The following is a 72,089-nucleotide window of genomic DNA, read 5'->3' on the forward strand; positions in this document are numbered from 1 at the left end:
CCAGAGACGTCCTGCTAAAAGCATGGACACACAAAAGCTTTTTACTGTCATGTGTGAGGTGATAGCGAGGAAAAGTTTCGAAAATTATGGGAAAATTTGTTGCAAATCGCTCTCATTCTTTATTTCTGGATGAATACATTCTGGGTAATTTTCACACTGACAAGGGAACCTCCCCATCGCACCCCTCAGATTTAGTTATAAGTTGGTACAGTGGATAGGCCTTGAAAAACTGAACACACATCAATCGAGAAAACATGAAGAAGTTGTGTGGAACCATGAAAAAAATAAGCAAAATATACAAACTGAGTAGTCCATGTGCAAGATAGGCAACATCAAGGATAGTGTGAGCTCAGGAGCGCCGTGGTCGCGTGGCTAGCGTGAACAGCTGCGGAAAGAGAGGTCCTTGGTTAAATTTTCCCTCGAGTGAAATGTTTAATTTTTTATTTTCAGCCAATTATCAAAGTTCAGGCACTCATACATAATCAACTTCGCTCTCCAAAATTCAAGGTCATGTTCAGATTTGCTTGGACACATGCAGGATTTGACAGTCTACACACGGAAAAATTTGAAAACGTTAAAAACATATGTTTTGACAGAGCACAGGGAAAACTGTGCGACTGCGAAACTGTTGCATTCATTTTTTGCAGTTTATGTGGCAAACTCTTATGTTTTCATCACTTTTTCGGGAGTGATTATCACATCCACAAGAAAACCTAAATCGGGCAAGGTAGAAGAATCTTTTTACCCATTCGCCAAGTGTACAAGTTAGGTGGGTCGACAACATATTCCTGTCATGTGACGCACATGCCGTTACCAGTGTCGTATAGAATATATCAGACGTGTTTTCCTGTGGAGGAATCGGTTGACCTATGACCTTGCGATCAAATGTTTTCGGTTCCCATTGGAGAGGCACGTCCTTTCGTCTACTAATCGCACGGTTTTGCGGTGCGGTCGCAAGACACAGACACTAAACTTATTACAGTGAACAGAGACGTCAATGAACGAACGGACAGATCATAACTATGCCGAAATAAAGCAAGTAAACATTTAACTCGAGGGAAGACTTGAACCAAGGACCTCTCGTTTCGCAGCTGCTCACGCTAACCACGGGACCACGGCGCTCCTGAGCTCAGATTCTCCTTGATGTTGCCTATCTTGCGCATGGACTACTCAGTTTGTATATTTTGCTTATTTGTTTCATAGTTCCACACAACTTCTTCCTGTTTTCTCGATTGATCTGTGTTCAGTTTTTCAAGGCCTATCCACTGTGCCAACGTATAACTATATCTGAGGGGGGTGCGATCGGAAGGTTCCCTTGTGAGCTACGCTGATTCAAGCTATATACAGTTTCTAACGATAATACTCGTTTCATTATGTTAAACCTTTACTGTAATATTATACCCCTTAATAAGCAGGTTATGACAGCGTTTTAAATTTGTAAATTCGGTCAATCATATGAAACTCTCTAAATCCTTTTTACCCTTGGAAGTCTTTAGAATGGCAACCAGCAACGGGCACAGTCCTCCGTGTACTGCCTTAGCCGTTTGGTGGTACAGATTATGGTCAAAATGGTTATCTGGACGAGCTATGGACGCCGCCTGTGACCGAACAAAAAATGGCTCTGAGCACTATGGGACTTAACATCTGTGGTCATCAGTCCCCCAGAACTTAGAACTACTTAAACCTAACTAACCTAAGGACATCACATACATCCATGCCCGAGGCAGGATTCGAACCTGCGACCGCAGCAGTCCCACGGTTCCGGACTGAGCACCTAGAACCGCTCGGCCACCGCGGCCGGCTGTGACCGAACAGGCAGCTGCTGCGTGGCGGTTGGAACAACTTTCTGGTTCGTGATAGCAGTAAACGAAGGATACGTGCAAGTAAAACTGTGTCGTAGTTGCTTGTCGATAGAAGCCAAGTAGCGCTACCAACCAAACCCAGAGGAAGTACAGCGTTTCCAAAGTTATGATCCTCTTTTGCTTGGTTCACTGCTGAAACTTTTCGTGTATTTTGCGACGAATGAGATGTGCTTAGATGAAGCATTTCCAAGAAATCTGTATAACAATCATTTAGTTTTATCTTCTTTCGGCTTGTTTTTCGGTAGTAGTAGTGAATGATATTGATTTGTGTGAAAACCGGCACAGAACTTTTCAGTTCCTTTCAGAATTATCTGTACTTCATTAGATATTCAGATTCACCCTGTATACAGTACTTTGTGCTCTATCACTAATTTTCCGTCATAGCAACTGAGAAATATGGTTTGGAAGTTAAGAGTAACGTAATCAGCCTAGGAGAACGGGAATAAGGGCAAGTAAAAAACAAATCTTATTTTATATAGATAATATATTTCAGTTCAAGTCCTTAATACAAAATTTGTGGTGATAAACCTCATGCAGATTTAAATACTCAATCGTATGCGGTCGGCAGATCCATGTACAGTGCAGACTGGTTGCCATGTCCTGAACAAGATGGCGACGGAAGCACGCCACTTTGGGTAGCTGAGTTCCTTTGGTCTCTCCTGAAGCTCACTCGTATTTGCTACAAAAAGCTTATCAAGTCTCTCGTGCTGAAACGAATCGCTGATATCATGTAGCTAACGCCTCCGAGAAGCGATTACTGTACAATTTCTAGCAGTACAGTACGAAAAAATGATTGTGCGTCGATTTTGTTATGTTATGAAGTTGATACTGGATATGTTCGTTGTTGGGACGACGTGTTTTCTGTTGTTAAGCGGCAACAGCGTTGTCAGTTGAGGTGACTTTCTGTAAAGAAACAAAAAAAAACAGTTAAGCTAGAGCATTACAACAGCTCATGAGTCTTATTGTAAGTTCTGATATGTGAGTATTAAACGCAGCTGTCCATGATGAGTGCAAGAATAGTGAATGACGAGGACGTCAGGTGTGGCTCCAGAACTTTTGGGACGAACTACTCTGAACAGAAATGGTTTTACACAGTACAACAAAACGATGCTAACAAACTTGGAGGAGTTTGGTGAGTACCTTGAGGAACAAACTGAGAACGTGAACTCATCTCAAGAGTTGTCATCAACGGCGTAATACGTCGACGAAGGTACAGACGTCAGTGAGTTCCTTCATAAATTTGAACGTTGGCGCTCTACAGTTCCTTTGTGATAACTGTTGACCTGTTTAAGGCCATTAACGTCCTGAATGCTGTGATACTCATTTGGAGGATTTCACCTGCAGTGCGTGAGTCTACAAGCTTGCTTGTCCTACTAAAGGGCGACCTACCGACAGGTACTGATCCCTACAACTCTGAAGAATTGTAATGTCTTTCGATGACATTTTCGAAGCAATAGCATGGTGACCAGACTAGGGTTTCCGTCCTCCATTTGTTCCTCTATATACTGTTTGTAACCCTTCGAAGTTTCTAGGTATCGTTTTTATTTTACACCCTGTGTTATCAAATGCTCTGTTTTCACCGGCTGCAGATAACAAGTACCTGCGAGTGTCTGTAACGTGCGGCTAGACTTGTGCTCTTCTGATCGATGACATGACGTGACGCGGTTGAGTTCTGACACAGGGGAGCATGACTCACAAGGAAGTAGCGACTGGAGCTGTCTGCTAGGTAGCAGACGACACTTCGACCTCTCCAGTTCGCGGAACGAGAGGCTGCGAAGTAAGTCGGCTAACAGAAGGATAGCAGGTGCTCTGCCGAGTTACTTCGAGTCGGGTTTTCTCCGTGCACTTAGCTGTTACTGGACGCTTCTGGGGTGAGGTGCCACGTGGAGTCAGAGGCCAAAAATTCATTCCACGGCCACGAAATACAGAAAGACCGTAAAATAAAAATGGGACAAGGAAGAGCGTCTAAACCTCCATTCTGTAGACAGACTTATGCTTATTAATTGAAGATGTAAGATTTGAAAATACCTATTGTCTTAAGGAATATGTAACTTCTAAACTTCTTAAGCGATTTTAAAGGACCAATTATCCCCACCCCGCAGATAGCGCTTGAACAGCACTATCGAAATACAGTTTCAAAATGTTTATTAATAATATACGTTTCGAACTATGAGCCAGAATGTTAATTCAGAGAATTAAAAAACTTATTTTAATGCGAAACAAATTATCAAACCTTTAAATGTAGCGACAGTGTGAATAAGTAGACTGCCATAGCTATCTGTAGTTGGCTCTGAGCACTACGGGACTCAACATCTGAGGTCATCAGTCCCCTAGAACTTAGAACTACTTAAACCTAACTAACCTAAGGACATCACACACATCCATGCCCGAGGCAGGATTCGAGCCTGCGACCGTAGCGGTCGCGCGGTTCCAGACTGTAGCGCCTAGAACCGCTCGGCCACTCCGGCCGGCTATTTGTAGTTCTCCAACTTTCATTATGTTTAATAATAAGTAATAGCAGGTAATGCTATCTTACTGAAAAAAATGTAAACAGTAAGGAAAAAAATCTAATGACACCACGGGAAAGCTGGAAAAATTCGTCTAAATTCGCACGTCGTATTTGTAATGAAATAAGTTGAATGTAAATCTGAGAATTTCGCAACAACAGATCTCGTCTATTTAAGGGCGGCGGCCACATTTTCTGGGGACAAATTCCTTTGAGAGCTATACGAGGACGAGCGTCTGACTGAATGAGCGGTGTGTCATTTCAGCCGCTGAGAATTTTTCCAGGTTGTATGGTCGTGGTCCATGGAACTCTTCAATCCCTGACGTTTCGTCCAAGGCTACGTTGGACATCTTCGGAGGTGCTCCTGATTGTGCTGAGTCTTGCACAACCAGGAGCACCCCCGAAAATGTCCAACGTAGCCTTGGACGAAACTTCAGGGATTGAAGAGTTCCATGGACCACGGCCATACAACCCGCAAAAATTCACAGCAGCTGAAACATCCGGTCGTGAAAGCCTTCATTGTATGGTGTGTCATTTGTTTTTGCTGGTGAGTCGAACTTTTGAGGCAAAAGTTTCGCGGCCCTGTGTAAAAATTTGTGCAGGAGTTCTGAAAACAGTTTCGGCATTGGTTTCATGGATGAACTCTAAAGAGAGTCGCACTTGTAAAATTTTATGATAGTTACCTGCATGATATTAACTTTAAGTAGAACCGGATTTTGACTTTTGAATTTTTTGCAGTTAGCCTCAGGAACTTGAACTCTGAACAGTGCGATAGCGTGCCGGAATCATCACTTTCGTAATATCGTTCGGGTCCACCAATAGGCATCAACGTAGCCAACAAACACTACATCGGTCACGCACTTAATCCTTTTAGTTGGGAAAACGCTAAAGGTTTTAGGACAGGCAAGTATGTGGCAAATGGATACGGAATAGCTGATGGTAACAGTGCTAAATATTACGATTTCTTATGTGACGTGGGGCCTGGAGAGACCTGGAAAACGAAAGAGCAGCTACAGGAACCACCCTGATTTGGCCCATCAGGTAAAACCATGGTTGTAGACATCACACTTAACTGCTACAACTGGAAATTGCGATCAACAGGCTGTTACCGCCGAGACTCCAGGCTGGTTGCATACGTACCGTGACGGTGATCTTCGGTGACGTGACACCGACCCAGAATTCGGAATAGCTCTTCACGAATGTGGCCCTGTAACAGAAGGAAGATAACGTGAAGAACATCCGAATAACTACTATACCACACTATAATGAGTGGCAACACACTGAAAGTTGGGTCTGAGTAAAAAATGTATCCACAGCAGTAATACTCTCTCTTCTTAGACGCACATCATAACTTTAAACTGCGCGAAAGCATATCTTCGCTTATTCGCCATTCACTTGCTCTTTACTCCCATAATCAAACAATAAAAACCAAAGAGCGTGGAAAGAAATCGAACTTCCTGTTATGTTGCTGGGTAGCATGTCTTACGGTATTAAAAAGTAGAATGAAGAAACTAAAAAATATTAGAATATAAGAAGCTTGATTCTACCTCTTTGCGAACAAGCCGCTACGCGTAAGATACATTTCATTTTGAATGGTCATGCATCGTATTTATTCGACACTGCCAAGCAGACTAACGTGAACTACGTTTAACTTTTCCTGCAAGCAGGAAAGCAAATTAGGACCTGTTATTAGTTTTACTGTTAAGCTGCACAGTTGTTGTCGTTTCAAGATTTTGGAGGAGGGAGGGAGGGGTTTTAGACAATTTTTTTAAGAAGTGGCAACATAACAGTTAGTCAGTGGTTACATTCACTCCACGTCCATGTCCGTCACGTTTAAATTGTATCATTACCGATAGGGAGGCCTCAGCCACTTTCATTAAGAAAAATGCAACTTGGGTGACATAGTCCAGTGACGTCACTATTTAGAGAAAAAAATGTGTAACTACAAAGTTGAATTTCTTCTCAAGCTAATCACGTCTCCGTCCTCGTAAATTTATGAATCTTATTTACGGTTAGTTCAACAGTTGTTGTCATCTGTACTACGAAAAAGTGTGCACCGCAATAAATCGTGTCGCACCTCATTTGCTTCTTGTATAGAATGGAAACGAGGCAACAGCACAGAACTGTCTCGTGCTTGGTTCCGCGAGCCGCCGTGAGTAACACTGTAACCAGATGGGCCTTATTCACAATTCACTAGTCACATCAGCAGATCGGCTTACGTTCTGCGCTACGGTCTATGAACGCGTTTAACGACCAGTGAATCAACAATTAAACAGTCATACAGAACCCGGATGTGTAGACGCTACTTCCTCATACGCCCGGATTATTTATTACGTACAACAATCAACGAGAGAATCCAGGCATCTATACATATAAAGAAGAGTTCCTGTTTGTTTGTAATTCATGCAAATCTACAGTTTTACTCCGATCTTGATGAAATTTAGCACATTTTACCTTCAAGACAAGAGAAAGGTCACTGTCTATATACGACTTCGTAATCTAACTTGATACATATATGTATGTAAGATATAAAGGGGGAAGATTATGACCAAAAGTCTCCAAAAGTTCTTGGCTGATTTACGTCATATTTCTAAACGATCCTCTAATGAACATTTGGGCGTATGATTTACTTCTAAATTCCTGGTCGATTTACTTCCAATTTCTACAGTCAGATGAAACAATGAAGAAAATAAACGAAAATTAAATGCCTAACAAACGAAACGTATCGTGATCAACTGACTGTAATTCCTATCGGAGATTGAATTACAGTGGAAATGCCCGTCTTGCTGATAGTATGATCAGACGTCACTAGTTCACTGGACTAGCGGAAGTCCGAGAATCTGACAGAAACACGATTGAAAACGTTTATGTATTGATTAGTTACCGTTGTTACATACGCAGTGGAACAAGGCTGGCTGTGAAGAACCTATTGCCAAACGTAAGAGAGGCCACCATCATCACGGGTTACGCAGCAGGCGAAGACATATTCATTCCCCGCACTCCGCTGATAACGTGATTTAAATATGTCCTTACATTTGAAGATGTTAAACATGCCGGGCACTGCAGTTGCTCTCGAAAAATTTTGTACTGCCACAATGCTCGTAAATTTTCTTCAGTAACTTGAAATTGCAGTTAATATCTGTATATCATTTATCTTCATGAATCATTAGAGTAGGATAAACATTACAAGACCAGGATTACCCGACCAGGCACATTCACTTCCTAACTGTGAAGCGGATATGTAGTAACAGCAAAGCAAGTGTTGTTCCCAGTCGGCTACTAAATCTACCGGAAAACTTACGTGAAAACTATTTCACCGCCGTCGTTTGGTGCCTTCCAGTCGATATCCAGCGTGCTGAGCGGGGTCGTGTACGAGATGTACGAGTAGGCGTTCTGAAACAACAAAAGCAAAGAGTTACACAGCGGCGCACGCTATTTATCTGGTGAAGTTCTCAGAGCAATTTACAGTGTTTAGTACACGTACGAAGTGTATTTAGCACAACGGACCATTTGTGGAGCAAGGACCAAAGTATAGAAAGGAACAGTACATACGGATTGCCATTTTGTCTGGGGTTTCGAGAAAGCTGTTTCAACAAAATCTTTTCTAACAACTCTTGAGAAGGAAATCGTATATTCAACCAGTGTTAGCAAGATGAAGAGATGTACCAGTACCGGTATTACCAGTACGCGTCAGCGCTATAGTTGCGTACACTCCATGAGCAAGGATAGTTCAGACCTGAAAGAGGAGGCACCTAGGAGGAAACTACCGTCTGCAGTTCACAAGGAAGTTTTCAGATCCCTAAACTGAAAAAAAAAGCTATGGAGCAATATGTGTTACTGAAACATTTTTGAAGGCTCTATGCTCTTTCCCTCAACTGCAGTCAAACTTTTTCAGTAACGAATAGAACAACTGTGGACAATTCTTAAAGGCCATTTGAAAATCAGTTATAATAAGACTAACCTATTGTCGATTGAGCACATCAAAAATAAGATAGTTGTGGAGAGTATTGTACCAAGAGTGTAGTGTACCTAGGAACACAAGATGTTGCCAAGTCGGTATTCAGTCTAGTGAATGATTTTAATATCAGATGAAAGAACGCTCAGTAGAGACTACCGCATCCATTGTCTGGCACTTTGTACCGTTATTGTATCTGTGAGATATGAGATCGTCATTTGAGCAGTCGTTGCAAGTATTTTTACTTCTACACATTCTAATCAAGTATAACATCCCAGAATGAAAAATGCTCCTATATAGCCCAAAAAGGCGACTATGTCCTTGGCAGAGCTAGGGACGTAAAATAAGGGAATTAGCTTGTCGACTTATCTAGTAGCTTCAAAGACATTTAAAACATTTTAACATATTCGTGTATTTTTACTTGTTGGTATTGGTATCCAAGACATGTAATATAGTGTATCGTGTCAAGTAAAGTAAAATGATACATGATTTCATGTCTTATAACATAACATATGTCATTATGTCATCCAATATGGCATTTGTCACGCCGTTTCATTAAAGTTTAGACTGCAAGCATCCACACTCTGGGATATTTCATGTTACAGATGCGCCCTTACTCTCTGATACTTCTTATTGTAGATGCATCCCGCTGTCTAGAAGCATACCATGTTATGCCTTTTGGTTCTTACATCCCTCACCATACATGTAATACGGGGGGAGGGGAGATCAACCCTCCCGAACCACAAATCAAAAAGTTAAATTGCTCAAGCGTCCCACCAGGAACTTCTTTTAGCTATTGTATGATATTATACATTGTTTATTACAGAATTTCATCTTCATGTAGAAGACAACCCGGCGAAGACTGCTCGAAATATTGCCCATGTCATGGCACATTGTCACCGCTGTTCGTAGCGTGAAGCGGGAGACATGAAAAAGTGATCCGATTTGCAAATCTATTTTACATCTTGACGGTACATATCCTGACATGGGTTCCGAATGAAAACTTTATCTGCTAAGTCCACTCTACAACTCCTACAAGTCTATAAAGGGACTTGTATAACACACTGCATAGGGTGACTTTTCAATTGTGCAGTTATGTCACCTGCAAAAACAACGGATAATTTACAGACTGAAATTCCAGCCATTTTTCCGTTTTGCCATCCGTAGCCAGTAACTCAAATCACAGTTATTTGTATATAAGAATAATTGTCAGAAACTTCTTGCAGTGGAAACAGGCAGCCGTTGTTGGAACAAGTGTCCGTAAGGATGACTGCAAGATAAATTATGTTACACTTGCTCGGCGGCACTCGCCAAGTGGTTCTGCTTACCAAGTCCAGATAAAGTACCGGTACTTTTTTCCCAAAGTTAGGACCCTCTTTTGATTCGGCTGCAACTGAAACTTTTCGTGCGTTTTGCGATCAGTGTGCAACGTTTAGGTGAAGCAGCTCCACGAATCTTAATAATGTGATCACTTTACGTGTGGATTCTTCTTCTTGTTTACGAGTATGGCAAAACAAAATACCGATAGGTCCGTGTATATTGGACTGCGTGAAAAATGTTACATAACTTTACCATTTGTTTAAACATTATCTGTAGGTCGTTTGTTTCTCGAAGCTTGAATAAATCCCCTGCGTGTATCCACCTGCCTCGGTCCAGAAAGGCAATACTCACTTTGTGTCCGGGCGGGCAGTCGGTCAGGGCGATTTCCTTAGTTTCGCCGCTGGGCAGCACGAACTCGCCTACCGGCTCTTCTCCTCGACGAGCCTGCAGGTAGACGCCTAAGAACTCATCGACGCCCGATATGTGCACTGCAAGAAAAATATTGACGGTAACCAAATGTAACAAAAACTGCAGCAAATCACTTACAGAATAAGGATGTTGTGTCGAGTGGCAAAGAAGCCAAGCACAAACGCAAGGTGTATGTGAAGTATGTTAGCGGCAAGAAACAATCAATGTCTTCTCTGCACGATAGCAATGGAGATACTATCGAAGATAGTGCTGCCAAAGCAGAGTTACTAAACACAGCCTTCCGAAATGCCTACACAAAAGAAGACGAAGTAAATATTCCAGAATTCGAATAAAGGACAGCTGCCAACATGAGTAACGTAGAAGTAAATATCCTCGGAGTAGTGAAGCAACTTAAATCACTTAATAAAAGCAAGTCTTCTGGTCCACACTGTATACCAGTTAGGTTCCTTTCCGAGTATGCTGATGCATTAGTTCCATACTTAACAATCATATACAACCGTTCGCTCGACGAAAGATCCGTACCCAAACACTGGAAAGTTGCAAAGGTCACACCAATATTCAAGAAAGGTAGTAGGAGTAATCCACTAAATTACAGGCCCATATCGTTAACGTCGATATGCAGCAGGATTTTAGAACATATCTTCGAAAATTGTGAATTAGCTCGGAGAAAACGGTCTATTGACACACAGTCAACATGGGTTTAGAAAACATCGTTCCTGTGAAACACAACTATCTCTTTATTCACATGAAGTGTTGAGTGCTATTGACAAGGGATTTCAGATGGATTCCGTATTTCTGGATTTCCGGAAGGTTTTTGACACTGTACCACACAAGCGGCTCGTAGAGAAATTGCGTGCTTATGGAATATCGTCTCAGTTATGTGACTGGATTTGTGATTTCCTGTCAGAGAGGTCACAGTTGGTAGTAATTGACGGAAAGTCATCGAGTAAAACAGAAGTGATTTCAGGCGTTCCCCAAGGTAGTGTTATAGGCCCTTTGCTGTTCCCTATCTATATAAACGATTTTGTAGACAATCTGAGCAGCCGACTTCGGTTGTTTGCAGATGATGCAGTCGTTTACCGACTAATAAAGTCATCAGAAGACCAATACAAACTGCAAAACGATTTAGAAAAGATATCTGAATGGTGCGAAAAGTGGCAGTTGACCATAAATAACGAAAAGTGTGAGGTCGTCCACATGAGTGTTAAACGGAGCTCGTTAAACTTCGGTTACACGATAAATCAGTCTAATCTAAAAGCCGTAAATTCAACTAAATACCTAAGTATAGGAGAGTGTGTCACTGACATTATACAGGATTTGGGGTGGACACCATTAAAACAATGGCGTTTTTCGTTGCGGCGGAATCTTCTCACGAAATTCCAATCACCAACTTTCTCCTCCGAATGCGAAAATATTTTGTTGACACCGACCTACATAGGGAGGTAGGGAGGAACGATCACCAAGATAAAATAAGGGAAATCAGAGCTCGCACGGAAAGATACAGGTGTTCATTCTTTCCGCGCGCTATACGGGATTGCAATAACAGAGAATTGTGAAGGTGGTTCGATGAACCCTCTGCCAGGCATTTAAATGTGATCTGCAGAGTGTCCATGTAGATGTAGATGTAGAAGGTGCATAATTGTAAAAAAAAAAAAGGAAGATTAGGTTTTGGCGTCGCGTAGACGACGAGGTCATTAGAGGTGGAGCACGTGCCATTTACAGAAAACGTTGTGAAACCAAATCTGGATGGTCAGACGGGGCTTGAACCGCTGTCCTTCTGAATGGGATCCAGAGTCTTAGAACTTCGCCACTTCGATGGTGCATTAACTGCAGTCAATGCTGTTTGGTTGTTAATAGGGTTCAGTGTGAGAAAGTATCTCTTAATAACGTCCGATTTCGCCACTTCGATCGTGCATTAACTGCAGTCAATGCTGTTTGGTTGTTAATAGGGTTCAGTGTGAGAAAGTATCTCTTAATAACGTCCGAATCCGTACAGGGGTTGAACAAAAATAACGAAACATCGGCAGAAATGCATGTTTAAACATGAAAGCAGATGCGCTGTTGAACTGACGACGAATGGTACTTCTGTAATGGGCTTCAATACGTTGCAAGTGTCATTCGTGGTCAGAACAGTGTTCTGTGTAATTGTGAGTATATTTTGTCACAGCTAAGTGAATTCGAACGTGGGAAAATTGCTGGTGTTCGTATGGTGCTTCCGTAAACGTGGACACGGAAGTGTTTGGTGTTTCAAGAGGCAACGTATCGAAGATTTGTACAGATTTGGACAGCCATGTAGTGGAATTCTACGGTACCTATTGTTACTTTGCAAGGTCGCATACTGCCAAGGATTACATGACTATTTCTGCTGACCGGGTCCATCCTATGGTAGAATGTTTATTCGCCAACGGTGATGCTGTGCCCCAAGATGACACGGCCCCTCCTGACACAGCCCGCATCATTCAGGACTGGTTTTGTGAGCTAGAGGATGAATTGTCGTATCTCCCCTGGCCACCACGGCCACCAGAGCTCAATATTATTGAGCCGTTTTCGTCTACTTCGTAGAGGACGGCGATTGATTGCTATTCATCTCCGTTACACGAATGTGCCACTATTTTGCAGGAAGAATGGTTTAATATTTGCTTGAAAAGCACAGAGGACTCTTATTTATCCATCCTGAGATGAGTGGAAGCTCTTCTGAATGCCAACAGGTTTCCTACACCGCCCTAAGCATTGTAATGCGTTCCGTTTTTGGTGTTTCCATAATTTTGTCTAACTCCTATACATTTGGTTACTGACTCGTCAGGGAGGAGAACGTTCATCTGGAAAAGGTGCTGACATTCCATCCAGAGTGGATTCTTTCCGGCCGGCCGGTGTGGACGAGCGGTTCTAGGCGCTTCAGTCTGGAACCGAGCGACCGCTACGGTCGCAGGTTCGAATCCTGCCTCGGGCATGGATGTGTGTGATGTCCTTAGGTTAGTTAGGTTTAAGTAGTTCTAAGTTCTAGATGACTGATGATCTGAGATGTTAAGTCCCATAGTGCTCAGAGCCATTTGAACCATTTGATTCTTTGCGATGGTCGACGTCAGAATTATGGTTCAAATGGCTCTGGGCGGACTTAACTGCTGAGGTCATCAGTCCCCTAGAACTTAGAACTACTTAAACCTAACTAACCTAAGGACAACACACACGTACATGCCCGAGGCAGGATTCGAACCTGCGACCGTAGCAGTCGCGCGGCTCCAGACTAGCGCCTAAAACCGCTCGGCCACTCCGGCCGGCATCGGAATTACCTTCAGTTGCGATCTTATTAAAAAAAACGCCGGTGAACCAAAACCACCGCTGTAGCAGTTTCGTAAACTACATAGGGTGTCGTACGATGTACTCATAAATGCAGCAAGATTGCCAAACGATGAAGTAATTTCAACAGTGGCAGAAATTCTAGTATGTGCAAGAGAACTTGAAAACAAACATGTCATTTTGCTACAGAATAACAACATTATTGAAATCTTGGCGCTCAGTCCGGAACTGCGCGACTGCTACGGTCGCAGGTTCGATTCCTTCCTCGGGCATGGATGTGTGTGATGTCCTTAGGTTAGTTAGGTTTAAGTAGTTCTAAGTTCTAGGGGACTGATGACCAAAGCTGTTAAGTCCCATAGTGCTCAGAGCCATTTGAACCCATTTTGAAATCTTGGACGGGCGTGATTACTCATTAAGTAAACGTGACGATAAATAAATTAAAATGCTAAACGTAATATTAACTAACGTAACGTGTTAACGTGTAAGCGCTCGACATTTTCGGCTTTGTCGGATTAGAAACAATTGTAGCTTCAGCAGAACCTACACAGTCGCTCCAGTCGCAATACAGTCACATGCGTTACGCATGTGCAGCGTTAGAAAAGCTTATAGTGCTTCAAGGTATCAAACATTGAAAACGTGGTTTATGACAGAGTCGATATAAACACAGCCTAAAGCACGAGGAAATGGTGAATACCTAAAGCGCGACTTCACTGTTGATGTATTAAGTGAGTTGTAAATACTTATCTCTCCGGTTCCAACACATATGAGCCTACATGTTCAGCCAATTCTACATATTTTATTCACTCAATAAGCTTCGACTCCCCCCTGTTCTAATGTTTAAAATATTTTGTGGCTGGAAAAGGTTTTCAGTCGAATGAAGGGGTTTTGGTGGTCGCAGATGGGTATTTTGCATATCTTCGAGAATTGCTTCAAACGACAGAGAAACCACCCACTTTTTATATAAATTTAATGATGGCAAGAAACATTTCGGGATTTCGCCTATCTTCAGTTAGAATAATATAGTTCGGTCTTCATCATTATTATGTTTATTATGTTTATGTCGACTGCATTTTGAAGAACGCTACAGTTTCCTTTACCAAAGTTCCTACTTCATATGTATATTTATATGAAATTTGAAGTTAGAAGCACTTCATTCTGTATTATAAATGTACGACTTGGAAAATGGAATAGATAAAGGGAACGAAGTTTTGTAAACGCCTTCTGCAATGTTAGTTATATAGTCAAACACAATTATGATAATAATCGTATTGCACCAATTGTAGACAGACGAAATCACAAAGCCTTTATTGGCGTAAATTAAGTTATGTGGGGATATTCATAAGTATCTCCAGCGTTTGAGAGTACGATTGCTTGAAAACTGAAAGGCATACAGAAAGTAGGAACATATCGCTGGATAGAGCATCTCTCCAAGTTTTTAATGCTTGCTACAGCTGTTCAGTTTGGACACCATTGGTCACGCGGTAAACGTCAGCACTTGAGTGAAATTCATTTAAGTCGCTGACATGAAATGCCCGGAAAAGTGAGACAGCAAACCGCTTTGGAGTGCTATTCACTGGCCTGCTTATCTGTAGGTGCAAGCTAATTCGATACGACAATAAGGGCAGGATTATTTGTATACATGTTCTGTCTCGCTTGTCACCTGTGCAGCTGTGCAAGGAGGCGTATTACAAACCGAAACTAGGAGAAATTCTCTCCTCTTATATTTGTCATTTTTCGGTGTGTCTTTCAGTTTTCACGAAGTGGTCTTCTACAGCCAGTATGTACTGATCAGTACCACGTGTGTCTGCTTTCTTAGCTGAGTGGTCAGAGTATCTGACCAATGCAAACGGCCCAAGTTCGATTCCCGGCCCGGTCGGAGGTTCCTGCACTCGGAAGCCGAGTGTTATCATCGACAAGCAAGTCGCCCAATGTTGCGTCAACTGCAAAGACATGCAACTCGGCGGCCGAACTTCCTCGGCGAGGAAGTAGTTAGGGAATTCAATATTCCGAGATCCACAGTGTCAGGTGGGGACTCCCGATCATCAGTTCCACCGATCATTTCATTTTTTCAGTAGCACTGTATAAAAATGAATGGTTGGTTGCTATATTTCTGCACGTAACAGGTAATTCAATCCACAGCCACGGAGGTTCACCACAAGTATGACGGATAAATTAATCATTCCAGAACTGCGTTACAGACACGGAGTATATTAGAGGAATAAAATGGGCGGATTGAATTTACCTGAAACAGGAACTACGTTGAACATGAACGGGTATTTTAACTCTTTCTCTGTCAGGGTGAAAAATTAGGTCTTTGTGCTTCTGGAGCACACACAGTAAAATATGGCGTGGGAGTGTCACAATACCAACTTCTTAAGGAACTGCTGCGTCTTACCTTTGACGATGTCTCCGCCATTGACAGATGTCGGCGCCGCCGTGATGGTGTAGGGTGAAGGGTCTGTTCTGGGCTCCGCGTTGCCGTGGAGAGGCCTCATGGTTTTGCACACGCTGGGCAGTACAGGCCGGTGGTCAAACCGCGGAGATGCAGGAGCGGCCAACGCCGCCGACGCCATCAGGAGTACAGTAGCCACCACCAGCTTCATCCTGCTGGAACCACATACAAACGTTTCAGTGAACGCTGCTCTGCTAGCCCTGCGCGCCTACACTGAGGTGCAAAGCGATATGCACGTATACAAAGGGCGCTAGTGTCGTGTACGCAAGGTATAAAAGGGCAGTGCATTGGCGCAGCTGTCATTTGTACACAAGTGATTCCTGTGAAAAGGTTTTGGACTTGATTCTGGCCCCAAGACGGGAATTAACAAATTCTGAACGTGGAGTGGTAGTTGGAGCTACATGAATGGGACATTCTATTTCGGAAATCGCTAGTGAATTCAATATTCCGAGATCCACAGGGTCAAGAGCGTGCTGAGAATACCAAAATTACCTCTCATCACGTGGCCGATATCCTTCACTTAACGACCGAGAGCAGCGACGTTCGCGTAGAGTTGTCAATGCTAACAGACAAGCAACGATCAATGTTGAATTTTCGACTAACGTATCTGTTTGGAGAGTGCAGCGAAATTGCTTTAAAGGCCTATGGCGCCAGACCACCGACGCGAGTGTCTTTGCTAACAGCACTATATCGCCAGCAGCGCTTTCCCTGGGTTCGTGACCATATCGGCTGGACCCTGGACGAGTGGAAAATCGTGGTCTGATCAGATGGGTTCCGATTTCAGATTATAAGAGCTGATAGTAGGGATCGAACCTGGCGCAGACCCCACGAAGCCATTGACTCATGCTGGTGGTGGCTCCATAATGTTGTGGACTGTGTTTACGTGGAATGGACTGAGTCCTCTGACCCAACTCAACTGACCATTCACTGTAAACGGTTATCTTCGGCTACTTGGAGATCGTTTGCAGCCATTCGTGGACTTCATGTCCTCAAACGACGATGAAATTTCTATGGATGACAAATCGCCATGTCACCGGGCCCCAGGTGTTCGTGATTGTTATGGACAATTCGAGAGAATGAACGGACACCTCCCAGATCATCCGACATGGATCCCATCGAACATTTATGGGACCTAATCGAGAGATGAGTTCGAGCATAAAATCCTTTATCGGAACCACTTTCGCAATTGTGGACGGCTATAGAGGAAGTGTGGCACAATATTTCTGCAGGTGACTTGCAACGACTTGTTGAGACCGTACCATGTCGAGTCGCTGCACTGAGCCGGGCAAAAGGAGGTCCGACACGATATTAGCAGATATCCCATGACTTTTGTCACATCAGTGCAAAGCGCACTGCTTCTCTGGCACGAACAACCGAGACGACTGCCGTAATAACTGAACCTATTTATTTTAAGGAAATTAGAGGTGTACCGTTTCACTTTGTGGCAGTCCTCTCCCGTCGCTTTCTGGATGATGTTAATTAAGTCCATGGTTCATTAACCACTTTGACGACTGTGCCGGCGCAGCTCATTCGGATGAATGGACGACAGACGGTCGTCAGGATTAATGTTGCTCGGCGGTTCCTCGGCAAGTGTAACAGCTCGGATTACTCAAAATATTGTTAGTCGTTATCGGTTCGATCCTACTTCCAGGTTTGAACAGCAATATGGTGACAGTTGAGGGATTCCATAGCTGCAAGATGGTTGAGGATAGCACCACACAATGTTATTTGGGCTGATTGCGGAAAAGACTTTTTGAACATACGAATCCTGGAAATAACTGGGTAATTAGTTAGTTACACTTTCCACAAATCATTTGAACGATTCATTTATCAAAGCGTTGTGTAACGAGTCTATGTACAGGATATGTGTACTTCATTAGTGTTAACATTAACGAACATATTTTTTAGTCCTATTCATGCACACTACTAGTTTTTAAACGAAAATTTATCCATAGAATGGAAGGAGCTCTCTAGAATAAATGATTTAAAGTGCGATTCTAAATTATTTTGCTGTCAGAACATGTTATTGGACATAAGATGAACAAAAAATTTGTTGCTACATATTGAACAACTTTCAGAGCCACTGACGGATTTAATAATGGGTAGTAAAGGTCATTTTTTCCTCAAGTGTTGTAGGTAGGTACGGACACTACTATTCACAAATTTTGATGGATTTTTTGTGACTAATTTCATTATCGGCTATAGGTATTGTGATGGTACAGTTAAAATGTATGACTACCGCTGGTAAATACCGCATACTATTCTTACTGCTCGCTTTTGTTCAATCATTACTTTCTTTATAAGTAATCAGTTCCTCAGAAAATTATTCCAGAAGAAACTACTGAGTGAAAATAAGCAAAATAAGTCAGAGATTGATTCGTTTGTTTCCAAGACTAGCAGTTGTGCGGAGAGCAAAAGTAAATGAACTGAACTGTTTTAGCAGCTCAGTAATAGGCTTTTTCTGGTTAACTTTTCATCAATAGCTACACTAAAAAACTTGAAGCATTGTGCCCTGTTTACTAACTCCTGTTCATGTGCTATATCAATTGTTGGTATGACTTTATTTGTCCTACACAACAGAATACAGTGTGTTTTCTCCAAAATTCGTAATGATTCTCTTATGAACACACTGTGACGAAAAAGACTGAATATAATTCAGTTGGTTCTAACGTCACACTCTTCTAGCCTTTGCAGATGACTTAAAAATATTTTCGGAAACAAAGCTACAGCAGTTGAGCAAATCAACGTGTTGAAAGATGCCGTAGAAAAAGTTGGATTGCAGATCTTTCCAAAGGAATAGAATTCCTAAAGAGCATTAAAAAGGCTCCAAAATTCATAAGCACAAGATATGGTAGAATTAAGAAAGTGAATAAATTTAACTACCTGGGGAAAACAGTAAATCCAAACGGTATAGGTAGATAAGTGGACAAAAGTGGGGCGCAAATAATGGAAATAGCTTGTCAATTAACGAAGAAAATTTATTATAAAATCACCCTTAGCAAAAAAAAAAAAAAACAAAAACCGTACAATGCTCTCATAAAACCGGAGTGCCTTTATGCAGCGTAATGTTGACTCCTCAACAAAAGGGGAGAAATTGAAGAGTTGGTGATAAAGGAATTTACTGTGGAAAATACTTGGGTTAAGAAAAGGTGGGAGCACATGGGCCATGAGTGAAAAGAAGTAATGAAGAGTTCTACATGGAAACTGAAAAACTATGTGCTGCTCTCAGGGAAAGGAGAATTTCATGTTACGGTCTCTTGGTTCCAATGAGCCGGGAAAGACTGACTAAAGAAATATTTGACAAAAACCACAAATCGCAAGTCAGTTGGTTCTGAAAATTGGAAGAGGAATCGGAAAAAATTAACGTTACGAAAGCAGAAATTCTAGACAGGCCAACTTTTCGAAACAAGATTAGGAAGTCCAAGGCTTTTTAGGAAACGGTCAGAAAGCGCTTCATTGAATGGACAGATGAAATAAGAAAAGAAGACAGTGGAAGAATGAAGAAATACTGAAAAGATAGAATCAGCAAAGAAGACAAGTTCATGAGGACGCAGTGTGGTCCATAGACGGCTGAAATCGAAGAAAGAAGAATATAAGAACGGCCACAGCCAGCCTTAAGTCGATTGCAAGCGCCCAAAAACTGGTTGACGAACAAAGTTTTGCAACCAGAAATAGTGATTTCTGACCGCGATACAAGATCAAGCCATAGAGACGAGGAATTGCCAGAAGTCTTGCTGCAGAAGCAAGTAATAGATGAGAACTGCGGGAAGTATGGGACTCAGAAGAGACCATATCACACATTACATTTGGTTGTAAATCTCTGACAACCACGGAATATTTGTTAAGGCAGGATGAGTCACCAAAATAATGGGACAGAAATACTACTTAATGAAAGGCTTTCTCGCATGCTACGGACATGATCCTCTCACTGTTCTAGAAAATTACAGTACTAACTGGAACCACAGAACAGCATCTGATAAGGCGATCACATGCAGTTGATCTGACGTAAAAATGATCTTGAAAGCTGAACAAGATGCCTTCCTCATAATGCAGTCAGAAGTTGCCCAATTGTATCTGGCAGAAGAGATAAAAGGCTTGTGGGAAAAGAAGTCAGTGGACATCGTTCCACTGCTAAATTGAACACCAATGTTATCCCAAAACGAACTGTGAACCGTCTACAGGGTCTAAAAATGCATCCTTCGCTCTGAGGGCAGCTGCAAAAGTACAGTTCTAGTGAATACCTGCAGAATATTTCGTCGGGTTCTGGGAGTACACAGTCAAACCACTGAAAACTTATTTTTAAGTCATCATCATTAGGTCAGTACAATGTAAAAATGAGTTAGGCAATAAATAATAACATTAATAAAAAAACATAAAACTTTTACATGCATTTGAAAGTGTAAGAGTAACCTATAAGCTCGTCGGGATAGAGATACTTGAAAGATGGCTTATTAAAAAAGTTCAAAATGTTCAAATGTGTGTGAAATCTTAAGGGACTTAACTGCGAAGGTCATCAGTCCCTAAGCTTACACACTACTTAACCTAAGGACCTAAGGACAAACACACACACCCATACCCGAGGGAGGACTCGAACCTCCGCCGGGACCAGCCGCACAGTCCACGACTGCAGCGCCCCGACCGCTCGGCTAATCCCGCGCTGCATTAAGAAAGTAATTGGTGCAATACAAACTAAATATGTTTGGAAGATGAGAAGTAACGAGGAGATATACAGAAAATATTCGAAACAGTGGCAAAGCGAAGGTTAATCTGCTTTGCGCACCTCTACAGAATGAAGGAGAACAGCTTAACGAAATTGATATTCCTGCACTTTAGGAAAAAGATGTCAGCGACAGTGTTGATTACAGGAAAGGAACTAGAAAGAAACAGTATCGTCAGAAATAACAGAAACTTTCCTTAACACTAGAATACGATACGTAAAAGCTTTCAAGAAAGAAAAAAAGTAAGGAATAAGGAAGAATGAGTGTGGAAGAAAGGTTAAACTACGGAAAGGCGACGAAGTGTAGACCAGAAACAGTAGAAGAAAACACGGGAAAACGATGGAGTACTGGAAACAACGGAGATAGGGGTAGCAAGTAGCAGCAGTTTAGTGATCCCATCAAATAATTATAGTTCACTTCGGCAATTCATGCACAGATATAGTGACCTCCCACGTTACTAAAACATTACGCACTGTAAAACTCTGAATCTTGGAGTGGCCCTGAACTAGGAAACATTGCTCTACTGCACATAGTCCTCAAGTGAAATTCTAAGCTGTTGAAAAAAGTGACATTCTATGCTGCTGAAAAAAGAAGAAAACGTACATAAGACATGCGGAAAGAAAAACTACGCTCAAGCAATAATTGCCCAGTACGTGGGCCAGAATGGCACGAAGCTCAGCCAGCAGCAACAGCTGCAGGGACTGACCTGTTAGCGAGTGAGTCGAGTGCGTAGTGCGAACAGTAGCAGATGGTGCAGTCGGTGTGCATGCTGTCCGCTGCAGCGGCGGGGCTTTTATACAGCGCGAGGGCCTCCGGTACTTCCTCGGTGACCCACACGCACCGCTCCGCTGACTTCGCCGATAACAGCCTACCCCCTCCGTCCGCTACTTCCCCCCCTCCCAGCTCGCCTTCCGCAGTGTGACCCCGTCAGTCTCTGAATCGCCTCTCGTGAACAGTTGCGGCAGTACGCGCTGGAGCGTTCGGATAAGCCACTTTGCGCGGAAAGTGCCAACCGCTGAAGATTTGATTTCGGCCACATTTAATCAATATGGTGGAGAAACAGTACGGTACCAGTTTAACGTGCTATTCTATTCGAGGGCGGCTCGGTCATTAATATGAACTCAATTGGAAACATACCAAATGCGATTTATCATTTCTTATTGCGTCACCACTAGGATTTTTGTAGAATACTACCTCCATGTCTCCTGCGTTACATTTTCGTCTCGTTTACGAATTCCTATCCTGTGCCAACCTCTCCATCTCAGAACCGCACTTGCAACCTACATCCTCAATTATTTGCAGGATGTAAAAATGTTCAAATGTGTGTGAAATCTTATGGGACTTAACTGCTAAGGCCATCAGTCCCTAAGCTTACACACTACTTAACCTAAATTATCCTAAGGACAAACACACACACCCATGCCCGAGGGAGTACTCGAACCTCCGCCGGGACCAGCCGCACAGTCCATGACTGCAGCGCCCGAGACCGCTCGGCTAATCCGGCGCGGCAGAATGTAAACCAATCTCTGTTTTCCTCTACGGTTTTTACCCTCTACATCTACCCCTAGCACCATGGAAGTCATTCCCAGATGTCTTAACAGATGTCCTCCCATACTGTCGTTCTTTCTTTTCAGTGTTTTCCAAATACTCCTTTCCTCGCCATTTCTCCGGAGAATCTCCTCATTCCTTACCTTATCAATCCACCTAATTTTCAACACTCATCTGTAGCACCACATCTCAATTGCTTCGATTCTCTTCTTCTCCGGGTTTCCCACAGTTCATGTTTCACTACCATACAATGTTGTGGTCCAAACTAACGTTGTCAGACATTTGTTCCTCAAATTAAGCTCTCTGTTTGATACCAGCAAACTTCTCTTGGCTTGGAATGCCCTTTCTGCCGGTGCTAGTCTGCTTGTTATGTCCTCTTTGTTCCGTCCATCATGGGTTATTTAGCTGTCTAGGTAGCAGAATTCCGTAACTTCATCTACTTCGTGATCACCAATCCTAATGTTAAGTATCCCACTGGTATTTCTGCAAATTCCATTTTTTCCGTCTTTCCTCGATTTACTCCGTCTTCATTCTGCATTCATTAGACTGTTCATTCCATTCAGCAGATCCTGTAATTTTTCTTCATTGATATTTTAAAAGTAAGTCCTTCTACAATGGTGAGCATCTCTCGTACAATATCGCTCCTCTTAGACAAGCTTGTAACGTATTTTGCAGCTCTTCTCCCTTAGGAAACCTTCGGTACTATGAACATCTGCTATTTTCCATGCGACAGCCAGAGAAATACGCTGTTAGTTGGATGTGCATAATATTGTGCCTGATATAAACTGTGTGAGATAGTCAAATTTTGATATACAAGTAATTTGCTACTAAAGAAAAGGCTGGTAAATGAATATTACAAGTTTTGATAGAATGTTACTGACAACGACTTTTAGATTCCTCGTGTCTTCCAGTCGTCGTACGTCTTTAAGTAGCTACCAAGTCGGGTATTCTTTATCACTCTAGTGTAAAATACACTATGTGATTAAAAGTATCCGGACACCCCCAAAAACATATGTTTTTCACATTAGGTGCATTGTGCAATCATTTACTGCTAGGTACTCCATATCACGACCTCAGTAGTCATTAGACATCGTAAAAGAGCAGAATGGGGCGCTCCGCGGAACTCACGGACTTCAGGTGATTGGCTGTCATTTGTGTCGTACGTCTGTACTCGAGATTTCCACACTTCTGTACGTCCCTAGACCCACTGTTTCCGATGTGATAGTGAAGTGGAAACGTGAAGGGACACGTACAGCACAAAAGCGTACAGGCCGACCTCGTCTGTTGACTGACAGACCGCCGACAGTTGAAGAGGGTCGTAATGTGTAATAGACAGACATCTATCCAGACCATCACATAGGAATTCCAAACTGCATCAGGATCCACTGCAAGTACTATGAAAGTTAGGCGGGAGGCTGCTCATAAGCGGGTAAATGCCAAATGACTCGTCGCTTGGTGAAAGGAGCATAAACATTCGACAATTGAAGTGTGGAAAAACATTGTGCAGAGTGACGAATCACGGTACATAATGTGGCGATCCGATGGCAGGGTGAGGGTATGGCGAATGCCCGGTGAACGACATCTGCCAGCGTATGTAGGGCCAACAGTAAAATTCGAAGGCGGTGGTGTTATGGTGTGGTCGTGTTTTTTATGGAGGGGGGTTGCACTCCTTGTTGTTTTGCGTGGCACTATCACAGCACAGGCCTACATTGATGTTTTAAGCACCTTCTTGCTTTCCACTGTTGAAGAGCTATTCGGGGATGGCGATTCCATCTTTCAACACGATCGAGCACCTGTTCATAATGCACAGCCTGTGGCGGAGTGGTTACACGATAATACAATCCCTGTAATGGACTGGCCTGCACAGAGTCCTATAGAACATCTTTCGGATGTTTTGGAACGGGAGGACTCACCGGCCGACATCGATACCTCTCCTCAGTGCAGCACTCCGTGAAGAATGGGCTACTATTCCCCAAGAAACCTAGCACCTGATTGAAAATATACCTGCAAGAGTGGTAGCTGTCATCAAGGCTAAGTGTGGACCAACACCATATTGAATTCCGGCATTACCGATGGAGGGCGCCACGAACTTATAAGTCATTTTCAGCCAGGTGTCCGGATACTTTTGATCACATAGTGTACGATGATCACGGTCAATACCGTCACACTATGACTAATATTGAAGAATTCTTTCGAGAAGGAATCAGTATCAAATGCTGATGAAAGCATACTGAGGTTTTCCAAGTTTTAAATACATTTTCGTTTAAAAAAAAGTGTCTCTTACTGCAGTATGCCGGCTTTATGGCCGAGCGGTTCTAGGCGCTAGAGTCTGGAACCGCGCGACCGCTACGGTCGCAGTTTCGAATCCTGCCTCGGGCGTGGATGTGTGTGATGTCCTTAGGTTAGTTAGGTTTAAGTAGTTCTAAGTTCTAGGGGACTGATGACCTCAGAAGTTAAGCCCCATGGTGCTCAGAGCCATTTTCACTGCAGTATCTGCCAAATGTGGACTCCAGATGTGTTTCGTCTTTTATGTGAAACTGAACTGCACTGGATGTTCTGAAGTGCTACGGAGTTTTACATATCGGTAATTAATCATAGGTCTAGAACTGGGTGTTATTCCAGATAATCCTCCGCAGATGCCTTTCATGTACAAGGCTAAACGCGTCTGAGAAACCAGATACTAATTTCGCACCAAGAGAAACGAGTTTTCTTTATAAATCAGCATCTATGTAGTTCCACAGAAAATACCCATGCCAAAATAAACGTTTAGCGAAATTCCTCTATCGACGCTAGGTTTTCTTCTTTAATGACACTGCCAATACATTCTCTTAATCTGAACTGTGTCGATAGACGTCTTTTTACAGGATACGTGATTCTCAGCAAAACTGACGAATTTACGATAGTTATAATGAAATTTTGCACAAGCCCTTTATATCACTTAATGTTCGTGATTCGCGAAGCTCCATACTGGCTTAGATCTTGTTCGCAACACAGAGAGTAATATGCGTTGAATATTCGCTAAGGCAAGCCCTTTTTCCGAATGTTTGTAAATGGATCTTTTGTAAGAGAACAGCATGAGGGGACGCAGTGCAAAGACATTGAATACCTTTTCTGAAGAAGCAAGTCTATATCTGACCATCCGAGTCAAGATTTTCTAATGTCCGTGACTCAACCATAGTTATGTTCAAAACGGTTTCTTAATCGATGTCGCAGCCAGCTCTACCTAACGTTGTCGTCCATGTACGACAGTCTTCCGTCTTGAACAGGCTCGTATCCTGGCCCCTGGTAGTCTAGCGGCAAAAACCGTGCCAGCAGCCGAGAGGTCGCAGGTTCGAGTCTCGGTCGTACAACGGGTTTTCCAGTCTCCGTTTTAACCTAGTCTTCACCTCTCAATGCTGTGAGGCGTCGTCAGAAACGGCACGTGGTTCGTTTTTCCAAGTTAAACTGTAGGTCCCCTTTCCCTGGTTGGAAAACTGGGGCAGGTTCGAGACATGAAAGTCGCCGAAGTGGGGTCCAACAGAAAGATTTACACTGGGCTACTGAGCCACGTGAAATTGTTACTATGACTGACTCGGTGTCAACGCGACACCAAACCTCAGCAAAGAAATGATTTTGGTTCAAATGGCTCTGAGCACTATGGGACTAAACTGCTGAGGTCATCAGTCCCCTAGAACTTAGAACTACTTAAACCTAGCTAACCTAAGGACATCACACACATCCATGCCCGAAATGATTTTGTTGGTGCCATTAAACTTTCTGTATTATTTTCACAGACGATATGGAAATGGTTTCCATTGATTTTCGCACTGTGATAGACCATACGCGTCCATCCAAGGGATATTTACGTACATTTAGCTTCCAAACATATTGCTCATCAACATAAGATTTCAAAGCGACGTGTTTTACGTGCTCATAGCTTTTTGCAATTCGCCTTTGCAGAGCAGATTACCAGCGCAGTTTAATGATTGTCCGTATACAGCCAGCACTCCAAGAAATTGCTCCTCTGGTACTTGATCGCTCTAGTACTTAATCACCAGGCGGGAAGCACTAAATCTCGAATTAAATAAGAGCATGTTGATCTGTTTGTAGTGATGCCGACGTTGAATGGTTACTTTGAATAATGCAGCCAGTTTGGTACTATCCAGCCATATTATACACTGGCACTAGTATTCGTCATGACATTCTCCCATCACCATCATCAGCACTACGGACTTGCCATCGTAATCTGCCCACACCAGTGAAAGTCATGTAATTTTGAACACTTGGACGCGTCGTTCTTTCCACGAAAAATGTTTGAGTCGCGATTGAGTGAAAACCGTTGCAGCGCGGTGCCCTGTCACCAAAGAGATGTCTTATAACTCTTTGTTTTGCCAACATGTAGATCGTGCGAGCAATCAACATTTCAAAACGATTTCGGCGATATGCAAGTAAATTATATTTGTCTATCGATTTTAAGCAGCTAAAAAAACAACGCATATCATGGAAGTGGCACGTCAGCGAAATGCTGTTCATGCAAAATTTCAGACAAGTGAAGTAACATCTCCTGAGAGAAGGAGTTCCTGTCACTGTTCATAGTATAAAAATTCTCGTTCTTGAACGACAGTGAACCAAAACTCGTTAAGTTTTCGAGCGCCTGTGGAGGTAGCATTAAATGTTCAGCGATTATTCGAAAGATTCATCCGGAAGTCACAATGTATACTTACTTACTAACGCCCCCACGTCTGAACTCACGTGCCGACCTGTTTGTATGTTACAACGCGAATCCAAACTAACTGTACACCTATTAGTTGACATTTAATACGGGGTGTACTACATCTACATCTCCATCTACATGGCTACTCTGCAAATCACACTAAAGTGCATGGTAGAGGGCTCATCGAACTCTATTAGTCCGTAGCTCGTGGTCGTGCGGTAGCGTTATCGCTTCCCACGCCCGGGTTCCCGGATTCGATTCCCGGCGGGCTCAGGGATTTTCTCTGCCTCGTGATGACTGGGTGTTGTGTGATGTCCTTAGGTTGGTTAGGTTTAAGTAGTTCTAAGTTCTAGGGCACTGATGGCCATAGATGTTAAGTCCCATAGTGCTCAGAGCCATTTGAACCATTTTTTTTTTTGAACTCTATTAATCCAATCTCGAACAGCGCACGGTCAAAACGAGCACCTATATCTTTCCGTACGAGCTCTGATTTCCCTTACTTTATTATGATGATCGTTTCTTCCTATTTAGATCGGAGTCAACAATTTTCGAATTCGGAGGAGAAAGTTGGTGATTGAAATTTCCTTAGAAGACTGCGCCGCAACGAAAAACGCCTTTGGTTTAGTGGTGTCCACCCCAAATCCTGTATAATGTCAGTGACACTCTCTCCCATATTTCACGATAATACAAAACGTACTGCTCTTCTTTGAACTTTCCCGATGTACTCCGTTAATCCTTTCTGGTAAGGATCCCAGACCGCGCAACAGTAATGCAAAAGAGGACTGACAAGCGTAGTGTAGGCAATCTTTTTTGGTAGATCTGTTACATCCTCTAAATGTCCCGCCAGTAAATCGCTGTCTTTGGTTAGCCTTCCCCGCAACATTTTCTACTTGTCCTTCCAATTTAAATTGTTCATAATTGTAATTCATAGGTATTTAGCTGAATTTGTGGTCTTTAGATTAGACTGATTTATCGTGTATCCGAAGTTTAATGGATTCCTTTTAGCACTCATGTGGACGGCCTCACACTTGTCATTATTTAGGATCAATTCCCAATATTCACACCATTCAGATGTCTTTTCTACATAGTTTTCAATTTGTTTTGATCTTCTGATGAGGTTACTAGAGGATAAACGACACCGGCCGGAGTGGCCGAGCTGTTCTAGGCGCTACAGCCTGGAAGCGCGCGACCACTACTGTCGCTGGTTCGAATCCTGTTTCGGGCATGGATGTGTGTGATGTCCTTAGGTTAGTTAGGTTTAAGTAGTTCTAAGTTCTAGGGTACTGATGACCTCAGCAGTTAATCCCCGCAGTGCTCAGAGCCATTTGAACCATTTCGATAAACGACGGCATCATCCGCAAACAACCTAAGACGGCTGCTCAGATTGTCTCCTAAATCGTTTATATGGACAAGGAACAGCAGATATCCTATAACACTACCTTTTGGAACGCCAGAAATCCCTCGATGACTTTCCGTCAATTACTACAAACTGTGGCCTCTCTGACAGGAAATAAGAATCCAGTCACATAACTCAGACGAACCATAAGTCGCTTGTGTGGTACAGTGCCAAAAGCCTTCTGGAAAACTAGATACATGGAATCAATTTCAAATCCTTTTTCAATAGCACTCAATATTTCGTGTGTGAAAAGAGCTAGTTGTGTGTAAGTAGGCTGTTTAGGTTTTTATGTGGGTAACACCACGTAGCGCTCTGTATGAAAATCACTCACTGTGCTGTGTGCAGTCTGTGGCTGGTTGGCATTGTTGAAGTATTCGCTATTATAGTGTTGGGCAGCTGGATGTGAACAGCGAGTAGCGTTGCGTAGTTGGAGGTGAGCCGCCAGCAGTGGTGGATGTGGGGAGAGATATGGCAGAATTTTGAGCGGACTATCTGGACGTGTGTCCGCCAGAAAGAGTAAATTTGTAGTATTGGATATCATGAACTGATATATATATATATATATATATAAAAAATGACTTTTGAAAAGTATTAGGGTGAATACATTGTTTGTTCTCTATCAAAATCTTTCATTTGCTAACTATGCCTATCAGTAGTTAGTGCCTTCAGTAGTTAGAATCTTTTATTTAGCTGGCACTAGTGGCGCTCGCTGTATTGCAGTAGTTCGAGTAACGAAGATTTTTGTGAGTTTAGCGATTCATGTAAGGTATGGATTATTGTTAGACAGGGCCATTCTTTTGTGGGGATTATTGAAAGTCAGATTGCGTTGCGCTAAAAAATATTGTGTGTCAGTTTAGTGTTGATCAGAATAAGTAAAGAGAGTAATGTCTGAGTACGTTCAGTTTTGCTCAGCTGTTTGAAAATCAAATAACGTAGAGGTTTATCAACACAGTAATTCATTAATTTTTCTAAGGGGACGTTCCATGTGTTTCACAAGACCGATGTTTTCTAAATCCGTGTTGACTGTGTGTCAATAGGCCGTTCTTTTCGAGGTGTGTCCACCTTAAAATGGCCTTCATTCGGCTTGAACTCTGCTGGGAACACTTTCAATGAGGTGTCTGAATATCTACGTAGGAATGGTAGCCCATTCTCTCTCAAGAGCCTAAACCAAAGAAGTTAGTGATGTTGGACCCTGTTCCAACTCATCCCAAGGACGTTCCGTTGGGTGCAGGACGGGACTATAGATAGGTCAGTTCATTTCAGCAGTGTTACTGTCCACAAAGCATTGTTTCACAGCTGTTGCTCTATGACAGGTAGCATCGTCATAAAAATGCAAATAATCGTGTCCGACCTGTTTCTCTACTGTACACGGTACACAATGTCCCACTCGATAGCTGAGTGGTCAACGCGGCACTGTGCTCTAGCTATGGGGCCCGGGTTCGATTCCCTGCTGGTCCGGAGATTTTCTCCGCTTGAGAACTGGATATTGTGTTGTCTTCATCATCTTTTCGTCCTTATCGACACTCAGGTCGACGCAGTGGCGTCACCTAAAAAAGACCTGCACCAGGCGACTTGTCTACTTGACGGGAGGCCTTCGCCACACGACATTTCATTTCAGTGCAGAATGCTGTAACTTGTGTTCAAAATCTTCCGCATTTAGCAATTTCTTAAGAACAGATTAATCGCAGTTGGCACTGATGCAGTTAAACAGTATTTCTCTTGCGCTCCATACGTGAATGGAACCGGAAGAAGTCCTAATTAATGGCGCAATAGAAAGTATCCTTTGCCATGCAGTTCACAGTGGTTTGTGGAGTATGGATGTATATGTAGTAGACGTAGATAAGAGACAACAAACATGATGTGACGATCAACGTTCTTCGTAGTTGCTATATTACTATCTCGAACAACAAAGTAAATTTTCATTTAAAAATTTATTCACCATATGTCATTATAGATTGTAGTCACATACGCAGTATTAGCTCTCATTAGTCTAACGCGGAACTTATCTATCTCTTAGACATCCTTGGAATCAATTACAATCGTTTGACCTGGGTCCCTCGCTCGTAACGTTCATACAACGGTCCGTCTGCACTAGTGTCCACCACTCCGACGTCGTTTAAGTAGTTATTAATATCCCATTTTGATATCAGCTTGTTATTCGAAAGCAACTATCTAGACATTGTATCGACGTCGTTGAAGTTAATTGCATGAATCAGGAGGAAATTACGAAAGCGAATAACGTAGAAAATATGAATAACTGAGAGCTTACACATCCCTCAAGGCTAGCTGCTATAGGGAACTTCAACTGTGGACGCGTATTTCACATATAATTTTCTTGTCATCAAGCCGATGGCGTCATTTTGTAAAACACCGCTGAATTTTTAGCCCCAATCATACATTTATGCTGAATGTTCAAGAAAACGCAAGCGTTGTCACTTTCGGAAATCTCTCGCGTATTCACACTAATAACACACATAATTTTTAGCTTTTCACTGCATCTTAATGAATCTGCGGTCAATATTAATAGTAACTTCCAACTTTTTGCAGATGGCGAAGTTATCTATAATGGAGTAGCGTCTGAAAAAAGGTTGGTTGGTTGGTTGTTCTGGGGAAGGAAACCAGACAGCGAGGTCATCGGTCTCATCGGATTAGGGAAGGACGGGGAAGGAAGTCGGCCGTGCCCTTTGAAAGGAACCATCCCGGCATTTGCCTGGAGCGATTTAGGGAAATCACGGAAAACCTAAATCAGGATGGCCGGACGCGGGATGAAAAAAAGGTGCACAGGTATACAGTCAGATCTTGATAAGACTTAGAAGTGACGCAAAGAATGGCAACTTGCTTTAAATGTTCAAAATTATAAAATTATGCACATCACACATTGAAAAATTGTGCTGGCCTATGACTACGATATCAACGAGCCGCAATTTGAACCGGACAACGTATAAAAATACCTGGGTGTCAAATCGAACGATATGCGTCTGCTCAGCGTCTTCACTCAAGCCATTAAAAAATACTATACTATAACAAAATATTCAGCTACATTAGTAGTAATAAAAGGGTCAGTCCTTTTCCGTAATACTCACCAGGATATAAGATTTTTTTATTCTTCTTTAATCTGCGTTCTAAAAACGGCGACTTACTAGTGCGTAGAAAAATTCCCGGCTTGGCAGTATAATGTTTTAAAAGATAATGATGCCAATTTTCGTCTTCCTCTGTGAAACTGAAGTCAGTGAGTAAAAGTATATGCGGTGGCAGAGACTTAAATTACCCGCATTTCCTCTCTTGTGTAGCTAGGATACATTGCCAGACCAGAGACATAGTTTACTTTCTCATAAAATACTGTGTTTAAAATACTGTTTGAGACGCTAACTACAAGCGTTTCGATTCCCACGCAACACCGGCCACAGAGGTTGTGTCGTAAGTGAAAGACGCTGTCCGTGTTTTTCATTTCTCATCTGAAAGGTACACTATGTTTGCACCGATGTGAATGGCAGCTATCTGATGGTTACGTTTGATTTAGAGCTGATTCAGTTCTGGTTAAGCTAAATGACAGCTCATCTTTTAATCTGATGATCTGTTTCAAAACTTTGCTTCAAGGACCAGGGGAAAAGGGGGGGGGGGGGGAGGGGTGAGCAAAACATAATCTAGTGATATAGAGACATAGTCTGACAACAGTACTTAATATACACCTACTAGATACACAGAATACTATGAGCAGAATTAGTCGACTCATGCACATCTAGTGAAAATAGTTAATTGGCGTTGCTCAAGTTACGGGAAAGCAAAATATTCTTTCCTCTTCCAGTTTATACAGCTATTGTTCATCGTGACAATGAGACAAGGAATTGGAAAAAGGCTATCGTCACCCGTTCGCTTCCTCCAAAGCGAGCAAATGAAAGTGTTTCACGAACTGTCCTGTCGTCATCTTGTTCAGAAACCGGTGCCGTCCTCGTCTTATGATAATGGAAGTGTGACATTACCACATTACCGTAATTAATATCCCGAAGAGAAACGAATAAGTCATAAATGAGAGAGTGCGACCCAAATGTAGGGTCAGCAGACATGAAAGCTTTCTCTCGCAAACAGGAGTCAAGCATTGCAAAGGTTAATCTCGGTGAACCTGCTATGAGCTTGTCACCTCATTTTCCACAGTCCGCTGAGGACGGTGTGTAGGTATTATTTACTGCATTATCCTTTCGCAAACCCAAAGCCGTGCCAAATAATAGGTTTTGTCAGTACAGTGCTGCAGCGGTTCAAAGATTTGTCTACATTTGCATATTTACTCTGCAATCTCTGTCTAACGCACCGCGGAGGGTATATCGGGCCAATATTATAGAGTGTTTCCTATTCCATTGGAGTATTAAAGGAGAGAAAAATAATTTCCCATATGCCTCTGCCGGTCCCTTATCCCTCTTGTCTTAACCTCGTTGTCAACACGCAAGATAATCGATGGTGGTACAGAACAGTCGCACAGTGACCCTCCAATACAGGTTCTCTAAATTTATCCAGCATGGTTCCGCGAGCACTACGTCGTACACTGAAGCATCAGAGACACTGGTATAGGCATAGCGCCGTATTCTACCTGTATACAGATCTCCGTATTTGAAGATTTAAGTGAGTTTTAACGTGGTGTTATAGTCGGCGCATGAGCTATGGGACACAGCATCTTCGAGGTAGCGATAAAGTGGGAATTTTCCCGTTCGACCATTTCACGAGTGTACATCAAATCTCCGACATCGCTGCGGCCGCAAAAAGATCTTGCAACAACGGGACCAACGACGACTGAAGAGAAATGTTCAACGTGATTGAAGTGCAACCCTTCCGCAAATTTCTGCAAATTTCAATGATGGGCCATCAACAAGTGTCAGCGTGCGAACCATTCAATGAAACGTCATCGATATGGGCTTTCGGAGCGGAAGGCCCACTCATGTACCCTTGATGACTGCACGACACAAAGCTCTACCCCTGGCCTGGGCCCGCCAACACCGACATTGGACGGTCGATGACTGGAAACAAGTTGTCTGGTCGGAGGAGACTCATTTCAAATTGTATCGAGCGGATGGACTTGTGCGGGTACGGAGCCAACCTCACGCATCCATGGACCCTGCGTGTCAGTAGGGGACTGTTAAAGCTGATGAAGGCTCTGTAATGGTGTGAGGCGTGTGCAGTTGGAGTGATATGGGACGCCTGATACACGTTTGTAAGAATCCTGTCTGATCACTTGCATCCATTCATGTCCATTGTGCATTCCGACAAAATTGGGCAATTCCAGCAGGACAATGCGACATCCCACACGTCCAAAATTGCTACAGAGTGGCTCGAGGAACACTCTTCTGAGTTTAAACACTTCGCTGGCCACCAGACTCCCCAGACATTAACATTATTGAGCATTCTCGGATGCCTTGCAAGGGGCTGTTCAGAAGAGATCTCCACCCCTCGTACACTTACGGATTTATGGACAACCCTGCAGCACTACTTTGGGCATTAGTTGAGTTTATGCCGCACCGTGCTGTGGCAGCTCTGCGTGCTAGCGGGGGCCCTACAGGATATTAGGCAGGTGTACCAGTTTCTTTGGCTCTTCAGTGCATTTCTTCCAAGGATTCCCGTGTAAGCTGCTCGAAGATTTCTTTTACTCTTCCGTATAGGCTGTTGCAATCGTAACATCGTATATCTAAATACGTTCGATGGTTATTATCATACCTGCTGTTAAACACTCCGAACAGTGCTGTTATACTCTAACATCTCATATACAATTTCGTTTGCAACTGCATTGCATTTTCTCAGGATCCCAACCAATATAACTCTCCCATTCGACTTCGGTAACACTCATTTTATGTGCTGGTTCTATTTTATATGTCCGTCTCCGTAGCTGACTACCATGTGCGTTCGATTCGAGCTTTTGCCAGGGATTTTTCCCTGGTAGAAAGACTGGAAGGGGTTGGACTCAGTCTCGTGAGGCCAGTTGAGGAGCTTCTCGATCCAGCAGTCGTAGTAGTAGCAGTTGTTTTTATAGTAGTATTGTAGTTGTTGTAGTTGTAGCAGCAATTCCAAGGTCAAAAAACCCACAACGACCGAGAGAGCGGTGTGCTGACCACATGTCTTTCCATACCGTATGCAATGACGCCTATGCCAACTGGGGATCGGTCAGGCCAGATTGGCCCGTCTAGGGCCAGAGCACGGGACTTCACGTTACCCATTTCATGTCTCTTGTTAGCACTCCCCATAAATATATGACGTGCTCAAAACGTTCATCACACACTAAATACTACTGTACTCGTTCTCATTCTCATACGCAATATTTGACACTGAACCACATGTAATTGGGAGCTGCCATTCATTACATCAAGGGAATTTTTTTCCGTGTCTTTCTGAAATTCTTAAAGATTGTCCAACGACGATGCTATCCTGTACACTTCCTCTGATGACACAACTGTAATCTATCCAGTTTTTGTATTCACCAAATACTTTGGCGCCAAAGAGAAAGGTAGCAGGAAGAAACACTCTACCACAGGAAAGTTTTCGCTGTATTGACGTGGCATGATTGCATGCTGCAGTTAGCAGTGTTCTAAAACACACATTACTTGACAAAATTGTGAGAAACAATTAACAAACTTATATTAAAAACGCTTTAGTTTAATGAGAAGGCTTGGCACTGAAGTACAAGTTCTAAGCCCTGGTCTGACCTAACTCAGCGAATGATAGCTGACTAATTTAATAGAAGTTCAGTCTGGACAGCTGTGGGCGACAGTGTCAAAGTACATGTTGGTAGTAGAATACACTTCAACACTCATTTTGACGGCCAAATAGCTGCTGGTGGTAGTTCGTTGATAATTGTGGGGAAACCGCTGGATGGTAACTGGCCAAGTGAAGGTGTGCGGTCATTTGAATCTGCAGGGGAGGGAAGATGGTTCAAATGGCTCTGAGCACCATGGGACTTAACTTCTGAGGTCATCAGTCCCCTAGAACTTGTTGTTGCTGTGGTCTTCAGTCCTGAGACTGGTTTGATACAACTCTCCGTGCCACTCTATCCTGTGCAAGCTTCTTCATCTCCCAGTACTTACTGCAACCTACATCCTTTTGAATCTGCTTAGTGTATTCATCTCTTGGTCTCCCTCTACGATTTTTACCCTCCACGCTGCACTCAAATGCTAAATTTGTGATCCCTTGATGCCTCAGAACATGTCCTACCAACCGGTCTCTTCTTCTTGTCATGTTGTGCCACAAACTTCTCTTCTCCACAATTCTATTCAATACCTCCTCATTAGTTATATGATCTACCCATCTAGTCTTCAGCATTCTTCTGTAGTACCACATTTCGAAAGCTTCTATTCTCTTCTTGTCCAAACTGTTTATCGTCCATGTTTCACTTTCATACATGGCTACACCCCATACAAATACTTTCAGAAACGACTTCCTGACACTTTAATCTATACTTGATGTTAACAAATTTCTCTTCTTCAAAACACTTTCCTTGCCATTGCCAGTCTACATTTTATACCCTCTCTACTTCGACCATCATCAGTTATTTTGCCCCCCAAAGAGCAAACCTAGTTTACTACATTAAGTGTCTCATTTCCTAATCTAATTCCCTCAGCATCACCCGACTTAATTCGACGACATTCCATTATCCTCGTTTTGCTTTTGTTGATGTTCATCTTATATCCTCCTTTCAAGACACTGTCCATTCCGTTCAACTGCTCTTCCAAGTCCTTTGCTCTGTCTGACAGAATTACAATGTCATCGGCGAACCTCAAAGTTTTTTATTTCTTCTCCATGGATTTTAATACCTACTCCGAATTTTTCTTTTGTTTCCTTTACTGCTTGCTCAATATACAGATTGAATAACATCGGGGAAAGGCTACAACCCTGTCTCACTCCGTTCCCAACCACTGCTTCCCTTTCATGCCCCTCGACTCTTATAACTGCCATCTGGTTTCTGTACAAATTGTAAATAGCCTTTCGCTCCCTGTATTTTACCCCTGCCACCTTTAGAATTTGAAAGAGAGTATTCCAGTCAACATTGTCAAAAGCTTTCTCTAAGTCTACAAATGCTAGAAACGTAGGTTTGCCTTCCTTAATCTTTCTTCTATGATAAGTCGTAGAGTCAGTATTGCCTCACGTGTTCCAATATTTCTACGAAATCCAAACTGATCTTCCCCGAGGTCGGCTTCTACTAGTTTTTCCATTCGTCTGTAAAGAATTCGCGTTAGTATTTTGCAGCTGTGACTTATTAAGCTGATAGTTCGGTAATTTTCACATCTGTCAACACCTGCTTTCTTTGGGATTGGAATTATTACATTCTTCTTGAAGTCTGAGGGTATTTCGCCTGTCTCATACATCTTGCTCACCAGATGGTAGAGTTTTGTCAGGACTGGCTCTCCCAAGGCCGTCAGTAGTTCTAATGGAATGTTGTCTATTCCCGGGGCCTTGTTTCGACTCAGGTCTTTCAGTGCTCTGTCAAACTCTTCACGCAGTATCGTATCTCCCATTTCTTCTTCATCTACATTCTCTTCCATTTCCATAATATTGTCCTCAATTGCATCGCCCTTGTATAGACCCTCTATATACTCCTTCCACCTTTCTGCTTTCCCTTATTTGCTTTGAACTGAGTTTCCATCTGAGCTCTTGATATTCATACAGGTGGTTCTCTTTTCTCCAAGGGTCTCTTTAATTTTCCTGTAGGCAGTATCTATCTTACCCCTAGTGAGATAAGGCTCTACAGCCTTACATTTGTCCTCTAGCCATCCCTGCTTATCCATTTTGCACTTCCTGTCGATCTCATTTTTAAGACGTTTGTATTCCTTTTCGCCTGCTTCATTTACTGCATTTTTATATTTTCTCCTTTCATCAATTAAATTCAATATTTCTTCTGTTACCCAAGGATTTCTACTAGGCCTCATCTTTTTACCTGCTTGATCCTCTGCTGCCTTCACTACTTCATCCCTCAAAGCTACCCATTCTTCTTCTACTGTATTTCTTTCCCCCATTTGTGACAATTGTTCCCTTACGCTCTCCCTGAAACTAGGTACAACCTCTGGTTTACTCAGTTTATTCAGGTCCCATCTTCTTAAATTCCCACCTTTTTGCAGTTTCTTCTGTTTTAATCTACAGTTCATAACCAATAGATTGTGGTCAGAGTCCACATCTGCCCCTGTATATGTCTTACAATTTAAAACCTGATTCCTAAATCTCTGTCTTACAATTATATAATCTATCTGATACCTTTTAGTATCCCCAGGATTCTTCCATGTATGCAACCTTCTTTTATGATTCTTGAACCAAGTGTTAGCTATGATTAAGTTATGCTCTGTGCAAAATTCTACCAGGCGGCTTCATCTTTCATTTCTTACCCCCAATCCATATTCACCTACTGTTTCCTTCTCTCCCTTTTCCTACTCTCGAATTCGTCACCCATGACTATTAAATTTTCGCCTCCCTTCACTGCCGGAATAATTTAAGTTACCTCATCATACATTTCATCATTTTCTTCCTCATCTGCAGAGCAAGTGCGCATCATATATCTTGGCGGCCGAGTTTAGGTTCCTTCTGCGCATCTGACGTCACAAAACACAGTCAGCCAATGAACAGAGAACGACGTTGCCAGATCTCGACAGCAGTGCTGAGCACGGACGAGTGTCTTCAGTTTTAGAAACGTTCAGTCATAAATAAAGTTATAGAACAAAAGCAATGTCTTGATAGCAGTCTTTCTTTTACAGAAAGTTTGGAAAAAGCATTCTTTATACCAATTGCTTCATATTCTATTAATTAATTAAACCAAACAAGCAATAAGACTCCTAATTCAGGCGATAGCAAGGAAATGTGTTTGTTTCAATCTCACGAACTGCTTTTTCGCAATTAAGAACAGCGGTAATTGTTTATTTCCTACTGTACTTCGACGAAGCGTGAGTAATTCGTAGTCATACCAACAGTGTTTATAAGTAGTTGCGTGAGGTGTTAGAGTACTTATGGAGTTACACTGTTCGATGAGCTGAGGTAGCGGAACGGTTAGTGTTGGGCTGCCAAGTGAAAGGTTATGAGCTCAAACCTTGTGCGGTGCTTAATATTTTCTTTATTTAAAAACAATATTGGAGTGCCTTACTTCACGAATTTTATTTGTTTGAATGAAATTTCTAGTGCTTTGCCTCTTCATTAACTTTTTCGCTGCTGCAGACACGTGCTCCCCGCATTCCGCGCTGTGCGCGATTTTGTCATCACTGCACTTCTCGCCAGTGCAGACACATGGTGTTCCCACTGCTTTGACACACTTATCATTCGATTTCACAAAAACTATTTGGCCAAAAAATTTGATTTTTACACGTCTTCTTGCCTGATACCTTCCCCCCATAAATGACTTAATTTTGTTTTGATGTGCAGCATTAAATGTAGTAAACCATTGCACGAAATTTTGAAGAGTTTGCAGAGGTAAAAGTCCATAGTGTATACTTTCCGTATGGTCGATTTTAGTTGCCACAATGTTGAGAATGAAATGTGGACAAGATACCTAAATTTCATATAATATTTACTGTATAACAGTATCTCATTTAATTTAAGTACCACATAGGTGTCGTATGTAATATTGAGAAATATTCCGTCTTTCGCGACTGTAATAAAAGTTTTATATACACACGGTGCGTTTGGCTTTATTTTAAAGCACTTCCATCGGTGAAAGGTATGGCACATACTCAATGGTATTCATGTTCTATTTCTTGTTTTTGTTCCACAGTCGCAGTTTTACCAATGGTATTGAAATATATCCCTCTTCTGCAACTGTAATAAGCGACTTATTTAGAGCAGACGCGTTTCTCTCTTTTGAAGCATCATAAGAGGACTGTATTTTGTGTCCTCCATTGCCAAGTCACCTTTCGTAGTTTTGTGCTGCGGTAGCACAATATTCAACGTTTGTGTTGGCTCAACAGTGTTTTAGCAAATAAAGCTGTTTGTGTGTGCCACACACAAAATTATATTTGACATAGCTCTGAGCATTTCACTGACAGACGGTATATTCAAGTCCTAATGTTTTTGTAAGTCCACAGTTTTGTTTAATGTATTTTGTCTACTTCCTTTTGATTGATTGAAGTGCTTTAAAATAAAGCCAAACGTGCCCAGTGTAAGTAAAACTTTTGTTACAGTCGCGAAAGGTGGAATATTTCTCAATATTACACACGACACCTATGTGGTACTTAAATTAAATGAAATATATAGGTATCTTGTCCACATTTCATTCTCAACATTGTGGCAACTAAAATCGACCATAGGGAAAGTATACTCTATGGACTTTTACCTCTGCAAACTCTTCAAAATTTCGTGCAAAGGTTTACTATATTTAATGCTGCATAATAACTGCGTTGAACATCGAAACAAAATTAAGTCATTTATGGGGGGAAGGTATCAGTCAAGAAGATAGGTAAAAATATAATTTTTGAGCCAAATAGTTTTTGTGGAATCGAATGATAAAGTGTCAAAGCAGTCGGAACACAATGTGTCTGCACAGGCGAGCAGTGCAGTGACAAAATCGCCCACAGCGCTGAATGCAGGGAGCACGTCTTTGTAGCAGCGAAAGGGTTAATGCGGCCGTGGTGGCTTTACTTCATGAACTGCGCGCTCCCCCCTACACGTAAGCTTGCGAACTATGCTATACTATGGCGCTGCCTCTATGGGCGCGTGCGTAGTGTGCAACTGGCAACGCAGCAATCTCCAGCGTCTGGGCGGGCATGCGCGAATCGCCAAGATAAAAGAATTGAACTATAGTTGGCATATAAACTTGTACCTAACTAACCTAAGAACATCACACACATCCATGCCCGAGGCAGGATTCGAACCTGCGACCGTAGCGGTCGCGCGGTTCCAGACTGTAGCGCCTAGAACCGCTGTATAAGATATAAAAAGTTGTGATAAGGTGTTTGAGATGATAGACGTGCAGAGTCGGTGTTGTGCTGTATGCGTTGTTCGTATTAATGTCGCCTGCAACTTGTGAAAATTCGCAGCAGTGTCAAGGTAACAGACTAAATCGTTCTTACTTGTTAGCGTCTAATAAAAAAAATATTACTTGACATACGCGTGTTCTGTGAGTATATATAAAAAAATCACCACAAACATATTTACTTATGAGACAATAAAATGAGTTTCAAGCAATGTCGTAAAATGAATCACTCTTTACTATCAGTACAATTGGAAATTCAATGTCAATTACTTATGCAGTTTCATACAGTCAAGCCAGGATCGTATATTTTACCCTTTTCTCCTGGTATTTAAATCAAAGTTTGGGTGTTTAACAACTCGCCAGGATCATTTATTCCATATTTTAAACATTTGTTGCGCTTTAGAGTGCGCTATTGGTTTTAAATATACTGACATTTAAAAAGTCCGCCTAAAGGCGGATCAAATGACGGTCAGCGATAATGCATAATTAAATTCATTCCGCTTTAAACATTACCTAATAGGTTAAGGTTGTAGAGCTTGATGTGCTAATCCTAAACACTCTGTTTTTCTGTAGGTTTTCATGAGAAGAAGTCAGTGAATTTGAAATGAATCAAACTTCGTTGGTCAACACATTTCTGCTTTTAAATTTTTTAAAGTCGTGTATCATTTTATTTATTATCAGCCTGAAGATCTGATCTTCGTCAAAGTTGAATCATGATGCAGTTTCTATTGACCTGAAACTGCATAGGATTTTTTAAATCCCCACTGCAATTTTCTTCGTAGGACACGCGCAGCCCTTAAGACACACAATATACAGCGCGATAAAAAAGGTTCCGTCCGCCTCGATAGCTGCGCGGTCAGTGCGGTGGTTTGCTAGCCCGGGATCGATTCCCGGGCGGGTCGAGGATTTTCTCCGCTCGCGGACTGGGTGTTGCGTTGTCCTCACGTTCGTATCGTCGTCGTTGACATTCCACAAATTAGATGGCTGTATCGCCACGTCCTGAAAACCAACAATAAAAAATAAAAATTGCCGTTCAAAGGCCGTACAGTCCGGAATCGGTATTCCAATGAGGCACAGTCACCGTGGGCACCACGTTTAAGATACCCCTTGGGTATAACGTCGTGTCTTGCTACGTTAAGAAGTCGGAAGTACCTGCTGCACATCCCTTCAAGGCGCTTTTTTATGGACGGAAGGGGTGATAATCGCATGGGCAGAGATGAGGACTGTGGGGCGGGTGCTCGAGTGTTTCCCACTTACTTTTGCATCACGACATTTGCGATATGAGGGCGTGCGTTACCATGAAGGCCGCGCGGGATTAGCAGAGCGGTCTAAGGCGATGCAGTCATGGACTGTGCGGCTGGTCCTTGCGGAGGTTCGAATCCTCCCTCGGGCATGGGTGTGTGTGTGTTTGTGCTTAGGATAATTTAAGTTAAGTAGTGTGTAAGCTTAGGGACTGATGACCTTAGCAGTTAAGTCCCATAATATTTCACACACATTTTAACATTTGTCACCATGAAGCAGCAGTAACTCTTGTCGCAGATTTCCCGGACGTTTCGTCTTAATTGCAAGCCGTAATTTCCCCCCAGTGAAGACACCACGTTCTTTGAAATGAATAAGCAATGGGTCCCGGCAGTCAAAGAACAGGGTGAGCAACACATTTCCATTAGATGGCTGGCTCTTGAACTTCTTGGGAGAGGGCACATTCCACAACGGTGATTTTGGACAGACATGCTGCCCCGTACACATTCTTCATCCTCCAGTGAATGTCTACCGGTGCTTTTACTTCGGCAGTTAAGAATAACACCACGTTGATCCTGTTTGGATGCATTTGGTAATGACGTCGCCATAATTCAAGTCTCCACATTTACACATTTACCTCAAGCACGTCGGGAAGCCACGAATGCCACACACATCTCTTTCCTACACGTCGGTACTTACAGACCCGCATCGGAGTTGCGCTGGGTTGCACACAAGCTGCAGCAATGCTCTCAAACGGAAACTTTCTAATCACCCTTTATTGGAACGGAGACTATTCTTTTTCGTACCGCCGGAAAAATTTGTAAAACTGTGTGTTCCACTCTCACGGGACTTCTAGGAAACCACCTCTACGAAGTGGTACACCAGCTGAGATGGCTTCGCTGTTTAGTAAGTCTTACTTTGCTATGTTGTTAGTTTTAATGAACTGTAAAAAACTCCATTACTTTGGCGTTTTTGCACTGTAAGTGCACGGATTCCCTCGCGTGCCTGGCACGTTCTAATCCCTGTGCAAGGTCGCGACGTAATGAGCTACGATAGCACCATGCTGCGGAAGGTTATTACGACGAGTCGTTCCGAGTAAATGGTAAGTTAAAGAGTCCCGCCCGCAGACCCACCGCAGGCGGCCATTTGTGGTTACCGGCAGTGACCGCGGTTACAGCTGAGCCAGAGAAGACACTGCAAGCACGTAAACAGATTCCAAAGCGTCTCACTACAACATTTCATGTGTGTATCTTGAGGATTCACCGAGAGACTCTGAGGAAGCGTCGCTGTTTGTACGAGAATAGCTTACAGAACCATATGACAGAGAGTGATCAAAGTTAGAGTACACGTAATTTTTGCTCCAATAGATCCATAGTGGCGACATCCTCCAGAATGTAGAACGTGTACAGGAAACAAGAAAGCACAATAAGTAAGAAAACAATATTTGCTAATATACACTACAGGCCATTAAAATAGCTACACCAAGAAAAAAGGCAGATGATAAACGAGTATTCATTGGATAAATATATCATACTAGAAATAACATGTGATTACATTTTCACGCAATTTGCGTGCATAGATCCTGAGAAATCAGTACCCAGAACAACCACCTCTGGCCGTAATAACGGCCTTGATACGCCTGGGTATTGAGTCAAACAGAGCTTGGATGGCGTGTACAGGTACAGCTGCCCATGCAGCTTCAACACGATACCACAGTTCATCAATAGTAGTGACTGGCGTATTGTGACGAGCCAGTTGCTCGGCCTCCATTGACCAGACGTTTTCAGTTGGTGAGAGATCTGGAGAATGTGCTGGCCAGGGCAGCAGTCGAACATTTTCTGCATCCAGAAAGGCCCTCACAGGACCTGCAATATGCGGTCGTGCGCTATCCTGCTGAAATTTAGGGTTTCGCAGGGATCGAATGAAGGGTAGAGCCACGGGTCATAACACATCTGAAATGTAACGTCCACTGTTCAAAGTGCCGTCAATGCGAACAAGAGGTGACCGAGACGTGCAACCAATGGCACCCCATACCATCACGCCGGGTGATACGCCAGTGTCACGATGACGAATACACGCTTCCAATGTGCGTTCACCGCGATGTCGCCAAACACGGATGCGACCATCATGATGCTGTAAACACAACCTGGATTCATCCAAAAAATGACGTTTTGCCATTCGTGCACCCAGGTTCGTCGTTGAGTAAACCATCGCAGGCGCTCCTGTCTGTGAAGCAGCGTCAAGGGTAACCGTAGCCATGGTCTCCGAGCTGATAATCCATGCTGTTGCAAACGTCGTCGAACTGTTCGTGCAGATGGTTGTTGTCTTGCAAACGTCCCCATCTGTTGACTCAGGGATCGAGACGTGGCTGCCCGATCCGTTACAGCCATGCGGATAAGATGCCTCTCATCTCGACTGCTAGTGATGCGAGGCCGTTGGGATCCAGCATGGCGTTCCGTATTACCTTCCTACACCCACCGATTCCATATTCTGCTAATAGTCATTGGATCTCGACCAACGCGAGCAGCAATGTCGCGATACAATAAACCGCAATCTCGATAGGCTAAATCCGACCTTTATCAAAGTCGAAAACGTGATGGTACGCATTTCTCCTCCTTACACGAGGCATCACAACAATGTTTCACCAGGCAACGCCGGTCAACTGCTGTTTATGTATGAGAAATCGGTTGGAAACTTTCCTCATGTCAGCACGTTGTAGGTGTCGCCACCGGCGCCAACCTTGTGTGAATGCTCTGAAGGGCTAATCGTTTGCATATCACTGCATCTTCTTCCTGTCGGTTAAATTTCGCGTCTGTAGCACGTCATCTTCGTGGTGTAGCAATTTTAATGGCCAGTAGTGTACCTTCCACAAAGTCTAAGTGAAATGGTCCACATGAATGTGGAATCAGGCGAAAAAATCTTAAATGTGTATTTGTTTAGAAGGTAATAAATAAATTGTCACAAAACGATAAATGTTCAATACACTGAGGTGCTTATGATAATTCGTATACTGCTGTAGTCCCTTGGTGGCTAAGAGCTCCAGGCGCCATGTTTTTTTACCTGTATTGTTTGCTTCTGCCAGTGTAATGCATGACCTGCTTCTGTACCAGGCTCGCCTTTTAAGTTTTCAGTCACGCAGGTTCTAAATTCTCCACTTGTTACTCTTCAAAAACTTTAGTTTGTTTTCAGTGCTGTGAGCACTAACGTCCCCCCCCCCCCTTTCTTCCCATCCACCCCGCTGGTGAAGTTGGGCCAGCTAATCCAACCCTATAATTCATACAACACTACACACACAATTTTCACCAACAAGATTATAAAATGAAGATGTTGTTTTCAGATGATCAAGGTACTTCATCTGGGGACGCCACATGTTCAACATTTCTCATCGACTTTTGGGGTATTCCCCGACATCTGCGACCCGATGTATCTTATATTAAATTACGTGTCTCGGCGTCATGTAAGTCACTTTAGAGGTTTTTAAACATTAATGAGAATCACCCTGTACAGCATGCCAATATCAATGCGAAAAGAAACAAAAGCCATTGCATTCTGTAGGAAAAACTTAGTAAGGTCAAAAATAGTAGTCGAAAACAAGATCACATAGTAACTAGATACATTTAAAATTTTGTGGACCGTAATAACGTACAGAGGAGACTTAGATCAAAAAGAAAATTGAGAAGTTCAATTACGTAAACAGTACCATTAGAAGATCGCTCCAAAAGCAACTAAGAAGTGAAAATCAGAATTTTAAAAAGTTATGTCAGTACCAATATTGCTATAGGGGAGTGAACCTTAAGTAACGAAGATAAAATACACTGAAGCGCCAAAGAAACTGGTATAGGCATACGTATTCAAATACAGAAAAATGCAAACAGGCAGAATAGGGCGCTGCGGTCGGCAACACCTATATAAGACAACGAGTGTTGCAGTTTGGTTACTGCTGGTACAATGGCAGGTTATTAAGATTTAAGTGAGTTTGAACGTGGAGTTATAGTCGGTGCACGTGCGGTGGGGCACAGCATCTCCGGGGTAGCGATGAAGTGGTGATATTCCCGTACGACCATTTCATGAGGAATATCAGGAATTCGGTAAAACGTCAAATCTCCGAGATTGCTGCGGCCGGAAGAAGATCCTGCAAGAACGGGATCAACGATGGCTGAAGAGAATTGTTCAGCGTGACAGAAGTGCAACCCTTTTGCAAATTGCTGCATATTTCAGTGGTGGGCCATCAACAAGTGTCAGCGTGCGAACCAGTCAACGAAACATCATCGATATGGGCTTTCGGAGCCGAAGGCCCACTCGTTTACCCTTGATGGCTGCACGACACGCCTGGACCCATCGACACCGACAATGGACTGTTGATGACTGGAAACATGTTGCCTGGTCGGACGAGTCTCGTTTCAAATTGTGTCGAGCGGATGGACGGGTACGGAGACAACCTCATGAATCCAAGGACGCTGCATGTCAGCAGGGGACTGTTCAAGCTGGTGGAGGCTCTGTAATGGTGTGGGGCATGCGCAATTGGAGTGATATATGACCCCTGACTCATCTAGATACGACTCTGACAGGTGACACGTATATAAGCATACTGTCTGATCACCTGCATCCATTCAGTCTCTGTCGGTCCATTATGGCCTGGGGGACATCGACTTGTATGTAATTCTTGATTCAAAAAACTTTACCAACAGCCGTATATTTTGATTTATTTTATTTTATATCTCAGACGCCACCAGTTTCGGCAACTCAATCTTGCCATCTTCAGGCCCCTTACGCTTTTATCGTATTAACAATCTTATCGAATGGTGCCAAAAAACTGGAATCGTAAATCTGATCGTTGTGTAACGGATTCCAGGAATCTGCATTGAATCACAAGTACTTGTAAGTCTGACTTCGGTTACCAGCGACATTAATATGTGCTTTGAGTCCACATCAATAATTATCTTAATGATGGACGGTTCGCTTGGACTTCGTTGCCCCCGCATCCCTCTCAAGTGACCATATAACCTTCAAGCTGGCGCCCGGGTGTGGTGCACCCCTTGCACGGCTGAGTTGTCATACCGTCTGTATTTAGAGTGTGCATTTAAGGAACCAGAAAGTTTTCATTGCATAATTCTTTTCCGTCATCTTCAGGTGAACGGTCACCTGACGGTGACGAGCAGAATATTTGATCAATTAAATTCGACGAGAAAGCGTAGGATCCCAATTTTCACCGTTTCCGTGAAAGCCTAAGTCAACAATAATACCTCTGTGAATTTAGTGACAGTCGACCAAAATCGGTTGCTGTTCCAAAAACATCGATGCTACGCGGAGCGTGATGGAGAATATTTGTACGTTACTTGTGGTGGGCCGGCCGGTGTGGCCGAGCGGTTCTAGGCGCTACAGTCTGGTACCGCGCGACAGCTACGGTCGCAGGTTCGAATCCTGCCTCGGGCATGGATGTGTGTGATGCCCTTACGTTAGTTAGGTTTAAGAAGTTCTAAGTTCTAGGGGACTGGTGACCTCAGAAGTTAAGTCCCATAGTGCTCAGAGCCATTTGAACCATTTGAACTTGTCGTGGGATAGAGGCTTCCTTAGCCATGTCGAAGATTGAGCTATATTCGTTTCGACATGAATGTTTCTCTACAGAAAATACTTGCTCTCGATGGATTCCGTACAATTTAATCGAAGGTGAGCAACAGACTCGTGTCAACAGTCTTCGTATATGGATCCACGGCCGCTGTGAAATTCTTGAAGTGAAATCATTTTCCTGCGTAGGCTTTTTTATTTTGAAATAATCACTTTATTTCATGATTTAGCTATATATAAATTCGACCCTGTTGACATTATAATCCTCCTCTGTTACTTGCAACATAGTAAAAAACTGTAAGCGTATACTGTCTTATATTCTACGCAACTGTCTGGAGGAAGCAACATGTGACTGCGTCCTTAATGACGGTTTCTCACAATCATGGTAGCTAAGAGCACAACTCTGTCATACGTGATGTTCGTGTGTTAACAAAGAAAACTACAACCCTTACGCGAGTTTTGTTACTGACCACCGGACAACACATTTAAATACGTTAGCGCACCATTTAAAATTAAACTACCTATTTTAAAACGTTGACCTCGAGATGTGCATTTTCATTATAATGTTGCGCTAACTGATTTCAATTTGTTTAACTGTGGCACAGTGACAAAACTTTCAAAAGGATCGTAATTTTCTCCTTTAACATACGAACTTCACATATGAGATAGCTGTACCAGTAACTACCATGACTGTGAGGAACCGTCGTTGACGACGCTACCGGATGTTGAGTCGTCCACACAGATGTATGGAATATAAAATGCTACGAGCTGACAATTTTGCGCTGTGATTCAAGTAACGAACAACGAAAATCTCAAGGGGGTGAAATTAGCCAGTAGCTAAATCGTGAAATAAATTAAGCAAAGTCGTACGACGTTGGTGGTTGGTAACACCGAAGGGGAGGCTCAGCAGCCTAATTGTAAAGATGTTTCTGTCCTTCGGGCACAGTGGCCCTTCTCCTACGCAGTGTGTAAGAGTTCTGTGCTTTTAAGTGTTCCTGATAAGTGTAGGTGAGTGTAACTGTTGCGCGTAGTGTGGTGTCATATTTGCGTTTTATGGTGATGAGAGAAGGGAGAGGATGAAACCCGGCGCCTACTTCTGTCGACGGACACCATGCTCCCATGCCCTCATTTCTTGAGACACTACGGAGAGGTTTGGAGTTTAATACAGGACAATGGCGCAAAGTCTCGTGGTTAGGAACATTACACTGCCACCCGTCCTCCCCTTTCCCCTAATGGCAAAGAGAAAGCACCCAACAGCACCTGGCGTACCCAGGCTGTTACCCACCCAAGTACTGACCACGCCCGATGCCGCTTAACTCCAGTTACCTGCAAGCGTCGCTGTTTGCAAGTAGACATGGCCACTGACAGTAAAGGGATTATTTCGAAATAAAATAGCCTACGCAGGAAAATGAATTCCTTCAAAGTGCTCGAGTCACTTGCTGTAAGGAAATGCTCAAAAAATTTGACTGGGTGAAAGGAAAATCCGTATGACACATTGTAAGAGGAAAAGATACTCGAATGTATTCGTACGAGTTGGAAACTAAGCAGCAGTCAACTGTTTGGGTGTTCCAACACGAATTCAAGCCAACGAAAGTGCCTCGTTAGCGAAGCATTTCCAAGAAAATGATCGTCTGTTTGTTTGGTTACAGAGGACACGTCGCGACCATTACTTCAATAGAACGAATAATACTTAATTTTAAATGATATACACCAATTTCTTTGTCAGAAATCTTCCATGAAATTAGGGTAAACAACCGAAAACGCAGCTGTATTCTTCATAATGACAACGTTAGCTGTCACACAGCACATCAAACTGTTAGCTGCTTGACGAAGAAAAACATAGAATTGATCTCTCATTGCCGTATTCACCTGGCTTATCGTCAAACAACTTGTTTGTATTCTCTTTTGTCAAATAAAAATTGCGCGAACAGTGATTTTCAATACCTCAAGAAGCTACTGAATATTTAGAAAACAGGTTTTTGTGGTACCACGATGATTTACTGCTTATATTTAATATGGGTTACGTAATTATGAACTAATATTCAGTCCCACGTCACGTTTCTCCACCGTTGGCTTTAAACCTACATTATGACGCCATAATCTGGTGTTTCCAGGAACTAAAAACGTAGACCATAGACAACGGTAGTTAACCGGGTACACGGAAATGGTATAGCCGCACCGTGGAAAAAGAGAATTAGTTACTTTCTGCATTAAGTAAGTATTTCGTCCTGTGATGTGGCATTTCTAATGTCCAACCTATAATACACACTAGGACGAAAAAATAACGACGTACTACGAAGGTATTATCTGAAAGGGACGAGAATCTGTAGATATTTTGTACACGTAGAGACAAACAAATGATTACAATTTCAGATAAATTGGATGGTTTGGGAGCATTACGAGCACGGCCTTCTAGCCATCTCGGAATTTTGACGATCTAACGCTCCAGTTACACAGAATTTGACTCAATATACCTCAATAGTATATCCAACAACAACTTTCAACCAATGCCAAGCCGAATAACTGCTTGCGTAAGGGCCAGAGGTGGAACAACGCGTTGTTGATTTGCAAAGTTTGTGAAGCCCTTCTCTTAATTAATCACCCAGTCTTTCTGAAATTGTAATCATTTGTTTTTCTGTACATGTACATCACATCTACTGATTTCCGTTCCATTCGGATAATTCCTTAGTGGTGCGTCTTTCTTTTTCTTATCCCATAGACGGCATTTCGTAGTGTCTGTTGTTCAATAACTTGTTAGAACTGCAGTATACAAATTTCATGTTCTTAATAGAAGAACAAACAGCGTTACATATTTTTACTGGCCAACAGTCGTCATACTGTAAGCTCATTGAGTACCCAGGTCGTTAAAATCATTTCTCATTTACTACATAGCGCACTACAGCCCACGGGTAATGCTATGCTGCACAATATTGCAAATCGACCTTAGTTAGTTTTTCTATGGACAATATGTTAACATTAGTTAAATTCCTATAGATCAAGGAAGGAAAGAAATATCAAGTCGACATAAAGGACGTAAGGACAGAATGATGTTAGTAGTCACCTGAACTGATTTAAATCGTTTATTTATTGTACTCGCACGTATGACAAGCAAAAGACGTCACGCTGATACAATCATCTACATCGTCCTAGCTCGCGAAAACGAGATATCCCTCACCGCGCAGCTATAAATATTTCCGGACTCGCTCCACTCATAATATTAATAATGACATTCGTGAACTACATGGACTTTCCCGCACTCATGTACTAAATTGGATATAACTGAAACCAAAACACATATGCACTACATGTACAAATGTCAGTGAGAATAGCCGAGACATGTTTAATAGTTTAGGCCCTGCCTGTGGGACTATAGATCAGAAGAGTGCAAAACCCGTATTCCATTCCGAAGCGATATTCGACGACGGCCGTGATGGGTCGCCAATGCCCTGATTCAATTACCCATTCCTCACATTTGCTTCGACTACATCAGTTTTACATTTTTCGTTACTGTTCTTTATAATAAATGTTAGTATTCATGCAAAGTACGTATTCTAATATGTAAAACATATTAACCACAAAATGCTACGTCAGTTTGAGTCTTGACTGAAGTAGTGGTGTCGATAAGGTGTGGGAGAGGAGCAAGACACTAGTTCCGTGTAAGGTGGAGGAAAAATAGGCAAAATTTTTCACAAAATAAAATTTAAATTTATTGAAAATCTGTGTTTATTAATCAGTAACCATAGTAATGTTAACTGGGAGAGCCTAGTTTGCTTGAGATTTGCTCATATTTTTTTGCTATCGAATAGGTAACGTTGCGATACAAGCGAATACTTTCTGCATTTACGCTTGTGGTACATTTTCACATTGGACAGTAAAACAAGAGAAAACATAGCGAGTTCGATGTAAAATACTGCTGGAAGCCTTTAGAACCCACAGCCATCTGGCATTTTGAATTCTGAGATTTTATGCAAAGTAACTCTGGATACTTGCTGCTAACTTCAAGTATTTACTGAACTGATACGTCTTTCTGTGAGCCAGAACAAGATTTGGGTTCCTTGCGAAGACCAAATGGCTCTGAGCACATGGGACTTAATTTCTGAGGTCCTCTGTCCCCTAGAACTTAGAACTACTTAAACCTAACTAACCTAAGGACATCACACACACCCAAGCCCTAGGCAGGATTCGAACCTGCGACCGTAGCGGTCGCGCGGTTCCAGACTGTAGCGCCTAGAACCGCTCGGCCACACCGGCCGGCTTGCGAAGATCCTAACTATTGTTTCTGCACCCTCGCTGCGAATGCCCTTGTGCTTAGGTGCAACTGAATATTTTTTAAGCACGATCTGTGTTAGTTGATGGTAAACTGCGTGTAAGTGTTAGCAAAATAAATCTACAGATGACGGAAATGTCTGAATGGACATTTGATCCCAAATCCTCTCTCATACGAGTCCGCTATCTTAACTGCTGCGTCATCTTCCTGGATGCGAAAGAAAAAGATCTACGTTCTAATCCCGAACAGCGTAAGTGTCAAATCCGGCAGTAGCGTTCATTGCATCGTACATTTCACTGGTGGCTGGAAGTTTCATTTCACTCCTTCCAGAATGCTTTTCCTGTCGGCCCTGTCACTAGTTGGCCTCATGTAGTCCGCCCCGATAGCTGCGGGGTCAGTGTGGTAGATGTCTAACTGCAGGGGCCTGGGTTTGATCCCGGTCGGATCGGATTTTTTTTTTCTTTTTTTTTGCGTTCTGGAATTGGGTGCTGCGTTGTTTTTATCTTCGTTTCGTCATAACTGGCACGAAAATCTCCAGCAAGGTGCCACATGACGTGTTTAAACGTATTTAACTTCGAACGAGGATACGGCTTAACCTCACTGAATCTTGTGAGGTGTTGCATCACCTTTTCGTATCTTCTTTCCACTGTTGTGATGGCTGTATAGGCATGTCCTGAAAGCGACTTTTTTATATTAAAAAAAGCCTGATATAGGTAAAACAGAGTGCGATAGTGATCCGTGATTCGTGTAAGCTTTGCTCTGACAATCTTGTATGCTTGGTGCTCCAAAGCTTCCTTTTGTTAAAAGACTTCTTAATGTACGTCACGAACTGCATTTAAATATTTAATTGTCAGATCGGTGCTGGGGCGTGGAGCCCAGTGTCAGTGGCATGTATTAAGTACGTCCTAACAAAACTCTATGACGCCAAAACTGATGTGGACGTCAGAGTACAGAGGTTGTCGTGGGTGCATGCTACCGCTTCCAAATGCTATACGGTCACACCTCCTTGTCACACCGGATAATTACTGTCAAGGAAGTGTGGCCGTTAAGAGTTTGAGGCTGTAACATGTACTCACGACGACCTGTGTACTGTGAGGTCCGCTTCAATTTTCACATCACAGAAATTTTATAATAGATACCCATGTTATTTGACACAGAGGTGTATAATACAGGGTGTCAAAAAGTTATTTCGTATTCTGAGACGTGTTGGTATGAATGAAAACAACATAAAAATGTCCAATAAATATGGATCTAGAATGCGTATCTTATTTATCTTCCCTACTATGAAACATCTCTTCCGCTGCAAGCTCTTTGCTGTCATGAAAGACCTACAGAATCCAGTACAGAAATGAGGACGCATTCCTCTATTATTTTCCATGGATATAGCATATAGCAAACATCCGTTAGCATTGTTACCGTAAACCGTACGCAGGGTTCTGGGTGAGTAGAAGAGACGTATTTCACAATAACGAAGACGAATACGTGTTGCCCTTAAGGTATGCAATTTAGAAACCATGTTTGTTGGACTTTTTCTTGTTTGCTCTACCTCTCAAAATATGGAATACTGTTTTCTAACACGTGTATGCCATTGATGATGGGCTTCATGTCCAAATACCAGTCGGCCAGTTGAATATCATAAATGCAGCTCATGGTGCACAGCAATATGTCTTAACAAACCTTGTTTTGTTTTTCATTGTACGAAGCACTTTCAGAAGGTAAGTATGCTAGATTCACATCTTTTTTTTAAGAGTATTTGGGAAAAAATAGAGGATAATGTTCAAACACTTGGTGACTATTTTTCCACATGATAACCAACCCGTTCAATGCACTGGTGAATCGTGGCACAAGCTTCTTTACTCCCTCCTCGGAGAACTCTCCCGCCAGCTTGTTCCTCCACTTCAGAACCTCTTTCTGAACCTGCTCGTCTCTGTTCGACTCATGTGTGCCTTCAGGCAGGTGAAGAGACTGTAATATGAAGCCCCCAAGTAGGGGGAATGCGGGAAAGGTCCAAAACATCCCACGCCTGTGTGGCTAAAGCTGTGTGGGGAACGGCATTGCCATGCAACAAGCACACGTCTCTCGTCACCATTCCCCTCCTCTTGCTTTGCCCGTGCGTTTTCAGTTTTTTTACGATCTCTCAGTAACGTAGTGCATTGATAGTCTCCTGAGGCAGAAATTCGAGCCCAATGATGCCTTTTCGGTCCCAAAACACTGAGGCCATGGTTTTTTGCCTGGAATTGTATTTTTCAATTTTTGGCAGATAGAGAATTGATGTGACACCACTGTGACGATTGTCTTTTTGTCTCAGGCGTGTAATGAGTCACCTACTTTCCTTCTCCAGTCACAAGAGAGTTCATAAAATCCCCACATTCCAATTAAAGTCGCCCAAGAAACACGCGGATGCTATTAACCTGATTTTTCTTGTGTTGCTCCGTCAGCTGTTTTGGGACCCATCTTGCTCACAGTTTCCGGTCCCCCAGAGTTTCTCTGAGCAACTCGTATAAAATAGTTCTGCGGAGCTGTGGAAAAATCGTTGAAATTTCTTTCACAGTCTATCGGCGGTTTTCGCGAACAGTTCCCTCGACGTTTATCACTAACTCATCAATCAAAACGGATCGTCTTCCACTCCGCTGTTCCTCATGAACATTTGTGCTACCTCCACTAAACTCCCTACCCCCACTTAAATACACTCGTTCTGTTCGTAATAAATTCGTCGTTACGGTTTTGTTTCGCGAGAAAATTTCGGTAAGTGTTATTCCTTACGCGACTAGAAAGCGGATCACAGCACATGGCTTACACATGGCGGGATTTCTTACCGCCGTCTTTCACCCAACTGCACACTGCAGTGAGAGTTGACGTGCTATCGTATTCCTGCGATACCCATTATGGTCACGGCATCCCCTCTATAACTCAGTGTGGCCAACCCTCAAAACACAAGGAAACCACTGTCCATTAAGGTCTCAGTACACTGACTTTCTGAACATATCTCACATTTTAATTGCTAGTGTATCGCTTTTTATGAGGCGAAAATTGAGTTCCATCCCAGAATTTCCCTCAACGAGCTTGGAAAACCACCTAAAGACCACGTTGAATCCGGCCGCTGTGGCCGAGCGATTCTAGGTGCTTCAGTCTGAAACCGCGCGACCGCTACGGTCGCAGGTTCGAATCCTGCCTCGTGCATGGATGTGTGTGATGTCTTAGGTTAGTTAGGTTTAAGTAGTTCTAACTTCTAGGGGACTGATGACCTCCGATATTAAGTCCCACAGTGCTCGGAGACATTTGAACTACGCTGAAGCCGAACGGTGCACAAGACCAACGGTCGTTAATCAAAGGGCTCTGAGCACTATGGGACTCAACATCTGAGGTCATCAGTCCCCTAGAACTTAGAACTACTTAAACCTAACTAACCTAAGGACATCACACACATCCATGCCCGAGGCAGGATTCGAACCTGCGAACGTAGCTGTCGCGCGGAAGGTATCACTGTTCACTGTTTGTGCAGGTGACTTCCAACGAATTGTTGAGTCTATGCCAAGTCGAGTTGCTGTCTAGGCCGGGTAAAAGCAGGTCCGAGGCGATGTTAGTACGTATCTCATGACTTTTGTCACCTCACAACGAAACTCCCCCTCCCATTCTCCTCAGATTTAGTGGTAAGAGGGTCCAATGCACAGTCCGTCGAAAACTGAACGCAGATCACGCAAGGAAACAGAAAGAAGGTGTACTGAACTGTAAAAAAAAGCAAAATAGAAACAGTCAACGGTGCAAGCACAGGAAGTGCTCCATAAAGAAAGCTGAAACAACCAAGGCCTCGTGGTTAAGTAGCTGGCACGTTAGCTCAGCGTGTTCTGGCAGAGGGTTATTTGTCGTCCGTAACAAAAAAAACTGAGTGAACCGATCAACGATGAACTTAAGCGGTTGTCACGGGACGTCCGCCCCGAACGAATGCGACGAACAGTATCCGACCAACAAAAAATAAATAAATAAATAAAACAGTGCTCACGGTGTTTGACTAAAAAGCGTACGAGCAGTGTTCTGTTTGTTGTATTCACATTTGTGTCTGCGTCGTGCTGTAATGTCCGTTTGCAAGAACGAGGCGTAAGGGCGGGACCTATAATGAAAGCTGATTCTGCACAACTACTGTATTAGCAGCGGAAAGGAAGTGGCTTTCGAATGGGAAACGCAAACGTTTGATGACAAGGCGACAAAACCGAATCCTCCACTGGGAAACACGTCTGTTGTGTTACACACGCCAACGTGTGTCGTCTGATAGGGATCTCTTTAGACGCACCTAATTTGCACGCCTGATTTAGGTGTTCGTATGACTGTGAATGTGAACACTCCGAAGGAAATTATGAACACATGATAGTTTGTCACATAAGCTGCAACAAATAAACGTATCAGTTTCACAATCACAGTCTCTCTATGCTCTGTCAAATCAGATGTTTTTAACGTTTTTGAAGTTGCCTTCCGTTTTGGAAGTTTTGGCTCTTGAATTCCTTTGTTGTAACACAATTCACACCCGTTTATTTGTTGTTTTCATTTCTGTGACACGTCTATGTGGTATGTCGCCCGCTCTCTCTATTCATCATGTTTACTTGCGATGGTAACGTATTCTTACCACATGACTCATAGTCTATAACGAATGCCTAGTATGACAACTGCCAAAACTACAGAAAGAAAGCATACATATCAATTATCTGACGGACAGTTCATAGTGTTGTGAAAAAAAATTCAACTAAGTGACACCGGGGAGTTTTGAACACAACTCGTCTGGTTTGTAATCCAACGATCCAACGCCGTGATCACTTAACCACGACGCCATTGCTCTTCCACTGCACTCGATCTACATCTACATGTACGTGATTACTCTGCTATTCACAATAAAGTGCCTGGCAGAGGGTTCAATGAACCACTTTCATGCTGTCTCTCTACCGTTCCACTCTCGAACGGCACGCGGGAAAAACGAGCATTTAAATTTTTCCGTGCGAGCCTTGATTTATTTTATTTTATCGTGATGATCATTCCTCCCTATGTAGGTAGGTGCGAACAGAATGTTTTCGTAGTCGGAGGAGAAAACGGGTGAGTGAATTTTCATGAGAAGATCCCGTCGCAAAAAAAAAATGCCTTTGTTTTAATGTTTGCCACTCGAATTCACGTATCTGTGGCACTATCTCCCCTATTTCGCGATAATACAAAACGAACTGCCCTTCTTTGTACTTTTTCGATGTCATCCGCCAGTCCCACCTGATGCGGATACCACACCGCACAGCAGTACTCCAGAATAGGGCGGACAAGCGTAGTGTAAGCAGTCTCTTTGGTAGACCTGTTGCACCTTCTAAGTGTTCTGCCAATGATTCGCAGTCTTTGGTTTGCTCTACCCACAATATTATCTATGTCGTCGTTCCAATTTAGGTCATTTTTAATTGTAATCCCTAAGTATTTAGTTGAATTTACAGCCCTCAGATTTGTGTGACTTATCGCGTAATCGAAATTTAGCTGATTACTTTTAGTAGTCATGTGAATAACTTCGCACTTTTCTTTATTCAGGCCCAATTGCCACTTTTCGCACCATACAGATATCTTATCTAAATCATTTTGCAAGTCGTTTTGAACATCTGATGACTTTACAAGACGGCTACTCAGATTGTCTCCTATGTCGTTAATGTAGATCAGGAACAATAGAGGGGCTGTAACACTTCCTTGGGGAGCGCCGGATATTACTTCTGTTTTACTCGATGACTTTCCGTCTATTACTCCGAACTGTGACCTTTCTAACAGAAAATCACGAATCCAGTCGCACAACTGAGGCGATACTCCGTAGGCACGCTTGTGAGGAACGGTGTCGAAAGGCTTCTGGAAATCTAAAAATATGGAATTAATTTGACATCCCCTGTCGATAGCACTTACTACTTCCTGAGTAAAAAGAGCTAGTTGTGTCTCACAAGAAAGATATTTTCTGAAACCGTGCTGACTCTGTGTCAATAAATCGTTTTCTTCGAGGTACTTCATAATGTTCGAATACAGTATATGTTCTAAAACCCTACTGCAAATCGACGTTAGTGATGTAGGCCTGTAATTCAGCGGATTACTCCTACTTCCCTTTTTGGGTATTGGTGTAACTTCTTACAGTCTTTAGGTACGTATCTTTCTGTGAGCGAGTGGTTGTATATAATTGCTAAATATGGAGCTATATTATCAGCATAACTCTGAGAGGAACCTGACTGGTATACAGTCTGGACCGGAGGCTTTGCCTTTATTAAGCGATTTCAGCTGTTTTGTTACACCGAGGATGTTCCACTTGTTAACGCTGGACCGTTCACTGTCTCTATTTAGCATTCTTTTTCGCAGTTCAGTTCACCTGCTTACCAATAAATCTAAGGGGGGGGGGGGTGCAATGGGAAGATTTCCTTGTCAGTGTATGATGAGAGCTCCCGAGCAGGCTGTGTGCTGATGTGAATGTAGTACCTAACAGAGAGCACTTCGACCGCAGTTTTCTTGTTCCACGAGTGCTCGTCGTATAGAAACGATGGACTGGGTGCCGTGCTGAGATAGCGGGTTCTGCGAAGCCGGCCCTCTGCTGGCGGCCAGCGCCGCGGGGAAGCACTGCGGGCAGAAGGTGTGACGCAAGCGGGCGGTGATGCGGCCGTCGCGAGGTCAGCAGCCGCGGGGGCCCGCATCCAAAGTACGGCCGCTGGACCTTTCCTCGTGTGGCGCACGGGGAACACGAGCAGGGCAGTACACGCAGATTTCGACACCGCTGAGACTACGGCGCAACCTCGCTGACCAGGGCACTCGCTGACTACGCTGCGCAGTGCTCTGCTTACAGTACCCTCACTTTGTACGAGGTCGTTTCCTGCTAGACGCCGAAATCGCACCGTCGTGTTTGCAAACCGGTATCTGGAAGGCGAGGTATTTTGCGGCAAAGCGGACTGAATGTATGGCCAGGGTTTATGCCCGAGTTACTTGCTCCACTTCACCACTCCTGATCTGGTGTTTGATATTGATTTTACATCTCTCCGGGCCAATATTTTGCAGGTTAGATATTGAGGGAGACACAGCGTACACTCACTTGTGCAGAGTGATACCGTGATGATGTTACAAACTTAAAAAATTTCAGGTTCAAGTGGCTCTGAGCACTATGGGACTTAACAGCTGAGGTCATCAGCCCCTAGAACTTAGAACTACTTAAACCCAACTAACCTAAGGACATCACACACATACATGCCCGAGGCAGGATTCGAACCTGCGACGGGAGCGGTCGCGCGGTTCCAGACTGAAGCGCCTAGAACCGCTCGTCCACTCCGGCCGGCAGAAACTTTCAGGGATGATTTAGAAGATAAATGTATCGATTTGAGATAAGGGACTCTGGTGCAGAAACGACTGAGTCGGAAGTTACACCCTAAGACGAAAGAGAAAACGACGCACCACGAAGGAGCTATGCAGATTGATCACAAACCAATATTCATACAAATATCGACAACTCTGGTAGCCGATGGATGCCGCAATTTCACCGCGCAGCTGGCATGGATAGTAAAGAGGGGACACGGAGAAACCAGGGTATAAAGTCTCTGCGAACTTCATTCCGTGTACTCAGTTGGACAACATCCATGCCTCGCAGACAGGCGCGGGAACAATATACACAGATGTCAGCATTTGAGAGAGGACGTGCAGCTGGTCTCAAAGAAGCTGTTTGGAGTAATCGGCCAATCGTTCGACATTTGAACAGGTGTGTTGTCACTATCCGACGATGTTGGCAATAATGAGTGAAACATGGCCGAACACAGCGTCAAGGAAGCGGTAGACCTAGAGACTGGTTCAACTGGCTCTGAGGACTATGGGACAACATCTGAGGTCATCAGTCCCCTAGAACTTAGAACTACTTAAACCGAACTAACCTAAGGACATCACACACATCCATGCCCGAGGCAGCATTCGAACCTGAGACCGTAGCAGTCGCGCAGTTCCGGATCTGAAGCGCCTAGAACCGCTCGGCCACAACGGCCGGTGGTAGACCTAGAGAGAAGACAGAAAGTGATGACCAAGTTATCGTTAGAGAGGCAATAAGAGCCCCAGATTCGTCACTATCTTCGATCCGACGTGCTACTGGCGCTTCATTCACCGTAAGGACCATTAATAGGCGACTCACAGAAAGGAGGTTGAGCTCACGGTGCCCCTTGCCACCGATTACCGTTCACCTCTGTGTACTAACAAGCTCATTATCTTCGATCCGACGTGCTACTGGTGCTTCAGTGACCGTAAGGACCATTAATAGGCGACTCACAGAAAGGAGGCTGAGCTCACGGTGCCCCTTGCCACCGACTACCATTCACCTCTGTGTACTAACAAGCCTGTTTGCAGTGGTGTCGGGCACAGTCGGCCTGGAATCTCATTGACTGGAAAAGAATTGTCTTCAGTGATGAGTTTTGCTTCGAAGCGAGCCCCCAGGACCAGCGAAGACATGTCTGGAGACGCCCCGGTCAACAGTGGGATACCAACCTGCTTGTCGCTCGCCATACTGCCCGACAACCAATAGTGAGTGACTGGGGTGCCATTTCATTTCATAGCAGGACGCCTTCGGTTGTCATCTGTGGCACACTTACATCGCAACGGCAAGTTGACGATATTCTACGCACCGTTTTGTTGCCCTTCTTGGCAAGCCAGCCTAGGCTTACATTTCAGCAACGTAGTGCCCGCCCGCACATGGTGAGAGTTTCTGCTGCTTGTCTTCGCGCTTGCAGACCCTACCTTCGCCAGCAAGGTCTCCGGACCTCTCCCCAATTGAGAAAATTTGGAGCATTATGGACAGGATCCTCTCACCAGACTGGGATTTTGAGGCTCTAATGCGACGATTGGACGGAATTTGGAAAGATATCCCGCAGAAGGACATTCAGCAAGTCTGTCAATCAATGCTAAGCCAAATAACTGCTTGAATAAGGTCCAGATGCGGATAACGCGTGCGCGTTATGACTTGCTCAGTTCACGAAACACTTTCTCTTGAATACATCACTCAATTTATCTAAACTGTTTGACTGTACAGATACATCACGTCTACCGATTTCGCTCCATTCGGATAATTCCTTTGTGGTGCGTCTATTTGTTTACCTTGGAGTGTATAAGCGAAAATCGTTCTGATACCTCTGACAGTAAAATACATGCCTTAAGAGGTATGAACACTTGTTGATCTTCGCTACAGCAAAATATCTCTTCGACTGAACAACTGCTCAGAGCTTTTAAGGTATACATTTTAGATTTCCATCTTTACTAGACATGTTTTCTTTTTTTCTCCGTAATGCCACCTCTGAAAGCTGCCTACCCCAGAATCTTGGCAACAACAGCAGCGGTACATACACTCCACTGTCAGTGGTATCACAACGATTTCCCCTCGCAATTTTCGAGGCTGTTGCTTCTGGACCAAGATACCTTACCTCAAAAATTGATACAATTACTCTTCTCCATCACCTCTGAAAGTTAATAACGTGACCACTGAATCACCCTGTACTTGTAAGGGTACGCTGTCACACTCTGCACCTCTAGAGGCCAAATGCCCTGCATAGCAACAATTAATTGTTGACCGGCACTCTCGTCTGTCAATACTTTGCACGCACTATCACTCAGAGTGTTTGTTCACTCTGACAGCATTTATTTACGTGTATGACTCCATGTTTCATCTAAATTTAATGCCCTTTTTGCAGCTATGTCGTATCGTTCGCACCCATGACGTTTGTGACACCTTTTAAAACTTCGAGATAACAAAGTGCACTACTTTGGATTGGCACCTGGATGTACCTAGTCGCGTGAATAAGTCACTTCCCGCCACACCCGGGCCTGTCTACGGCGCGCCTTGTCGATTGACAACACAGGTTATATTCATTACGTTCCAAGTTACGAAATTTATGTTAACCAGAGTTCCTATTGTCTGCGCGGCAGCGACCTTTCGCTCTCAGCGCTTATTGTTCTCTCTGCTGCCAGCCTGTTGTTCGTTATCCATTAGCTAATGAATGAATGAAATATTAAAGATTCTATATCGATTCATGCTAAATTTGGCCACGGAGTTAGCCATACTGACTTGTGGAATATAGTTGAAGATACCAATATAACTACATACCTGCTACTGGTAAGACTTCAACCTGTTTTACAGTGAATTTATTCTTACATTGGCTGATTACCTCATTTTTCTCCTTTCAAAATTAAATTGTGTTTTGTGGTTGATACTGGCAGTTCATGGTGCGGCGGTATAAAGAAACTGCAGTTCGCTCACAAGATAATGCCATTATTACTACTAATTATTTCGAAATTTTATCCACGCCAATCATTACCTGCACAATCAAGCGAACATTGTACTACAAGCCGATACATGCAAGCCATTCAAAAGCAATAAATTAATCAAGATAATAAATATAATTTCAATGTTCAAAGTGCAAAGAAAGTTCCCTTAACTTCAAGTCAAAGTATTATTCTGTATTGCTGACAAAATATTGTTAATATTCTTTAATAGTCACGAGGAGTCGGCTGTATCATTTAGGTTCTCCGTGCGTTTCCTAACTCATTTTGTATCAATGCTGGGAACGTCCTTTCTACCAGACTGTAGTATATTCGCACCTTCATTCTTTTCCAAATCAGCAAGTGCTCCATCTATAACGACCCCGATATCGATTTGGAGCGACATCGGTGTAGCTCTGTCGTTTATCAGCTACAGTAACAAAAAATGTTCAAATGTTTGTGAAATCTTATGGGACTTAACTGCTAAGTTCATCAGTCCCTAAGCTTACACACTACTTAACCTAAATTATCCTAAGGACAAACACACACACCCATGCCCGAGAGAGGAACCTCCGCCCGGGACCAGTCGCACAGTCCACAACTACAGCGCTTAGACCATACAATAACAAATAGACGCTATCAAATTATGGAAAAACTGTTACTAAGTAAAAAGAAATAGCCGTTATATCCCTAAAGACAACTTGATTTCTAAATTTGTACTTATTCTTAATATCATGCATATTGTTTCACAAGTCAGCCTCCTGTTTTCCTCAACGCATACTAATCGTACAAGGATGAATGAAATATCGTTATAAAGTTTTTTTTAACCGATGCGCTATGTCGAGTGACAACACAGATTATATTAATTATATTCCAAGTTACGATATTTGGATACCGATTTTGCGCTAAAACTCAAGATTTGTGGAAACTTTTAACATAAAAGAGACTTAAAACTATCAACAAGCAAAAGGGTGTCTTTGATGCCCAGCTTCATATGTGTATCGTACGAAGATAACTTATTAATCACGAATAAGAGAGACCCTTTTCGTATTATCGCCAACATCATTTTATTTGTTTTAATGTACTTACTAACTGGATAATTTGTATTCAGCATTGTCATAGACAATAACTGTGACAACTTTGACAGTCGATTATCTCTCCCCTGTCCCTTAAAGAAAATGACAAACAAGTAGTACACGAAGGTTACATTCTTACGTCAAATATAATGCTCTGTAAAGAATTTCGTTCAAAATTACGTGCCACGAAATGTTTACACAAGGGTGTATCATAAACCCATGACTGTTATTTTACCTCGCTCGGTTCATTTTTAAAGATGGTATCACTTCATTCCCACAACTACCCTTAACCCAACCACTGTGCCTATTCAAAATACTGCCATTATTTACAACTACGAGAGTGCGATAGTTTCGCACGGATCCTCTGGTCTACATCAACTTTCCAACATTTTTGTGCACGTAAACAGTATTTGTATCAAATGTAAGTGCTTTGGTTGCATAAAAGTGCATAAGTTGGGCGATCAGAAATTTTTATTACTTATAAAATGCAATTTATATTATGTAAGGATATAAAATACGCAATGGATAAATAGTCAATGACATACGGTTCTAATTATGTGCAAAACAAACAAACAAAGAAAAGTCGTCGGCTACCAGTTTCTCTGTTGCACACTCATTTAAGTTTCTTTCCCTAGCAACGCTAAGAATACAACCGGCAATCCTACTATTTACTACGCCATTTCCGTACTCTACCAAAACTACTGAACCGTAGATTTTGTTCAGCGGAACTCTATTCTAGAGGAATAGTCTACGCGCTAGCGCCCGTTCACTCCTCTTGCTGTTCTCACAAGGGAACCTCCCCATCACACCCCCCTCAAATTTAGTTATAAGTTGGCACAGTGGATAGGCCTTGATAAACTGAACACAGATGAGTTGAGAAAACAGGAAGAAGTTGTGTGGAACTGTGAAAAAATAAGCAAAATATACAAACTGAGTAGTCCATGGGCCACATAAGCAACATCATGGAGGAGGTGTGCATAGAAGCGCCGTGGTCCTGTGGTAGCGTGAGCAGCTGCTGAACGATAGAGCCTTGTTTCAAGTCTTCCCTCGACATAAAATTTTACTTTCTTTATTTTTGCATAGTTATTATCTGTCCGTTCGTTCATTGACATCTCTGTTCACTGTAATAAGTTTAGTGTCTGTGTTTTGCGACCGCACTGCAAAACCGTGCGATTAGTAGACGAAAGGACGTGCCTCTCCAATGGGAACAGAAAACATTTGATCGTAAGGTCATAGATCAACCGATTCCTCCACAGGAAAACACATCTGATATATTCTATACGACGGCATGTGCGTCACATGACAGGAATATGTTGTCGACCCACCTAACTTGTACACTTGGCGAATGGGTAAAAAGATTCTTCTACCTTGCCCGATTTAGGTTTTCTTGTGGATGTGATAATCACTCCCAAAAAAGTGATGAAAACATAAGAGTTTGTCACATAAACTGAAAATAAAAAATTAAAATTTACACTTGATGGAAGATTTGAACCTAGGACCTTCCGTTCCGCAGCTGCTCACGTTACCACGGTACCACAGCGCTCCTGCGTTCCTACTGTCCTTATTGTTGCATATCTTTCCTTGAACTACTCAGTTTGTATATTTTGCTTATTTTTTCACAGTTCTACACAACTTCTTCCTGTTTTCTCAATTGATCTGTGTTCAGTTTTTCAAGGCCTATCCACTGTGCCAACTTATAACTAAATCTGAGGGGGGTGCGATGGGGAGGTTCCCTTGTCAGCAATACTATCACTGCAGTCAGTACGAATCTAGCTAGGCCCCACTAATTTTGAACTCTACATCAGATCATCTTTAGACCGAACTCCTGTAAGAGCTTGTGTACCACAAACAGTAGGTACTCACATTCATGTCATGTATAACGAGACATTACTTGGCCTACAGTCTGAGACACACTAAACTTACGGACACTGAGTCTGAAGACGATCCGCTGTTCGGATCGTCCCTAGTTATCAACTGTAGTGATCTAGACTGAAATAAATTCAAGAAATGCAGTGATCGGTATTTCACTATGACATTAAGACTTAATTTGACGTGTAGGTTATCCCCACTGAGCTCTTAGTCACTATGCCATAGTCCACACATTTAAATTGTAAAGGCTGGCCGAAGTGGCCGTGCGGTTAAAGGCGCTGCAGTCTGGAACCGCAAGACCGCTACGGTCGCAGGTTCGAATCCTGCCTCGGGCATGGATGTTTGTGATGTCCTTAGGTTAGTTAGGTTTAACTAGTTCTAAGTTCTAGGGGACTAATGACCTCAGCAGTTGAGTCCCATAGTGTTCAGAGCCATTTGAACCATTTCAATTTTAAAGTGATGATAAAAGCACAAATTAGGCGGCTGAAATGTCCTCTTCGTCTCCCATCGACGTGCGGCAACCGTCTCTGTATGATTTGTGTACAATATCCTTAGCTTTCGTCGATGCATTCGATAGGCAATGAAAGTTTTCTCTTCTTATGTAAGTTTTATATATTTTGTTGTCCTTTTCTTTTGTTATTTAGATATAAGTGAGAACGAAGAAGAATGGTACTCAAAATGTGTAACTGGTATATGGCGCAGCTAAGTACTTACTTTTACATCCAACTAGAAACGTTATTCGAGTTTTAATGTATTCGAAGTGTACGAAGAGCACAAAGCAAACCATACCAACCGGCTCGCTCAGAACTATTACTACAACAGAAACTATTACTACGACCTGCAATCCGACAAATTCTCGAAGGAAGACGCAGGTGCCCTCAATAATTTTCTTTCAAAGTACAGAAACATGAATGCGACGGAGGGAGCTATGTACCTTACGTGTCGCGTATGCTGTGTAACACAAGATGCATCATAACTCTCGAGGAAGAATTTAAATGGAAGTTCCAAAAACAGGAGAGTTTTATTATTTTGCTGTATACGACAGAACGTCTAAAAGGATTTCAGTTTTATGCATCTCAATAGTACAAACAATGTCACAGTGTTTGCAATCTCCAGTGTTTGTATTTGTGGGCACAGTTTCATCCCCGAACCAAAAATACTTAAGTATACGAATATTTTTACACCTCTGAATCTGTGAATGTGTCCTTGGTACGTGTTGTCGGATAAGTAACGCTCAGAATCTTGCTGTTACTCCTTAAAGAATGAGTCGCTGGTGATAACTTCTGTTTTTTAAAGGTAGTAAACATATCTTACGAAATGCCTTTCGTGGAAGAGACTCTTGCGTAGCTCAACCTTATGAGTCGCTCTCAGAATCCACACAGCGTGTACAATTCCTCAAACCGACAGCAGCGAATCCGGAAGAAGGAAATGTGGGCCAGCACTGTCTTATCCTTCGAGAGCGGTGGCTTAGCAGGCCGATATGTACAGCAAACAGAGCTACAAAAGACAAAAGAGCTCGCAAAGCCACTTGCGTGATTCACTTGCGGGAGCACGCCAGCTACTTCCTTAGAGTGTTGTGACAGCCTTTCAAGTCACGAGTCTCGTGGTATGTGTTGCAACACGGCTGATTCCAGCGAGACTATGACAAACCGTGTCACGCACCTGCACTACTCGGAAGGTTGCAAACTTTTTTTCTTTTCAGTTATTTAAGCTTCATTCTTCGTATTCTGTCGAAGAGGTGCATTTGGCGACAATAATATCAAAATAATTAGGCGGACGAAAGTAACTATCACAAGATCTTTCACTGCCAAGTAACATACGAGGGTTGCCCAGAAGGTAACGCACTGCATTTTCTTTTCTCAGCCGAAAACAATGCTACGAATGCGAAACGTTATGTATGTATTATTTGAAGTCTCCTGAATGAGCGCGCCAAGTATCCGTCACTTCCGACAAATAGAGTAACTCCACGACAGTTTCAAAATGGCGTCTGTAAGTGATGTACATTACAAGCAACGTGCCGTCATTGAATTTCTCACTGTAGAGAAACAAACTGTGGGGAATATTCACAAACGCTTGTGAAAAATCTATGGAACATCTACAGTTAATCACTGGGCACGGAGGGTTGGGTCATCAGAAGGCGGTTCGGCGGAGCTCCACGATTTGCAGCGGTAGAGGAGACCATCCACGGCTGTCACACCTGCTTGTCGCAGCGAGTTGATGTTGTCATTCCCGAGGACAGACGCATCATGACTCGGCAGTCGGCGCTACATCCGTCAATCAACAAAGGAAGTGTGGATGCAATTATTCGCACTCTTGGATGTTCAAACTTGTGTGCAAGATGGGTCCTGCGGTATGTAACGGTGGATCACAAATCGTACAGAAAAACATTTGTCTTGATTTGTTGCAACGTTTTGAAGCCTGGAGGGGGGGGGGGGGGGAGGCTTTCTTGTGCAGGACTGTGACAGGTGATAAAACCGGAGTTCTCTATTTTTAACCCGAAACAAAACGACAATCGATGGAATGGCGCCATTCCCACTTCCCACAGATGAAAAAATACAGACCAACTGCTTCGGCCGGTACGGTCGTGATCACCGTGTTCTGGGACTGTGAGGGTGGGATTCTCATTGATGTGATGCCAAGAGGCGGTACCATTAATTCAGAAGCGTATGTCAGCACATTAAAAAAACTCAAGATGCGTTTCTATCGACTTCGGGGCCACAGCAACCCAGGAGACGTTTTGCTGCAACACGATAACTCTCTGCACCAAACACGTCTAGCCGGCCCCTGTGGCCGAGCGGTTCTAGGTGCTTCAGTCCGGAACCGCGCTGTTGCTACGGTCGCAGGTTCGAATCCTGCCTCGGGCATGGATTTGTGTCATGTTCTTACGTTAGTTAGGTTTAAGTAGTTCTACGTCTAGGGGATTTGTGATCTGAGATATTAAGTCCCATAATGCTTAGAGCCATTTGAACCAAACAAGTCTGAGGACTGCTGAACACATCGCAAAACAGGGTTGGAAACAAAACAGGGCTGGAAGGGGTAGCATCCACCCTACAGCCCTGACCTATCTGCCTCGGACTTCCACATGTTTGGGCCATTAAAGGATGCCATTCGCGGAAGACATTTTGAGGGCGATGAGGAGGTGATTCACACAGTGAAGCACTGGCTCCGCCACCTGGACAAGGATTGGTGCCGACAGGGCATACACATCCTTGCTTCGCACTGGAGGAAGGCAATGTAACGGGATGGAGATTACGTGGAAAAGTAGGGTGTGTAGATAACACTATTCTTTTGTGTATGTAATTCTCATTATGTTCAATAAAGAATTGTTGAATCAAGAATTCGGTGCATTACGTTCTGGGCAACCCTCGTACACCCGTGAAACGTTGACCGTAGAGAAGAGCAACTGCTACAGTATATTACAGAAGGTAACAAAGAATACGCAATGATAAGACCAGAAATTACGCTATAATCAAAGACAATAATTACACTGAAGTCACCGCGATTCGTGATGATCCCCTGGACAAGGTTCTTAATAGGGTGTGTGTTCAGCACGGTCGGCAACGCATGCTCTGCAAAGTGCTTCCATGCTAGCCACAAGATTTGAAGAGTTTGTGGCCAGGTGTCCTTCCATCAGCGCGCTTAAGAACTGCTGGATGGTCGTTGCTGCATGTGGATGTGCTACAATACGAGTTCACATCGTATTCCAAACGGGCTCGGTGGAATTTAAGTCGGGGGAATGGACAGGCCAGTTCATTCACCGAATATCCTCTCATTCCAAGAGCTGCTCCACCTGCACTGTTCGATGCGATGGCGCATTGCCATCCATAAAAATGAAGTCCACTCCAGAAAAGACACACATGTGGAAGGAGTACAGTGTCACAGTGATGTTGACCAGGGAGTGCACCGTGTTCAAAGGTTTGGAGGTCAGTGAGCCCATGCAACACTATGCCTCCCCACACTATAAAACCTGGACTACCAAAACAATCGTATTCGACAATGGTCCTGCGTACACTACATACTCTTATATGACGAGAGGGGGGAACATGCGGTGCACACAGGAGCATTGTGCATCATAATCTTGTTTGCACTGCCGTCCGTGGTGAACACATACCCTATTAAAAACCCTGTAATGTCTAGGGGACCATGAAGAATCGTGGTGACTTCAGGTAGTTATTATTTTTCAATAAAAGTGTCATTTCTGTTTGTCTCATTGCGTATTTCCTTCATTTATCTTCTGCAGTATACCGTAGCAGTTCTTTCTACGTATGGTCCAAGTTTCATCGAGTTATGATACTTGGCAGTGACTTACCACGTGAAAGTTACTTTCGTTCTTTAGTTTCGCACACTAGTCGAAGATACGATCATGAGTCTTCGCAACTTTGTGATGGCTCGAGAAATGTTTGACAAAGAGAATCGATAGAAACATAGGTACAGAGAAGGTATCTGCGAAGAAACGATGGTTAACAGAAGGAATACTTCAGCTGATCTCGAAAGAAGGAATTACAAAAATGTTCAGGGAGATTCAGGAATACAGAAATACAAGTCAGTTAGGAACGAAATAAACAAAGTACAGGTAGGCAAAGGCGAAATGGCTGGATGAGAAATGTGAAGAAATCGAAAAAGAAATGATCGTCGGAAGGACTGACTCACCATGCAAAAATGGTTCAAATGGCTCTGAGCACTATGGGACTTAACATCTGAGGTCATCAGTCCCCTAGAACTTAGAACTACTTAAACCTAACTAACCTAAGGACATCACACACATCCATGCCCAAGGCAGGATTCGAACCTGCGACCGTAGCGGTCGCGCGCTTCCAGACTGAAGCTTCTAGAACTGCTCTGCCACAGCGGCCGGCCTCAGCATGCAGAAAAGTCAAAACAACTGTTGGTGAAAATAACAGCAATGGCGTTAACATTAAGAGTGCAATGGGAATTCCATTGTTAAATCAAGATGAGAGAGCTGACAAGTGGAAAGAGTACACGGAAGGCCTCTATTGGATGGAGGACTTGTCTGATGCCTTGGTGGAAGAAGAAACAGAAGTTGACTGGGCAGTTACAGTAGATTCAGTATTAGAATCAGAATTTAAAAGAACTTTGGACGACTTAAGGTCAAATAAGGCAGAACAGATTGATAACATTCTATGGAAATTTCTAAAATTTTTTAGTGAAGTGGTAACAAGACTATTCACATTGGTGTGTACAACACATTTTCGGAAAAAATCACCCACACAATTCCCAAGATAGCAACAAGTGCGAGAATTGTCGCACTATCGGCTTAACAGCTCTTGTATCCAAGTTACTGACAAGAGCAATACACAGAACAATGGAAAACAAAACTAAGGATGTGTTCGACGGCGATCAGTTTGGCTTCAGGAAAGTTAAAGGCACCAGAGGGGAAGTTATGACGTTGCGGTTCGTAAAGGAAGCAAGACTAAAAAAAAAATTGCTATCCTCAGTGAAAGTGAAGAGAATTACAGGATCTGTTGAACGGTATGAGCAGTATAATGATCACAAACACTGACTGAGAGTAAAAGGAAGAAAGACGAAAGTAATCAGAAGTAGCAGAAATGAGAACAGCAAGAAACTTAATTGGCATTCACGAAGTAGATGAAGTTAAGGAATTCTGCTACCTAGGTAGCAAAGTAAGCTATGACGCACGGAGCAGTGATGACTACCACTGGCAAAGAGGTCATTCCTGTCCAAGAGTTATCTAATAGTATCAAACAAAGGCCTTAATCTGAGAAAGAAATTTCTGCTACAGCATTGTATGGTAGTGAAACATGGACTGTGGTCAAACGTATCAGAAGAGAATCGAAGCATATGAGATGTTCTACGTGATGAATGAGGAGGTTCTCCGCAGAATCGATGAGAAAAAGAAGATATGGAAAACACTGACAAGAAGAAGGGATAGGCTGATCAGGCATCTGTTAAGACATCAGGGAATAACAAAGGGCAAGATGTTGAGAGTAAAAAAAATGGCTCTAAGCATTATGGGAATTAACTTCTGAGGTCATCAGTCACCTAGAACTTAGAACTACGAGGTGCATTCAAGTTCTAAGGCATCCGATTTTTTTTTCTCTGGACTGGAAAGAGATAGAAACATGCGCATTGTTTTAAAATGAGGCCGTGTTCATTGTCAATATGTCCCAGAGATGGCAGCACCGTATGGCAGATGGAATTTTACCGCCAGCGGCCAGAATGAGAACTGTTTTAAATACTTAAAATGGCGACGTTTTCCTTACTTGAACAGCTTGCAATCATTCGTTTTCTGAATTTGCGTGGTGTGAAACCAAATGAAATTCATCGACAGTTGAAGGAGACATGTGGTGATGGAGTTATGGATGTGTCAAAAGTGCGTTCGTGGGTGCAACAGTTTAATGAAGGCAGAACATCGTGTGACAACAAACCGAAACAACCTCGGGCTCGCACAAGCCGGTCTGACGACATGATCGAGAAAGTGGAGAGAATTGTTTTGGGGGATCGCCGAATGACTGTTGAACAGATCGCCTCCAGAGTGGCATTTCTGTGGGTTCTGTGCACACAATCCTGCATGACGACCTGAAAATGCGAAAAAGTGTCACCCAGGTGGGTGCCACGAATGCTGACGGACGACCACATAGCTGCCCGTGTGGCATGTTGCCAAGCAATGTTGACACGCAACGACAGCATGAATGGGACTTTCTTTTCGTCGGTTGTGACAATGTATGAGACGTGGATGCCATTTTTCAATCCAGAAACAAAGCGCCAGTCAGCTCAATGGAAGCACACAGATTCACCGCCACCAAAAAAATTTCGGATAACCGCCAGTGCTGAAAAAATGATGGTGTCCATGTTCTGGGACAGCGAAGGCGTAATCCTTATCCATTGCGTTCCAAAGGGCACTACGGTAACAGGTGCATCCTACGAAAATGTTTTGAAGAACAAATTCCTTCCTGCACTGCAACAAAAATGTCCGGGAAGGGCTGTGCGTGTGCTGTTTCACCAAGACAACGCACCCGCACATCGAGCTAACGTTACACAACAGTTTCTTCGTGATAACAACTTTGAAGTGATTCCTCATGCTCCCTACTCACCTGACCTGGTTCCTAGTGACTTTTGGCTTTTTCCAACAATGAAAGACACTCTCCGTGGCCGTACATTCACCAGCCGTGCTGCTATTGCCTCAGCGATTTTCCAGTGGTCAAAACAGACTCCTAAAGAAGCCGTCGCCGCTGCCATGGAATCATGGCGTCAGCGTTGTGAAAAATGTGTACGTCTGCAGGGCTACTACGTCGAGAAGTAACGCCAGTTTCATCGATTTCGGGTGAGTAGTTAATTAGAAAAAAAATCGAAGGCCTTAGAACTTGAATGCACCTCGTACTTAAACCTAACTAACCTAAGGACATCACACACATCCATGTCCGAGGCAGGATTCGAACCTGCGACCGTAGCGGTCGCGCGGTTCCAGACTGAAGCGCCTAGAACCGCTCGGCCACTCCGGCTGAGAGTAAAAACTGTAAAGGAAAACAGGTGGTGTGTTACATTAAGCAAATAATTTAGGACGTAGCTCGCAGTTGCTGCTCTGAGATGAAAAGGTTGGCACACAGGTGGAATTCGCGGCGGGCTGCATCAAACGAATCAGAATACTGATGACAAAAAAAGTATCCATTTGTGACACTCGACGACGACAAATACTCCACTGGACCAAAAGCAGCATCGGATAAACCAGAAGTAGGCG

The 72,089-nt window shown here is 43.1% G+C and overlaps 1 protein-coding gene across 1 annotated transcript; it reads right to left on the reverse strand.

The window, feature by feature from the left end:
* Window positions 1–2,328: 2,328 nt before the first annotated feature.
* On the reverse strand, window positions 2,329–21,383 carry LOC124795466 (putative defense protein). Its single transcript, XM_047259496.1, has 6 exons — window positions 21,246–21,383; window positions 15,765–15,976; window positions 9,995–10,131; window positions 7,670–7,761; window positions 5,509–5,575; window positions 2,329–2,765 (listed from the first exon to the last, which is right to left on the reverse strand). Exons 1-6 carry the CDS (start codon window positions 21,305–21,307, stop codon window positions 2,730–2,732), a joined length of 606 nt encoding a protein of 201 aa, XP_047115452.1. The 5' UTR covers window positions 21,308–21,383; the 3' UTR covers window positions 2,329–2,729.
* Between the last annotated feature and the right edge of the window lie 50,706 nt (window positions 21,384–72,089).

Source organism: Schistocerca piceifrons, chromosome 4 (genome assembly GCF_021461385.2).
Source record: "Schistocerca piceifrons isolate TAMUIC-IGC-003096 chromosome 4, iqSchPice1.1, whole genome shotgun sequence".
Classification (NCBI taxonomy): domain Eukaryota; kingdom Metazoa; phylum Arthropoda; class Insecta; order Orthoptera; family Acrididae; genus Schistocerca; species Schistocerca piceifrons.

Bases quoted from the DNA above. Each gene is read 5' to 3' on its own strand.
- LOC124795466 (XM_047259496.1), bottom strand. From the start codon at position 21,307: ATGCACACCGACTGCACCATCTGCTACTGTTCGCACTACGCACTCGAC. The intron at 10,132-15,764 runs GTAAGACGCAGC...TTTTTCTTGCAG, and splicing joins TGGCGGAGACATCGTCAAAG to TGCACATATCGGGCGTCGAT. The intron at 7,762-9,994 runs GTGAGTATTGCC...TTGTTGTTTCAG, and splicing joins ACTGCCCGCCCGGACACAAA to AACGCCTACTCGTACATCTC.